The sequence below is a fragment of the Drosophila sechellia genome, chromosome 3L, assembly GCF_004382195.2.
Source record: "Drosophila sechellia strain sech25 chromosome 3L, ASM438219v1, whole genome shotgun sequence".
Lineage (NCBI taxonomy): Eukaryota > Metazoa > Arthropoda > Insecta > Diptera > Drosophilidae > Drosophila > Drosophila sechellia.
The window spans coordinates 17791651-17863739 of NC_045951.1; the positions used below are offsets into that span (position 1 = coordinate 17791651).

The following is a 72089-nucleotide window of genomic DNA, read 5'->3' on the forward strand; positions in this document are numbered from 1 at the left end:
GTGTTAATTGGATTTTTTTGCTGAGACCCACACAGCGATTTGCATACGGCGAATCGGAAAACTGTGTGGGCTGATGTCGATCAATGATTTGATCAATGTTGAAAGTGCTCCTATTTATTTCGCCAAAGAGGTGTGGATTCAACGAATGCAAATGACGCTCATTAGTCAATGAATACTGAATTTAAAAAGTTGTGTAGATATTAAAGTTAAGCAAAGAGCAATATTGATATGTTATTTTGTAATTAGATAAGATCACAAGTTTATAATGTACCAGACAAAATTATAATAATTTTAAAAAACTTGAAAGAATGCTATAATTTCAATTAAGTCTTTTCGCCATAAATAAATTTAATTATTTTTCCTAGCTCGATCGCTTACAAGGAAGTGATAAATGAAATAATTTATATCTCCCAGAGTATTTTATTATTTGACCATAAGAAGCTCAGTAACTTTAATGTTTTCTAGAAGAATTTCGAGTGTGATCTCTATGTTTTTTTATAGGGGATTTGATTATTTCCAGAATTTACACAATCGTTTTAATGACAGCCAAAGCAGGGTCATAAAACTGTTCGAATCTTCGGATCCAGTACACACAGCTGCCTTTCAGAAATGAAATCAGCTTGTACAAATTGTTTTCAGCAGAATTATGGCATCTATTTCAAGGCCCAAGAATGATGGCCCCTCGACAATGATTAAATATTTGAGACTTTTGTATCAGACCCCCCAAATGAAATTATGGGGCGACGAGACTGGAACAATTTTATTAATGGGTCGCGTGATTTAATGTGCCCCCCGTTCGATATGGATATAGCCATAAAACTGTTTGGAAATGCTTGTGTTTTGGGTCGTTGCTTAATTGCGTAATGATTGAGTTAGTTGCTCGTTTGTGCTTCTGATCCTAACCGCTAATTGGAGTAGAAGACCGACGCCCCGCGGTGGAAATGATAACCGAAATCGAGCCAAGAAATCAACCTATGAACTATTGGAAGCTTTAATAGGGTATATCACAATTGACTTAATTGGCTGTAGTGTGATAGAAAGTTTCTCACGATCCTGATTTTTTTGAAACGAACTAGCTAATTATTTTTTAAAACTCTCAACCAAAAAGCACTTCCGTTTTTTTCTTATTGTGCCATTAAAGTTGTCATCACAATATTTCATGTACATTTTCTTGCCAGCAAAGCAATTAAATTTTGCTATTTAAACGAGAGCAGTTGGCGACCCAAATCTGGACAGAGTTTCGCCAGAATATATGCCCAATTACCCAGAAACAATAAAAAATTGAAAGATTCTTAATGGGGAGTCGGAGGAATTGCAACAGATTTTCCACTTGAAATTTTTCGCACAAAAAAAAATATTGGAAAAGCCATGGCTGGCAATATTAAAATGAAAATCCCTTACAAATGCCTGAGTACTTCAGATTGAAGAGGCATATCCTCTGTCTAAAAAAAGATAAATGTTTTTGGGATTTTCGAGCTTTCAGCGGGCTTAATAATGAACGACATGTGAAATCAGAAGTTTTCCAAGCACCGAGAAAACCTTTTAAAGCCGTAAAAGAAAAGCAAGGAATTTTAACAAGCCTCAAAGTATGCAAAGGTAATGGAAACGACCGGAAAAAGGTCCACCATCATCGTTTTAAGGGGACAAAACCAATTTATAGATAATAAAATAATTAATCATGCACTTGTCCAACTGAAAGTCCGAGGACACGAAAACACCCAGCGCATTATGGCCAGGATCCCTTGGCCATTAACTCGGCTGTCTGAGGGACTCTGACTATGATTGATGTGTATGGAGTGACTAAACACAATTTTCCAGTCAGTCTGTGTGCAAAAATCAGAGAACTTCCACCGTGGAATGATTATGATAAGACAATTTCACTCGGCTTCTCCCTCTAATTAATCTTGTCTCGCAAAATATTTCTCAATTCAGTTTCAGATTTTTTTTTGCGGCATCATGGTAAATAAGAAGCGTTACTCATTAATGCAGGCACTGCTACTCAGTTGACTCAATGAATTATTCATGTGGGAGTGGTCATTTGGGGTTAGCCCCATCCACATTTCTACCAACCTTATAATTTTCTGTCCCTTCTCTTCACAAGTGGCACACTTATATATACCTAGGATTGGTCTCCTTTCCTTCAGTTTCATAAGTGATCTGAAAGGGATTATAATTGAAGTTTCCTGCCAAATGAAGTGATTCCGAATGGTCAAATGACTTGCTAACTTGTTACGGGGTGGGTAAAAGTATAACAGGTGTCAGGATGTGGGTAATGGTTGTACACAAAGTAGTTTTTAAGACAACAGATTAAGCACATAATTGCTAACGCAAAATTCGGGATTTCCTTCATTTAGGCGATTCATTTTACCATTCTGCTTCTTTTTTAAATGTAGATTGTAGCTAGTTTTAATTAAAATCAATTTAAAAAATAATCGAAGATTTTACGTCTGGATGCAGACCGATTCTACAAATTGTAACCTATAGCCGAACCAATAATCAAATATTACCCTAGATTACCGACCCAACCTCTGAGCCCTCGACTCGGAGAGCAAAGTGAGCATTTTGCGCGAAATTGCATTGCAGAGTTGAACAATGATTTATGTGGCAGCCGGCCGCACCTACATTTATGCCACCGAGTGGCCATAAATCACACCAAAAACGCAAAGCTGCGATTCTACTGTGGACCCGGCTGAAAGAGCCAGTCGAGCGGGCCAAAGTGTCTGTCAGGAGCGGACAAAGTCAGAAGTCTGGGCAGACAACAAATTGATATTTTTAACATGCGAGTTCAAATAGATAAAGTCAATTGATGGACGGGCCGAGTGCAGAGCCGCAAATAAGAAGAAAAATCAGTAGCGGTCCCCAAGACAAACGCTCCAGAGAAGTCTCGCATGGCATGACAATTAGCCGCCTCCTTCTGGGACAAAGGCACGGCACGGTGGGCGGAAATAAGATTGGGGTCGGTGGAGTTGAGGGTTATGCAAAAGGAAATCCGAAATGAACACTAATATACTAAAAAAAAAAGATAATTACATTAAAAATAAAGTTCCGCTAGTTACTTTTAATATAATAAAATTCATAGAGCTACCTCAAAACGTATTACAAAATCTTCTTTATCCTAAATATTACAAAATACTATAGGTATCTTAATAGAGACTGTCAACTCTATTATTTATTTTAAATCGAGATTACTTTATTAATCAATTACTATGCAGCAGTTAGAATCATTTAAATATTTTAACTTAAATACCAGCTTAGTGTGCTGGCATTTCTTAACTATTTTAACCACCGTGCATTTGCATTGTCAATTTGCTTCCCCCTCCTCCCCCTTTGGCGCAGCCCCCCATTTTCTAGTTTTGTCGCACTCTTGTCACAAATTGTGCAAATTTATTTTACACGCTAAGTGCAAAACGTGCCCGGCCAGCTAAATGGCTAAAAATTACAACTCAAAGAGAATCTTTGCTTAGCCTTCCATCTATTGTCAATAAAGAAGCTGTGCCTTCCCATTCCCACTTTTAAACCACTGGTCTTTACTTCCTTGAAATGTGGGCCCACCCACAAATCTCTCTCAGTGTTGTCAGTTGTGGATCCAAAAGCAAGCTGAACCTTAATTTAGTCAACAAATCTGGATCAATAAAAGTGAATTTATGTAATTGAATTGTTATGTAAGCTTTTTAAGCTTACTTAATGTTTATAATATAATATTTACATTATTTTAAAATATTTTAACTATTTATTTTATATAAGATTTAATAACACAAATAAGTTATGATATTAATACTCTATGGAATTAGCCAACTTGGCATCACTGTAAGCACACTTTTAACCCGCGCGAAACTTTGGCCAGGCTTTTAATTTGCGAGAGCCCCTTCTTAACTTGGGCTGCCTAACAATGCGTGAAGTTTGTCGCCGCTTTTGATGGATTACAACAGGGAGTTGGTAACTTTTGCGGAGAATGGGTTCTATTTTGCTTTAACACTTTTGTTTTTGTGTGCATCTAATTATTAATGTATGGCAGGAAAATTCTTTTATTTTAAGGTTTCGCATTATGCAATTTATTTCAGGTCTACTGCTTGGAAAGCTTTCTGCACATTTTATGCCCTGATGGACAAGCCTTTTTTGATTAATTACGAGCCTAAAATGTGACATGATTGAGGAGGGGCTCAAAAGGCGTCTTTAATTATTAATTGCCTTTAGAAGGGAAACGATTAAAGTTTAATGTGTCTCAGTAAACTTCAATAAAATGATTATTTCCCAATTTTACTTAATTATGGTTCCGTGCACTTTAAGTTCCTTCTATCCCCTTTTTTACTAAATTCTCCAGCTACCATATTTAAGTGCACACACATATGATCCTGGTTAAATGGCTTAAAAAGCTTATCTCACCTTTCCCGCAACCCTCTTCATTTAATATTTTTTCGTCTGAGCTTACGAATGACTGTTGCTTCTGTTTGTTGTTTGCCTTGTTTTGGCTGTAGTTTTTATATTAAAATCGCAGCAGACTGGACGCTGGCCATTAAAAGCGATGCTGCAGACAGAACGAGAAGGGAAAAGGACACCTTTTATGCAAATCCCTGTAGGAAATTAAAAGCCAAAATGAAGTTGCAGTGAGAAGCGGAGAAAAGTAGCGACAGTGGCTACGAAAATGTATCGTCATATTTTTAAAAGATTCTTTTTTAGGGATGTAGCGAAGAAATCAAAATTCTGAAATCAAAACTGTTAATACCCTAACTCCAAATTTTAAAATTTATAAATATTTTTCCATTTTTATTCCCGAAGATATACATATAAAGAAAAATAATCTTATTAGTTGAAAAGTATTGGCATTTGTATTTGCTACTAAGAATGACCACTTAATAGAAAAATTAAACAATATTTACAATTATTCAAATGACTTGACTACCCCAAAATAAAAGGGTATTAAATAAAGTAGACAGATGGGTGCCAAAACGAAATAAAGCAAATGACAACTGAGTGACGCAGCCGCGGGAGTCATGTCCTCAGTATTTGCTTTTGTTTTGTTATTACTTTTTCCGTTTATTTAACCAAAAAGTCCAACAAAGCATACGATTAAATTGGATCTGGCGGCAAAAGTCGCGAAAAACTTAGTTGTGTGCTTTTCTGGCGATTAATGAGTCGCTAGCCCCGTGGCAGACTTATGATAATTAATTTTCCACGTCTGTCGATGTTAATTTCCACTAGATAATACTGAATCATTTATATTTTATGTTTTGCACATTGGCATTTTTAAGTTAACTTATAGATATATTCTAACTAATTACGCATATTTGATTCTCAGAAATGTCGTGACATAATATTTGCAAATAGAAGTAACATTTTAGTTGCATGTGTCCCTTGACTTATCCTGGTCATAATTTTTTCCCATTTTCCACTTTTTTTTTCCGGAATTTTCGTCGACACTTTGTCGTAAGCTGATCATAAAAAATATTAAGCGCTGATTTTGACGCGACATTTTTAACGTTCGAGCGTGCTAATGAGTTTTTGTCAAGTTATTCTGTCTGGGTCCGAGTCCCCATCCTCGTTAATTAGTTCTTCCGCTCGAAAAGTGTTTAATGCTTACGTGCTAGTATAATATTTTTCCTCCTTTTTGGGGCTTGTCCCCCGACATGCGATTAATAAATAAATGCTTTGGACTTTGCGTGCTGGAGCTACCCAGTCGGTCCTTAAACGCCTTTTGTTTGTAATTTGTTTATGGGTTCATTTCCCAGCGGTCAATTGCTCGGCTCGACTGTGATTTTTTTGTTTAGAATTTTTTCCGTCTTTCTAGCCCCTTTGTTTCCTCTATATTTTTTATACGTACAAACACCTTTTCAATTAGCCAAGCCGCACTTAAAATCCATTTCAGGCGTTAATTTCTGATGGAACAAAAAGCGTTTGAGCTTCGCTGAGCTGGCAAGTGACACCTGCCACCCAACACCTTGAAAATAACCCCTTTACCTTTGGCTCACCATTTTCCGGAAGGGTTTTTCCACATGCCAGCTGACGATTTTTAATTGAGCGCGCAGACGTGCGACATATAAAAAAGTGGAGCTGATTATTTCATTGGAAAAGGTCTCTGGCATTATAATAAAATGAAAAGACCTAATAAGGTTAATTTCAAGTAGAGTGCTACAAATTGATTTCAGGCATAAAAAGAAGCGGTGATGTAAAAAAATCACTAAAATCAGAGTGGGAAATTAAGTTGTAAAATGGGTGGCCTTAAAAAAAATTTCCGAATTACATTTAATATTATTTGCTAGATAGAGTATTTAGTGGATTGGTAATATGTTGTGCACTCATTTTATTTGGTATGCAATCTTACATTTATTTGTACACACAGAAAAGATGTAGTTAATTACTCGATTCGTTAACTTTAAAAATGTATCTTACCAACTATTTTTACTCGCGTAGATAGCCTTCCCAGTAATGTCTTTATTTAGTTGTGAAAGCTAATAAAATTACTTTTAGGTCAATGAATACTTAAGCTTATCAGGAAGTCGTATACTTGGTTTTTAGTCTGGAATTTCTGCGCCCCCAACTTTCGACCCCAAATAAATTTCCTAATAAAAAAACGGTAAAAATCAAGCGATCGCTTCAAATTCACACGCCTCTGAGTCATCTGCGTTTCCTTTCCCCGTCCCTCAACCAATTAACAATGCAAACAAATCATTGAGCCCAACAAGTTCAGAAAATTTGTATTTGTAACATTGCCACAGGGAGAAAAAAGATTGTAAAAGACGAATCCGAAAAATGACAAACATATCTCTGGATGTATCTCTTTATGTTGTATCTTTGTATCTGCTGGATGCATCTGATGCACGTCTCATTGTCATTAACCCCGGCTATGGTAGGGAAACCTTTCTCTCAATCTCAACTTTTGCGCCTGTGTCATCTAATTGACATTTGTTAATAGTTTTTCTTTCCATTTTCCTCTTGCAGCGACCATAAAAGGCGTTTGTTCATGAAAATTGTCTGTAATTTTTTTTATTGCCAACCCATCTGTATCTGTAGAGTGTGGATATGTATTGTGTTGACTAATCATTTTCAGTTCATCGTTTTGTTATTGTTCCGATTTTTATCTTTTCTCCAAAAAAGCCAAGAATCTCCGAGCCCAAACCTTTTACAATCGATCAGTGGCAAGAGTAGAAATGTCCAATATAATTGCTTACAATTTCAGAATTGTAAATGCAAATGGCATAATTGGAGATCTTCTTTGCTTTTTGACCAGTGATCTCATCCATCATTAATCACAAGTGGCGATCGTTCATGGGCAGTGAATGAGCGTTCCGAGGATAATGTTTACAGTAGCCAAACATAATTAAATTGATAAGACTGTAAGGATAAGAAAATCCTTGGAGCTAATGGGCAATAAGTAATTGGTAAAGTTGTTTGCTTAGAGTTAAGGCAATTGAAAATGAAGCAATGTAAATATTTAAGATTTTGTTCTTTTTATTTAGATAACGTAATAGATAACATAAGGTAATAGTTAAAATAAAAAAAAAATAATTAAATCTCAAACTCAATTCTCTAGTTATGGAAGATGTCAACTATTTTCAATTGCTTAACTAATTGTTCCCACAAAACCACAGGCCAACGCAATTAAACCAATGCCCTTCTCAATCCAAATCCAGATCAGCACCAAAAGGAAAGCACTCATGAGGGTGAATCTAAGCAGCTCATTGCTCATCGTAGACGGCGGCAATCAAATCAGCCAAAAACTTGTTATCGCCTCCTTTGACTGACACCCCGGCAAATTAATGGCCCGCCCACACTGGAAATGCATCTCCTTCTCACAGGAGATTGCAATTGACTTTCAGGTGGCCCTCGATTTGAAATATGTAAAGCATATAAATTATGTGACAGCCCAGACTGGGCGAGAAACTGTGAATGAATCAAAGGATAATCCAATTTATTTTGCATTATATGCAGCTCCGACTGCAGCTGCAACTTGGCTCGGCTGGTTCATTGTGCCAAGATAGATATACAAAGATACTTCAAAGGTGTCAAATGAATGCAACGAGTTATCTAAGGGATCGGGTTTCGGGGTGTGGGGATTGCACTTTCAGGCAATCAATACGTTTAATGTGATTTACTGCTTATAATTTGCCGCATGTGAGATGTTTGAAAGCCCGGCTGGAAAATGAGTATGATTAGGGTAAATCAGGAGTTGAAAATGTATAGGAACATGAATAGTAGCTGTTGGTAGTCAAGATATTAAATTTAGTTTGAAATGAATAAAATTAAATAAATGGCTTTAGTCCACAAAACTTTAGTATTAACTCTTGTATTAAACGTATTGAGCGCACTCAACTTTTTTGCACCAAACCTAATCAAGTTTTCAAAATTTTCAAAACATTTTTTTTATAAGTCACATTTTTTTCATTTCACATTTTTTTAAAGCCACATACTCATGTGATTTGATGTGTTGACCCTTTTAAAATGTGTGCTGACCTTAAGCTTAAATTCAGCTGCACACAAGTCGATGAAGCCTTTTACCCAAGCCTTTGGCGATGCAACACGAAGACGCTTGATCCATCCATTGTATCCTTTTCAGAAAGAATATTTCACGCTCAACTAACTTTGCTGAAAGGAATCTTGGCAAGGCATAAAGTCGCAGAATCTATGCGAAATCCATACACATGTCAGTCACACTTAACCCCGCGGGTCCAAGGAACTAAATCACCGTTCGCATCAGCGGAAGACAGACAAGGAGCTGGATCTCCAACCTAACCTGAGATCCTGGACCGCAATCCTGATTTGCTTTGATTGCCTTGCGGCTGAATTATTATTTTGAAGTCAGCAAATGCTACTCTAACCACTTTGTCTTCAATTTTTTATAATTTCACCCATATATATATATTGTTTTTTGCGATGCTTCCCAACGTTTATTATGATTTTGCGGAAATGTTTTAAGGCAAAACGGAAATTTATGCACATCGCATATGTCAACAGCTCCCTGACAAAAAAAGTACCAACGAGAAAAGAAATTTGCATATTTGCATTTCAATTTTCTGCGTACATGGATAGGGTGCTCGATTTGTTCTCTGCTTTCGGATTTAATTGTCAATAAAAATTCGCCAAGCGGAAAATTTGTTGGGCAAACAAAATGAAATTGAAATGTTCGGTTTTTGTCTGGGAAAAGTCTCAGAAAAATTCGGTTTCTAGAGACAGTCGGTTCCTGAAAACAATGAGCATGGGAATATTCTTAAAGGAACAAGTTCCTGTCTGTCCAATATATTTAAATTCTAACCAAAGAAATAAACTAAGTCCCATTGCAATTGTTGGTGAAAATAATATTAAATTTTATTCTTTTTACTTGTGAATAACATCGAGGGAATGGCACTTTTCATTTGAACGACGACCTCCCTGCTGGCTGCTGTTCGTGTAATTTTGCAATTTACACTGCAGGCCTGGAATTTACACTTGCAGGCAATTAATAATGCTGCATTAGGACAATCCATAATGCAGACAAGCCCACTCACATCCCTGACAATTAAGCTGGATAATTAAGTTTACCGTTCATTGGCTTTGGCCAACAAACCCACACCCACGGAGATTCATGGCCCTTACTTCAGTTTCTATGACAGATTACAGGAAACTTGGAGGCAGGAGACTCTGTTTCAGAATCTCCCCCACTTTCAACCATGATTTCGCATAACAGGCGAATGGCAATGGCAAACAGAAGCCTTCAATTTTGAGTGCATTTTCAAATCAACCAAACATTTTCAGCAGAAATGCTTCCTTTTCCCTGCGTTTCGCCAATGTACATGTGTCTGCATTAATCAACAACTGTCCATGTTGGGGCATTTTTGACGGCAGTTATAAAACATTGAAGTTGCATTTGGGTTACATTCGGTTACAAATCAATCGGTTTTCCGGAGGCTTAAAAGCAATTTTGCAAGAAATAAATAAAAACTAAATTTAAATTTCATAAATATTGGATAGTATCTATTTGTTTGCTTTTCAAAGTAATTTTAAGATTTTCTCAAAATAATTTACTCAAAGGTTTTTTTCAGTTGTGTGCTCATATTTATTCCTACATTCCCACATTTTACATAATAATAGCTATAGGGTTAACCAAAAATATATGTCTTTCAATTCTTAAATGCTTTTATTGACGTGACAACAAACGTGAATCATCATTACTCTCAGCTCACAAAATACGATCTATAAAAAGGAGTCTCTCGACATTAAAGGATTACCCATCTAGCACACCTCAGCTCACATTATATTCGTGTCCTGTCATCAGTCATTAAGGATGCCATTGCTAGACGCAATTAAAACCATTCAGAATGAACATTTCATTGCCCAAACTGAATGACTTCGGTGACACCTTCCCGTTCCATAGAATTTTCTCTATTTCCGGAAGTTTTCGCCAAAAAGCGACAACGGGGACAACATTGTCGTAAACGTAGCTGACATTAAGATAACTTTTAATCATCATAAAAAAATGAAAAAAACGAAAGTGCAAAAAAGAGTCAGGAATCAAATCCTCCTGTGCAACGTAAGCGGCTTTTCGTGTAGCCGCCGGTGCAGTGTTGCATGATAAAACGCCAGGAAACAAACCAACAAGAACTTGAAAACATTTCAGCAAAATATTTTTACATGGCCAAACAAATAAAGAAATGGAAATACCTTGGACGGACTTACTGACTCCTGATTCCCGGTTATTAAATTTTTTCGGTAGCTTGGCAGCGGGCAACCGTCGAAACGGAAATGTAATGAAAATTCAATTAAAAAATGGCATTTGCCAGAGCCTTTCTGGCCAGAGGCAAATTCCACCGAGGGAATGGACAAAAGGGTCCTGATGAGTTACAGTTTGGGGCAATTCAATGGGATTGCAAACTCATTTCAGCTTGCGAAATGGAAATGCAATGACAGAGTGTTAAAGGATTGAATAGCGAAGTGATGCAATGCGATGCAGATTTTACAAAAAAAATTATGATACACTTGAATGGAAGGTTGCACTCTGAAAGATGATTTAAGTGAAATGCCTTAAGAGCAAATGCTTACAATTAAATATAAATATGACCAAAAAAACAATAAATGTAGTGAATAAAATATAAAATTATTTTCAATATATAAGTGCAATGATAACTTTTTTAATAACAAAATGTACAGATTTTTATTAATCAGACGCTGCACAACCCTTTCCCCAATAAATTACGCGAATCGCTTTTGAACAAATCGACAAAACATGTAATTTCACTTATCTGACATAATGTCAACAATTCGGAAATCGTCGTTACAACACACGCATTACCCAAACCAAAAACAGTCAAATAAAAAAAAGCACATATAAATTACAAAAAAAAAGTAGGAAGACGCAGCATGTATATTTGCGTAAAAAAAACCCTTATCGCGATGCGGATAGAAAGAGTTGACTTGTGTAACGAATAAAAGTCAGCTGATAAGCCCTCTAATGCCAACCCCTTGAGAAGGGTGTCATGCCAAACTGCGTATGCTAATCACACGCCAAAAGACACCCAATCCGAATGCCATTCCCATTCCGGGAGTAAATCGCTTTCAACATGCTTAAGCACCAACCAACGAGCCAAAGATTCATTCTGCCTTCATCCTTTCTATCCTACTCGAATAAACATATACGAGTGTATATCTTTTGGTTTGCCTTTCTGGTTTTCTGTTGGATTTTATAGCCTGGCGCCGCTTGAATGATTTTTATGGGCTGTGTGTCGCTGGTTGGAAGGAAAAGAGCAAAACTGATTTGCATGGCTTTTCTTTTTGGGTGGAAACGCTTTCTCTACTGTGGCATTAGAATTCTGCTTGCATACCCTATGCACTTAGGGGTTAACATTGATATTAGATAAGATTTACGTACGAAACTGCGGAAAATCGGATATGAAATGGTATAATTGAATATAAATTAATAACTGCGTCCGAAATGAAATCATTTTTAACCAAAAACTACAATTATATAAACATGGAAGAGTACAAATCATTGCTTCTTATAAAGCTGTATATATATTTAAATGTATTAACTTACCAAGTTGAATAAGCCAACGGAGTAGAGTGGGCTTAAAATGTGAAGACAAGCTTTTTACATGGTTAGTTAGGCGTTACCTATAAATAGTTGTATGAATGAGCCTTGTGGTAACATTTAATAAGCAGTAAAACTCCCTTTTTCTTGGTTTATTTCGGGGACCTAGATCTCGCCCCAGGGAGATTTCACTAGCTTCTTTTTTTCAATTTCAAGAGCCATTAAAGAGTGGTGCATGCAATTAAGTCGAGTGAAAATTTCATAAAGATAACAATCGACAAGAACAAGAAATAAACATGGCAGCCGGATCGGATCAGATCAGCGCATACTAGGCACAAGACTCTGGCGTAGAAAAACCTGCCCCTCCAGCGGCAGTTTGTCCGTCAGTCTGTCAGTCAACACTTCAAATAAAAACTTGGACCAGAGCCTACATTAATTTGCATTTAAAAACTGTTTTTAGTAGCATTCAAAGCAAACATCGCCGAGGGGCGGGGAACTGCGGCCCCACAAATGAGGGAGCACACTCCACTGCACTCCTATCGCGACTAGAGACCATTAACAAAGTGTCTCCAGATGTGTGTTCGCATTTGGAAGAGCCCTACTCCCAATCCCAATCTCCATCCTCCATCCTCCATCCTTCGTCGGCAGCTTCGTATTTAACATAACATAAAAAGATGAAAAGTTTATTATGATTGTTGCTGGTGTGGTGTTGCTGCTGTTGTTATTAGCTCAAAGAAATGGTTATGGGACAAGCGCACGCCATCAAATGTCAAATGCCAACAGTCACAGTCGACCGTCCGAAAGACCGACGATTATTATGATGCCACTAAGAGGGCTGATTGAGCAGTTTAGATGCAACACCTTTAACTTAATTTTCAGATCATTTAAATATTAAAAAGAATTTATAAAAACATTGCCTAAACTAATATAATTTCATTATAAATACGATGTATAGCTATTAATAAGTGTTATGATTTTTGCTGTTCCACTCAAACAACTCTAAACAAAAAAGTAACTAAAAAACATAAAATTACGAGATTCTTACGAGATTACTAATTACTAACTAACTAATTTTTTGGGTATATCTACATTTTTTGGGTATATACATGCTATATAGGATAGCTTGTATTTCAAATAATTGGTTTCCAAAATTATATCTACATGTATATATTAAGTTATTTCTTTAAAACTGCTGTGCCTACCCACGTGCCATGATCTTGTCATAAAACGTTCAGAGTCATCAAAGTTGCACTTTATGCGAAAAGATCGTTGTTGGTGCGGTGTTTAGGTTGTTGTTGGTTTAAAGTTGTATTTTTTTTTTTAGTTTTTGTTCGCGTTGTCGCTGCACGTGTTCAACGTCATCAGCATTAGCGGGTCTGTTGTATTAGGCGAGAACAGAAGAGCCAAGGAAAAAGATCAGACTTCTCTGCTGGTTGCTCTTTGCACTCAGCATAATCATAGAAATTATGTGGCTCCAACTGCCCCTTTTTCCACATTTTCCGGGCCAAATGGTGTTGGCACCGCGTCATAAGCCCCCAAGCTAATAGAGCCCGCATGGGGTCGACTTCTTAGTTTAAATCGTGCATCTGCTGCTGCCCCTGGGGAAAGAACACATCTGCCTACCATAGAAATGAAGTCCAATCATTCTGAATGGGGGAAAAATAAATAAAGATTTGATAACAAACCATAACGCGCTATCTAACAGTTACTTGGAAGTCTTTATTTTCCGATCACAACATTTGGAGCTCAACGGGAGCTTATGACTTCCTAATGAACTTTAAGCCGAAGCTATTGTGCGATTAGTAAGTTTAAAGGTAAGTAAAGGTAGCTTTACAAACTTTGAAGTTACCATTTTCTGGAAAGAGTTAGTTGTCCATACAGCTAACAAATTAGATAGAATATTTAATGATTAATGTATGTAATTACCAACCAAAGAGTAGAATGTTTACCCTAGTTTTCTGGCTTTTGCCGCATAGTTAATTTATTTATATCTCATCTCAATCGATTGTAACCAAATCCTAGAATGTCTTGTGTCATTCGGTTGATGGCTTATCCCCAAAAGATCATTTATTGCGGAGGCAAACACACTTAATATGCGGCTGGCTGTCTTGACAAGCCGAAGAGCACCTCGAGTGTTGTCACAGGGGGCATTACATGGATTTATTTTCCAGCTCCGTCTCCCTGGCTGTTCTTCCTCCGGTGGCCAAGTGGCACGAAGCACTTGACACTTGCCGCTGACTTGTGGCATGAGCCCTGACATGTGGGCTGCCTTGGATGCATCATATTCATGGAGCTCCAGCTCCAGCTCCATCTTCATCTCCATCTCCGGCTTCTGTTTCAGTTTCTGTGTCTCTTTCTGCTGCCGTAGATCATCTTATTTGAAGATCTTTCTACGGAAAATTTGTTCGGAGCTCCCTGATTGCCTGTCGGTTGTTAGAAAAATATTATTTTCTTTGTGCCTACATGTGCATATGAAGTAAAGAAAGGCCGCTGCCGCTGTCAGTCAGTCGGTGGTGGAGTTCTCCTTGAGTGAAAGTTGATGTGCATGAAAAGTTTTAATTGCGCGTCGAGTTTTGCTCGGCATCTCTGGGTGGCAGGGTCGCACTTTAATTTTTTATGTTTTGATACCCAGCACTCGTTATGAATAGTACATGTATATGTCATTAAGTAACAGCGAAGAAAAATTAAAAATTAGTTAAATAATGAATAAGTATGGAAACGTATCCGTGTTTTGTTCTAAATTAAAAAGGAATACAGAATATACAGAAAACCGAAAATAGTAGTATTATTATTTTATACAAATGTCATAGCTTACCAGTGTTGGGTATCTCAAGTTCCTCAGTTAGAATTACATGTTTCCTATAGGAGTTACAACCTAACAGTAATATTTTGGGTCATTTTGTACCTAATAGCCTCGACGATAGGAGCAATCTTTAAGTGCACCGAAATAAATAAAAAACTTCAAAAGTGAGGCAGCATTTTATTTTCGTGTCAAATGAAGTGTGGCATGTGCTGAAGATGTCTCTAGGTATCAACTCTGCGGGGGTTTGAAAACTAAAGGGGCTTGAGCCCGAATCATCTGAAATGGATGCTGCTCCATAGAATCTGGAAAACCAAGACGTAGAAGTGGGCGATGACTGTCTCCGCAAAGGAGATGCAAACAGTGGCACAAGATACTGATCGAAGTGCTGCTTTCTTTTTTTCAACCATGACACGTGCTGTTTGAAGGATGATCTTGAGAGGCAGCATCGTAATAACGATAACCCAATTTTTTAAGATCATCAAGAAAATTTTTTGTAAATTGTAATAGGAAAAAATAATTCATCCGCTGATCATGTTGATAAAATTCCAAAACTTAATACCTAAACAAAACTGTTGGTCTCCAACACATTTAAAACTTTTTTCTTTGGCGTCTTCCTGCTTAAAATCATAAATTATATTTTATGCACACACTACAAATATTCGTTTATTTCCCACTTATATTTTCTCTTCACGTCTCAAAGTAACTGCTCTAAATATCACATTTCTATAAACAATCGGTTAAAGATCTTGAATTTACTCATTAACTTTATGATCCGAGACACACAAATCGAAATTTTCACTGCTTACAGCTGAAAATCCGTAATAAATTTATACACTATTCCATTTGTGTGTAATTTTTTTATTGCCACACACTTAGGTGGAATATAAACTGATGGATGAAAAACTTTTGATCTGCTTGATGATCAGTAAACTGAGCCAGACAAACTACAAAGGGCCGAGTTCAAATGGTCAAAAGCTAATAAATAACCCAGGTTCGGAGATATTACTCTTTATGGCACCTTCTTTTCTTCGGGAGATCATACATCCATCAAATGTAGATCAAGTTGGTGTGATAAAACGATCGTTTCACATTAATTATATGTTTTTCAAACTACATTAAAACTACGAAGGTAATCCCTAAGCAACTCACATTTTGATTAAATGCATTCCGGGAACAGTTTCCATTATGTTAAGCTAATTTTGTTGTAGATCATAGATTTTTATAAAAAGTATATCTCATTCTCATTTTTCCGAGACATCATCTTAATTGTCAGCTGGCTTATCTCTATAAATTTACTTTATTTTCGTTGTGTGCCTTAACTAGTAATAATTTTAACAATTTCATTTTCAGTTTGGTGTCGTAATTATGGCTTTTTTGTGGACACCGTCTTATTTCGTGGAAAGGCTTTCCTCATAGTTCCACTAATTGCATCTCTTTGCCGAAGATTCTTTTTTGTTAAAATTGTTTGGGCTATTTTATGATGCTGAAGTTTACCTTTTTCATTATCTTGAAGTTGCCTTCTTTCGGACAATAAGGTGGGCCTTGTCAGGTGTCTGATTATAGCCTTGTATGCCTAACGTGATCCCGAATCGATTCCATGGGTTTTAAAAATGTTGTGTGTGGAGAGGGTTAATTCCACTCCACAACTGTGCAAATATTTGCGAAAACATTTTCGCATTTGTAATGCACAAAAAATAGTTTCATTCAAAAAGTAGATTTTTTTAATAGAAATATATCCCCAGAGCATTATCTCCACGGCAATGTCCAAAAAAATTGAACCCAAATTGAAGGCAAACTTCATTTGACGGGCCAGTCGAGAAGTGCAGCAGAATTCAACAAGCGAACCCTAACGATTTCATTAAAAATGCAGTCAACTAGAAAAAAACTCAATTAATTTTTCATGTAAAAAACGTCTCCCCCCACATTGATGTTGTCCAATATGCAATCCGAAAAACAAATTTTTTGTGCAAATCATTCGGCAAACAAACACAAATGTGCATAAAATGACAACAAAGCAACCAAATTGAGGGGATGCAAAGAGATGACCATCAAGTTCGTATCAAAACAGAAAAAACAGTTGGTCTTACAGTACGTTTCATATGCATAAGATTATTGTGATTGCTGAAGAACCAAATGCTTGCAGTCTAACTAAGCATCAAACTTTTAGCTGTTTTAAAAGTTATTGTTGTAATTAATGAACTTATTAGAAGAAAGATGTATTAGTCTGTGAATTATCAAAACTTTAAAATAAAAATATATTTTCTGGAGTTAAGTAGGAAATGACATTTTAATATCTTGAAAATTCAATGGGTCTATCACTAATGAAACGCACTGTTCAAGTGCATACATCAAGGGTTTCTCCGACTGCAAAGTGCAGTGATATATATACTGCACTGTCATTGCGTTGGCAACGGGGAAATTGTGGAGGGGGACTGAGAAACCCCATTGTGCAGGGGTTTCCACTCGTACTTTTTATGTAGTTCACCAATTTTTTGTGGGTGAAAAGAATTGACAGCTTGACCGCAGAGAGTGCGTCTGTGTGCTGTTGGATATATTGTTATTACATTGCTGTTGCAATTGCAATTCAAGCGCGAAATCATTAATATCCTTTCGTCCTGCCCTCGCGAATCCAGAGCTCAAAGCCCAAAAGAGCCGGCACTTTTTTGTGGTTGTTGCATTCCGAGCTGCAGGCTTTTTTATGTGGCTTCAAGGGACTCGAGCCCATTGTCCATCTTTCCAACTTTTGACGCACTTAATGAAGGTTTTTCGGTGAAGGAAAATCGTTGGGCTTATGCACAAGAGTTAAACGTTGAAGGCATTTAAACTTAAATTAACAAAGCAAGATGTCTTTAGTATCTTTAAGTTTATTGCCAAATAGAAAATGGAAAATACTTGTTAGAAATATCAATATGATGTATATAATACAAGTCACTAAATTTCATAATTAAATAAATAAAGCAGATAACCAGTCTGTCAACACAGTTTCAAGTGACACCAATCCCATCAATCAAAACAGTGCTTTACTATCTTATTGAATTAATTTTATCCTGCCACTCAACTATAATTAAATTCGGAGTACTTTCTTTTCCGCCTAAACACTTTCGTCCTCTCAAATATTTCGTGACCAAGCAACCCTCGTGCTGGCATCCATCAAAGTCTATCAGCAGATAAAGTCCACCCGAGTCCACCCACTCTAGGGCACTTGCTTCGTAATGGAAGACCCTCATTACACCTTCAGATGTTTCAGCAGCAATTATGCTCATCCACCTAGAACATCGAGCTCGCAGATCTCGGCTCAATAGTCTAATGGAATTATCAATATACCCAGCATGTGTGAGTCATCGCTGTAAGGCGGCACACAGTAATCACCTACTGATGTAAATACAATATTTTCAATATAACCACTTAACGCTCAAATCCAGCCGAAACACATAGGGAGAAGCCTCACCAGCCCTCGTTTTGAGGGTAGCTAAACTCTTACCCCACACATACGGTGGTATTATTCACAGCGAGGGTTGCTCGAAAGTTATTTTGAAAATATGGTTGATATATATATAGTTAAATGCATGATAAAAGCTAAACTAATCTAATAATGCAGTCTTAAAAAGCAGTTGCATGGTTTTCAATAATTTATTTAACACTTTTGTAATGAATATGTGGTTATGGTGTGTTCTTTAAAGAACGTTAACGTTTCACAGTATGACCAGAGATATGCGCCTAGTATGCTAAAAATAAAGACAATTCGTCATAAAAATGTTCCTGAACTTTGTTATTTATTTATAACTTTATAAGCCACCCTCGCAGTTAGCCTGCGTTTTGTCATTCACCCAAGTGGCATCGTCGGCATTTGACGACCACCACAACAGTATCAATGCACCAACTGTACCCGTCACCATCATCGGTAAACTGTGTCTATTGAGGAACCGGGGCTGGGGTTGCATAAAGAAGTCGGGTCGGGGTTATAGCCAACAACCCCCAAAGGGCTCACGGCACAATGAGGGTTCAAGATGCCGCGACTGCGACTGCGAATGCGAGGGAACTGTCATATTTGCTTGGACCCAAGCCGAAGCCGAACTCGAACTCGAACCCGAGCCCACTGACTCACAAGTGACTGAGTGGAATGACTGAACTGAACCCAACTGACTGAGTGACTGACTGACAAACTGACGAACTGCCAAAGCGTACACGTGTTCGTGGTGGTTGATGTGACTTGCCAACTGACCATCTGTCGTGGATAATATTGAAGGAAGAATGGGATTCCTGAACGAAGCTTTGAATACCCTTAGAAGGGGTACAGTATTTGAATAGTTTGTTTATGATCTTTAAGATGTTATTTGTAAGGAGTCCTACTCAAGATTAGTTTTTATTTTTGATTGGTATATGTGGTAATTAAAAGTTCGCCAAAAAGTTTTATGAGTAACATAAATTTTACTTAAAGATACTAAAAATTAAAAAAATGAAATTCTAATTGTTTTTGTGTTTAATTTTAAGATTTATTATATTATTAATTTTTATTTTATTCCGATGGTAAAATAATATAGGGTACTGCCGTTTCGAGTCTTTTCGTGCTTTCCACTTCCCTTGTGGAAATTCAAATGACAACTGTACTGGCACAAGTGGCATACGCTTCGCCAAGCCTCGTCTCTTTTTCGTTTTGTACTTTTGAACTGCAACAAATTCAGTTAGATTTCTTTCATAATACCTTTTTTTTACCAGTCTCGAGAAATTTGCATAACGCGTAGTGGCGGCAAACACTTGAGGAATTCCTTTGGATTCTCCCCTCCAATATCCTTTTTTTTTCGGTCGAGTCGAGTGTGTCGGCATTTCCATAGAATCACATAGAGAAAAAAAGGAGTTTCTTTTACTAAAGGGGAAATTGTCAAGGATTGGTTTGCACAAACGCTGGGCTTAATTGTTTGGAAAGATTTCTATGAGAAGGGTTGCAGATCTCCTTTTATGAGATGTTAGTTATTTTAGGTAGTTTGTGTGATAGGGAAAGGACCCTACGCTCTCCTTGAGCTGTCGATGTTTTTTCGTAATGGGTGGTTAAGTTTTTTCAGGCACCATTTGAATACCCCACTTATGAAATATTAATCAATAGGATAGGAAACGTTGAATGATAATTCGTTAATATTGGTACTATTTTAAAGAAAATTATTACTCTTCTGTTCTGTTTGGATTTAAAACCCCTCAATCGATGAGCTTAATCCACTCTTTGATAACTTTTACAGCAATTGGTCTAGGGTTTAGACTCTAAGCTGAACGGAATAACTCATCGGGCTGCTTAACCCCTTTTTACCCTTGCCTTGCCCTCGATAAGCAGAAGCCTGAGCAAAGCCACTAACTAACCACAAAATCCCTTTTGTGGCAGCCTCACAATGATAGACGAACTAATTGGCAGAGTTCTGTTCAGGCTACTTACAATGACCACCAGATCCCAGCGGAGTTCTCCGAGCTGGCTCAATAAAGAAATCATTGATGTGGCTAGGTAAGAAAGGAGGAGGCATGTGTTCACAGTCAGTGATGCCAAAGAAGGTATAGAATTTAAAAAGGAAGCTTTTATTTAAAATATTTTCTAAATAATATTGAAAATGTATTATTAAATATACTATGTATAGCATGTAATCCAATAATTTGAAAGTTTTTCAGCAACTCAGCATCTCTGCTCAGAGCCACTGTCCTTCGCCACATCAATAGGCCGCTGAATGCATCAACACTTCAGTGAGTGCGGCCATTGCGATGGGTATAAGAGTGAGGATGGTCAGCTGGGGAGTAGAACTCTTTGGCACACAATGAGGAGCACTTCGTCTTCTGGTCCTCGGACTGCCACCACAATTATTTCCATTTGATTGGGCAAAGAAGAGTGCGCTTCTTCCTGCTTGGGGTCCAGCATTTATGTGTGGTCATCGTTTGCCTGTGTTTATTGCTCTATATGCTTGAGTGCATTCGGATATGCCATGAATGACGATGATGATGATGACGCTGCTGCCACTGAAGAGCTTTCTTTTTGGTCCAGCCAAAGGCTCAAATTTACATCTACCGATGGTTAAGTTATTACTGAAGAAGTGGCACTTCATTGGTATGGTTTAGGAAGTCTGCAATCGAAAAGGATGGAAAATCGAAAAGGAATATTAAAGCCGAAAGGCATTGACTTTATTTAAAGAAATCATTAGAGAAGAGATTGTAGAAATGCTAAGTTATATTATCTTATAGATGATATTTCATGTATAAGAGAAACAAGAGCCGTGCGAAAATAGAGGGATAATTTAAATAAACTTTAAGTTCTCTCATAAAGGACATAAAATAACCGTTAAAGCCAAGCATTACGCAGCTAAATTCCCAATAAACCAAGATAGTTAAGCATAATTGGCAAAGAAGGGGTGACTAAGCACCAGGTGGAACCAAGTACAAATAGAATGTCGCCAACCCCACAGCCCAGCTAAAATATTTGCGTTATTTTCGTAAAGGACTTCAGCACGATTCGGGTGCAGCTCGTATTTTTTGCGTTGGTAAGGGGAAAAGCGATTAAGCGAGCAAGGACTAATGGTTAACTGGCAAAGGGTTACGGTTAACTTACGGCCGAGTATGCTGAACTAAGTTAACTAAGTTGGTTAGGTCATTACCATAGTTTTGCCACTTGAAGTAGCGACAATTTACATAATTGGATTGGCTACAACGCATGTGACAGGATATTTAATTGAGTGCAAATTCCTTTGCTAGAGAATTTAATCTATAACCCCGAATTTAACAACAGTAGCTAATATCGGTAAAAGCTATAGCGTAATTACTTTGATAACTCTTTCCAGGTAATACCGGCTATTTAACCCACTCGAAAGTCCTATTAACTTTTCGAACCTTTTCGCACCTCTTTTTTTAACCAATTCTTCCTTATTGGCCTGACCAATTGTCGAAGATCTGTGGTGTGTTTTTGGCACCCAATTATGTGCAGATATGCAGAGACTCGACAACAATCAAAAATGCATCCGATCCTCTTGGCCGTTTACATCTCATTATCTGCAACTCCTTGCCTTTCACCTACTGACCATAAAATCCGACTGACAATTGCCAATCTCGGCACGCAAATATAAAATATAAAAACCAAAGAGACGAGGAAAACGGACCCAATTCCATCCAGCCAACAGAAAAGTCCACAAAAATTACCATTTTGACCGCAGACAAATTAGTGTTATTAACACTTTTTTCTCTTCCTCCATTTGCATATCCTGTAATTGTGGCTTAAGTGGACGTGTTTGACTCGTTAATTCATTTATTTCCCTATAAACTGATTTTATTTAAAAGTTGAATTTTTGGGAATGCTGTTAGAATTTGAGCAGTTCTATATTTTAATAAGAGTGAACAACATAGCGTAATAGATAATCTCGATATATTTTCAAAAATGATTTTTTTTTATTTCTGGGGTGATGATTGAAAATTAGTAAGGTATTCTGTAGTCTTTATTCAGAAGTCTTGTTATTATTTTTTGTGTATTTACGTTTTATTTGCTGCTGTTGGCAATTCTGCTTTTTGGCAATGGCAAAGCACTTTTCACGCTTGGACCACGCGCAGAGTTCCATTGAATGCCCCCACTATTCCGTTTTCTGATGCAACTGCAACCACGCCCAGTACCAGTACCAGATTCACATTCAGTTGCAGACCTGACCGCAGGTTTTAATATTACAAAATGTTGAGCTTCTCTTTGGGAGCTGTTTGTTTGGTTTGGGTTTCGGCTCGGATTGTGGGCTGAGCTCCTGTGAAAACAAACAACAGTAATACCCGCATAATACCTGGGGCATGCCACCTGCCCCCCACCTCCACCGATGTCCCTGTCGCCGAGTCCATTCGTAAAAAATCCATTAAAAATGCGTTGGGATTTTCATTTTTTCAGGTTGCATTGTGGCAAGGTGTTGACTGAGTTTCATTTGACTTTTTGTCGGATTCATTTTAACTGGTGGGGAAGTAAAGTTTTGGTTTGGATAATATGACAAAACGCGCTTTCTTACAAAATAGTTAAATTATAAAATAGAAAAAAAACGTAGCAAATTTAAAGTTAGAATAAACTTTTAAAATTAAAAGCAAGTAGTATATAGATACAAAAATTATTGGCTACAATTAATTAACGTTGTATTTATGAATGTGCATCAAAGCTTATTTCTTAATACATTCCATCATTTAAGATCTTGACAAACTCTTGGAACTCCCTTCGCCAAACATCCTTAAGTTCTTTTCAGATTTTATGCATAATACTTTAATGCATTAACCGGTAGCTGTTGCTGCTGGGTATATAATTTTTTGATACAATTTTCTCGTAATGATGCTGGTGAGTTGATTATTTCTGCATTGGCAAATCACAGCTAATTATCTTAACAAGTTTATTTTAAAGAGCGAAAAGCCCTCCGAATTACGTCTCATTTTGGGCTCAATTGTTGTCGATTGGTTTGGTATCATCATAGCGCTATTTTCCAACGCCCTTGTTTACATTTGCTAATTGCAACTTTTTGTGTTCGCCCTTCTGGCTGTCTCAAGTGTTTTTCAGTTGTCAACTTCCAGTTTTGATTTCGAATTTCGCACATTTTGCTTTTGTCATTTACAGAATCGCAGACACAAGGCACGCCCAATTTGTTCTTCGACACTTGAGTGTACTTTGCCTTTGACAACAAAATCCAAAATGATAACAATAAGTTGAGCCCGAACCACTTCAAGTGTTATGCTTCACACTAATTGCTAAACGAGGTAATGGGCTAATGTATCTGCTTTTTGAGGCCTTGGTTCTCGCATTGAGACGCAACTATCAAGCTTGAGTATTAGTAAATAACTAATAAATCTTAATATGTCTTAAAGTTCTATATTTAAAATGTTTTCTTAATAAATCATTCATACATATATATTATAAGTCAATTAAGATGCCTACAATAAGTACTAGTTTATCCGAAGTTCAAGAACCTGAAAAGGTGACTTTGAACCTTTCCTTTTACAATATTTTCTCCATCTGTCTCCTAACCCCCACCTTATGTATATGTTCACCATCAGCTAGCGCCAGTTAATTGCTGAAGAAAACCCAAGAAACCAGAACCCATAACCTAAACCCAATCTTCAGTCGCGACATCGGGTGTCTGCATCTTTTCCTCCATCCGTCTGCGGTTAATCATGCATCGTGTTTATTCAGCATATATAAGTACAAGTTAATGGATAGGAGAGAACTCTTGGGTGTACTTTACTTAATTTACCAACATATTTCGGGGCTCAATTTTGTCCAATTTACTTGCCGTGATTTGCAGCAATTTTGGGTAAAGTGTCTAAGAAGGCTCTAATGTGATGGCTCTAAAATCGTTTTCCCTCCTAATGCAATTCTGTTTTCCTTTCTTTGTTTTTCTTTTATTCTACGGGAGCGTTAACGAAAATTGTTTATAATGAGGTTCTGTGGTCAATGCCCAATTGAGTTTTCCCTAATTGCCCAGGCCACTGGACTTACGCTATGAAGTCAAAGGAAAGTTGAAAATCTGTGTGGTTGGGAAAAAAGGGGTTTTCGTCTAATGATTTTCCTTATGGCTAATGCCTAACTAATTGAGTAATTTTTGTGTGACTGCCGGGTATCAATCATCAGTCCTTTGGAATGAGGATTTTGTTCAACGGCTACTCGTTTAGCAAGTTTCCGGTTTCCTTAACCCTTTCTGCCCATCATCTGGGCATTGCAAATTTCCCAAAAGACGCCCAACTTTACGCTTTATTGTTACAAATTTGCCTTGGCATGTCCTTTATCCTGTTTACAGCTGGACTAAGGCGATTGCCTTTCAATTCCTTTGGGTCGTCCGGCTTTCTTTCGCTCATGGGCAAACGGCAATCAATCATTTCCCTGACTTATTCACTGGCTTCCTGGCATTGTCCTTTTATCGGCCCATCAGTAAATAAATGTGACTATAAATCGAAAAATTATAAACGCTTAAGCAGTGACCACCGATTGACCATTTGACCATCAATTGCTTAAGTCACCCCCGATTAAAACAGGTCAGCAATAAAACAACTATGCTGAATACCCTTTAAAGGCCATTTTTCATGGTATGAAGATTTTAAATATAATTAGTTATTGCTCACAATTTGTATTGAATTTTAATAATATTTAAAAATTGTTGAATTAAAAGAAAAAATCACTGTCGAGGTTATAGCTTTGATTTTGAATCCGTACAGGCTCTTAAGGAATTATTTGATTTAATATGTGCCTGAAACATTACGTTATTAGTCGATTAATAGTTAAAAAAACAGTAAATGAAATTACCAATATTTTCAATATACCCGAAAAATAAACCGTATCATCATTTCACTTGCCTTGACCAACTGACTTAGCCTTTAACAAATCCAATTCCCCATAGATTGGAGTATCCATTTCAATTGATACAGTCTGGATAAACTCTTTTTTTAATGCAAGTCTAAGAACAGTTGGTAAATTTATGCATTTATTTTGACAAGCGGCATGATTTATTGACCGTACGTAATTTGTACTGTCCCTGACAGAAGAAGAAAAGGTCCTGGAGTCCTGACCAAACTACCCTTTATCAAGCTCTTCTCTTATTTTTAAAAATTTATTTGCATTGACGCATTTGTAACCGCAACGAATTTGTTTGTAATAAAAATGTAAATGTTAATGTCCATCGGATGCCACTTCAAGACGGGTTTTGTTTTTGTCCAAACCACAACTTGACCGAGAAAAAATCAACCAGAAACGAGTTGGTCAAAGAAATGAAATATGACCGCAAACCGACACTCGAGGATGGCAAAGGACTGGACTGAAGATTGGGGTTCACCAACTGGACAAGGGGCAAACCAAAGGAACTCGTAACCCTTTTGGGTCAGCGGATTTCGTGGCCAAGTAGTTTGGCAGGTTGCAGTGGTTGGTTGAGCCACTTGGTTGGATTACGTTTTTATCTTTTTTCTCTCGAAGGTAATAAATGTGCTGTCCATATATCATCGAGATCTGTTTGATTTATGGCTTATAAATGGAAATTATGATGATTCAATTGTGAAGTTATAGCGTATTACTTTGTTTTTATTGCCAAATAAAACTATATGCATATAATTGAAAATACACATTTATAGAATGAATATGAGCAATAGTCATTAGGCATGTTGGTTCGCTTACCATCACCCTTCAAATACATGCGATTAAATCGTTGCTGGGGAGCATTTTCTCCACTCTGGGGGCTAAACAAAGTCTAATTTAAAATCACCTCATTCACAGCAAGCCTGCCCCCTTTTCTCGGCCACCTTTTCACTATTTTTACTTTGCCCAAATGTGCCCCAAGTGGGCGCCAGAGAACGAAACACATTCAATCCCCCCACAGATACTTTTTTCCTACTGCCAGCCTGACACAAGCTGAAAATCATTTGGCAAGGTGACGCCTTTTTATTGCTCCATTTGCCGTTAAATTTAGAACCGAAAAAAGTGGGAAATCTTTTGAGGGGAGTAAGTGCAACAAATTTTGAAATAAATATACTCGATGAAAGAGAAGGGCAGGGTTCTCCGAATGAATTATTAGAAATTGTTATACAGATCCTCCATGAAATATGTTAATTATTAATTACCTTTTGTTTGGTGGTGTTTTTACTCATAAATTAGCAGCTCCTAGTGTTGACAATGGTAAGAACACAAATAAATCTTTGCGCGGAACCTAAAAAACACCACTTACAACTTAGAAATTATATTTCTACGAATATGTGAAAACAAATCAAGGCTAATGCCAGATTAATTTATATGCACTCTAATGGGCAAGCCGCACCCATTTAATTACCATCCCTCCGGAAAGAAAAAACAAATAAATTAAAGTTAGTTTTCCGCTAGCCACGAAAAACTATCAAAGTCTACTTAATAAACAAATTTTCTCATAAAATTACGGCGCTGAACGAGAAAGCAAAAGGAGCCAAGGGCGGGGTAAGGGAAAAGTAAAATACACTTAGTAAAATTTATGTGCAGGAGTGGCTTAACTGCCGAGGATTTCGACCACACATTGCCGATAAGGTGGCGAGGGTGTAGCAGACATAAGAACCCAAAGATAAACTGCCTGGGAACTCGGAGCAAAGGTGGGCGAGTAATAATTATATTTTTATTAGACATTTATTTCCACATGCTACCACAAACAATTTAATCAAACGGAATGAAATGAACGAAACTTAGCGAATCGAATTTATAATCTCCGAAAACAAAGAATTTCCATTCAACCAATATCAACAATTTCCCTAAGTTTTCTTTTTGCGCTTCAAATCAAATGTAATTCAATACACTGGAGATGAGGAGTTGGGGCTCAAGAATTCGAAGAGGAATCCCAGGCAGGCCAATAATGAGCAAGTCAGCGAGATAAACCCACGGCACAAAAGTAAATAAATAAATCGGCCTGCTAATTAAAGGCAAAAGGCGAGGAAGCCGGCGGACACCCCAGACGATCTCGATGTCGGCATGTGTGTTTGAAGCACTAACCGAAAAATAAGAGCACATCACATCTGACTAGGAAATCGGGCTGGGGAAGGGTGTAGTCAGCACTTTGTGGCTGAATACACAAAAAATACAAGAATTCAATTGAAGGAAAGCGACACACACACCAAATGACACGACATGAGTGCGGCAAACAGGAAGGGAACTCAACAAAGAGGTAACCAGGGTCACAACGAACTGGGAATGCTCTAGCTGTACACACACAGTTCATTTTGATGCTCCAATATTTATAAATTAATATATATTCTTATTATGTCCCTTGTCTCGACAAGATACATTTAAATTCTATTAGCTTTTGCTTCTATGCACTAACAAATTTAATTTGATGTTGGTAGGACTCCATTTCATGGTAGAGTATTTTCGAATAACCAAAACAGTGGAGCTAGCCTTGCATAGGAGAGCATACAACCGAATCGGACGGGACCCCCTGGTGCGTTTTTATATAGAAAAAGTTCTACTTTGATGTGTGTGTGGATAGGTCTGAAGATTGGGGTTTCGATGCATTGGATTGCATGTTTCAGTTACACGCCACATTGAAGGGGCGGAAAAAAGGGGTTGGAGGCTGCCAAGTGTTAAACTGCATTTGCTTGACTCTTTCGTGTGGGGACTTCGGGGACTAGAAATTACATTTGACTCCAACTCCAGCAATCAGGTGCTGACAGGAGCAACGAATCCTGGGCACGAGGACGTCTAGTGGATATTACCTTACACAATCGTCTGACAACTGACAAATGCAATCGGAGCCACGGAGCAGCAGCGGAGCTCTTCATATCTGTCTGAAAATTGCATTATGTCAAAGCATTTTTGTGGCCATCTTCGCCAGCACAAAGAAATCCCAATCCCCTTGCAATGGATTGCTCCGAATAAGCTTTGACAGCCTTGTCAATATGTAAATTGTTTCGTTGTCGTCGCTTACGCAGTTACACGCAAGATTTGCCGATGAAAAGTTCTTTATTTTTCGGGGTCTGTGGATTCTGTCATCTGTCGCTGAAGCTCAAGTTCAAGTGAACCCGTTGGCTTTTTGATTGCCCTTTTATTTTTCTTGGCGACTGGATGCCATCTTCGGAATTGCCTTGGTTTCAAACACTTTAAGCCTTTATATGGCGATTTATGGTGTCTCTGAAAGTATTTGAATTTTGTACTTCAGCTGATTTTTAAGTAAGCATTTCTGGGGAATATCAATGTCAAAGTCAATGCCGAAAACATAATTAAATTTAAGTGGCATTTATTACACTGGCAGTCCACGTTGTGTATTTTCGTTGAATATTTGTGAAATTGAATAAAAAATCTAAGGTTTATATAAAAATATATCCATACGTAATATCAACGTGTGAAACCAATATTATGCATATACCGTTCTTGTGTCATTTTTGGCTGGCTTTCCAAAAATCAGACGCATTATCCGCACATATCTTCCGCTTAGCTTAACCCTTTGATCCGCAACAATAAAGTACACTCATTTGTAAAGCTCATGAATAGTGAGAAAGAAGCTGAGAAGACATCAGATCACATCACAACCGAAAAAAGAGGATGAAAATTAATCATAGCAAATTGCACATAAAAACTGACCAGGCAAGTACCGACGGATTAATCATCCTAATGTCTGAAAGGCCAAACAAAAACTTGAAATTCGTCTTGGCACTTCACACGGATTCAAAGGGATACCCGTACACGGGAATCAATCTCCGTGGCAGACAGAATGTCTGGTCAAGGTGTTGACTGACTGCTGCGGCAAAGGGCTACAAAATGGCAATTAATTGAAACATGAATTATTAACGCCACGCATCGTCCATTGTCCATTGTCCATTTTCCGTGACATGACCAAGGTAAATTTCATCGGATGCTGCATCCACCGAAGGAACTTGCTGACTGACCGCCTCGGCTGAGTGATGTGCATGAAACTTTTGATGTTGATTTTTGGATGCTTTTGTTCCTGATTTCTGTAAAAGACTTCATTAATCTTGCAGAAATCTTTTGGGCTTCTTTTCCCTCTTTTCATTCGGATGAGGTAAAAATAAAAGCGAAGCAGTTGCATTGAAAACTAGAAGCAGCATTCAAGTTTTTGTGGCTGCCACAAAAGTTTACATGATTAATTAACAAATTATGCAGTGCACCATCAAAAAAATGGAAAGAGTGATGTTAGATCGTGAGAATATATTAAAAAGACATTTATATTTAAAAGTACAATTTATTTAGTTTAGCAGAAGATGCTTGTCAATTGAATTGAATATATTCTGCGAAAAGCTAGTTTTTAACATTATCCTATGCCAACTCAACTCAGTCAAAATCATTTCCTGGTCCAACCAAACCAAAAATAAACATGTTGTCTTCCCCTAGATCATAAATCATATGATCCACAGAGCGGAGCCAGTAAGCCATGTGTATCATGATCGGAACATTATGGCTTGTCTAGGATTCAATTGGGATTCTGGTGCGCTGATTGGAATTTGTAAAGTCACAAAACCATGGTTGACACTTAATTATGGGACGCAGGCGGCGAAGCGTGCCCACAGTGGGGACCTACAGTCCCTCCAATCTGTTCCGTTCATAAATCTTAACAAATTTCAGGGCCCGTCCAAAAATCAATGGCAGCTCCAAAATGTCAAGGGTTCCCGAGAAGACACGCGCCTCTTGTCACTGAAAAATTGTTCTAAATGTTGGCACAACTATTCAAATTAATTGATTTAATGCCTTGCTTGAGGCATTCCCTTTCTTCTAAAATCTGGTTATTAATGAAGACTTGAGTGCAGTCCTTAATTAAAAAAGCAGACAGCACTTCTTCGTTTGCGATGAATTTGGATTCTACTTGCAGTCTGAGCTTTTATAGTTGGAATATATTTTAATAATCTACCTGATGCACTCCATCCTTTTTACGGGCTTCCTTCAATGACACCTGGCGCAGCTAAGAGTTGAGGAATTTTATTTTCATTGCCATTCTCCTTGCCGGCAATTAAGTTAAAGCGCATTAAAGCGAATTTATGACAGCTTAATTTCATATATTAAGATTTTATGTCGGCGATACGAAGTCAAGGAAAGTGTCTGCCCATCTCACGACCTCACCATAAAAACCAACTTATTTTCCAGGGGTGCCTGGGATTAGCTAGAGGATAATCAAACTATACGGAGCTACCGCAAGTTTTCCCGCTACATCTCCGCCCACAGCTCAGTCATTCAATCAGTGCAGACAGGTGGAGTAGTTGGAAGTTCGGTAGCCGTGGGTTAAGTCATCCATTCACCCACTCAGTGACGGGCGATTTTATCTGGGAACTTGGCCAAGAACTTGGCGGGCAATCGGCTATTGAGGAGGTTGCTCAACGAGTTGTGTGAGTTGTTATACTATATAGTAATACTCAATGGATCTACTATGCTCTATTTATGTTGGAGAAATAGTATTTTTGCAAAAATCTTTTAATATTTGAAATTAACGTTTGAATTTGATGTTTAATTTAAAAGTAAATAGTGTATTAAGCGATATGTAAACTTTCAGGTTTCAAGATATAATTTCATAATTGTTAATTTGTCAAATAATTTTAATTGATTGTATAAATTTGTGAGGCGGCCCTCGTGATTGGCCCAAGTATATTTTATGTTCTGCTGCTGATGTGGATGTGTCGTTGCGTTGACAGCCAAGTGAAAAATGCATCTTGGCCGCTGGCAATCCGAGAATTCTCTGATGGCGATACGGCGATGTGGCGATGATGATACGGATGACGTTCCAGAAGAAAAGTCCGGGCCATTAGCGGGCAATTGCGCATAAAAGTCACGGAGAGACGAGACGGTAAAAAGCGATGACACCTCGGGGAAGGGGGAAGGCATGGAATAGGATAGTGCAGGTTAGAACGGGACACTAGTGCTGCAACTGATCAGGCAATATTAAATAATGTTGTAAAATGCGAAACATTGAACCGAATCGGTTTGGCTGTCATGGCTAAATAAATAAATAAAATGAAATTAAGTTTGTCTGCGCTGGCATTCGGATTCGATTTGGCAGTGACGTGCACAAAAGGTGAAATGACGACGACGAGGGCAATAAAAAATCGCAGCTCATTTGAGCTTTTTCCGATTTTCCGTTCAATCGCGTGTTGGCTTTGGCATTGTATCGAGTTAATTTATTGATGACAGACGCACGATAAAAACCTAAAATGCGAATTGTCATTAGAAGTCATAAGCTTGATTGACAGTTGGTGGGTAATCTTAGTACGGCGATTAGACCGTCGGGTATAATGAACTTTATTTGTGGCCAACAATGCCAGAAGTCGAGCTTTGTTTAAGCTGTTGCATTGTGCAGTGAATAGGAATTTACCAATCGTCTTGGTCGAAAGCATTTAAAGTAAAATATTTCTACTATATCTTCGTTAAACGCAATCGTTTAATGAATACTGTATTTGTTTGCAAACTTATTTTCCTCTTAATATTAAATTCAAATTATGGATTTGAAGTATGAATTTCCTTTACAGATAATCTATTCAAAGTCTAACAAACTTAATCTAAATCACGAATAGATATAATAGCTGGTGATTATTAAATAAATCCTCATTGTGCAAGTAGAGCAATTAAAACACATTGCTCTTTTAAGTCCAACCCCTTTGATTATTCCAGATACCTAACGTAATTTCGGTCGCGGGCTTTTTTCCATCTCATTTATCCCGAAACCACTTCCCGAAGGACCCTTTAGTTCTCTCAACTTAATTAAATCAAAACTCACCCATAAAATTACAATTAATGAACCAAAAATAACGCCGAAAACCGCAAAAAGTGCGCATCGGGCGATAAATTCATTCGAATTCATTGCAAAGCGCAGAACCGAAAATCGTAACCCTTGAAAATGTGCCATGTAAATTTTCTGGAATAAATCTTAAGCAGCGACAACGAGATGGGACAAGAATTTTGGCGGGACCAGAGTACTGAGCATTAAATTAAATTGCTCAACAGTTTGTAATGCGGCACATTAGTGTCAAGCGATGACAAGGACATCCCGAAAGGGTTAGATTCCGCTGGCATTAACACGTTGTTGTCCTGGGAACAGGACGAATAATTTGACAATTTATAGGCAGGACACATTTGGTCCAGCAGCCGGTCCAGGATAAAGTATCCTTATGATGACCCACCACCGACATGGGACAGTTTTTCCAAGGATTTATCCCAACGTCCTGTGAATGAGCACAATTAGTGGTGGCGAGTTCGGTTTCGTGGGGAAAAACTCCATTTACATGCAATTTGTTGCGTTTAAATGCCTTTTATATGCAAATACATCCTGGATCCTGGTCAGCTGGACAGGATGCGAAGATACTGAACACCAAGTTCCTTTTTATGATTTTTAATGAGCCTCCTTTTTGGGTTTGCTCCATGATTGATGCAATACTTGGGATGCTGCAAAGTCCGAGTGTGTGAAATTTGAATATTTATGACCAACGGTCATGTATATGGTGTGGAAATTTTTATGATCTTGTTGCATAAAATTATTTCTTTCTTTTATTTTTTTCCCGGTTGGTTACTTACTGAAATTCCCGGTTGTTGGTTATGGAACTTGTTCTTAAGGCGGAAAAAGTACTTAAATTATGTACTTTTAACAGACATAATTATGCAAATTATATTTGAGTTTTTATAAATTTATGAACTTGATCTTTGTGAGATTAATGGGACAAATGTTAATTTTTAGAAAAAAATATATACATTTTCGAAGTCATGGAAAAGAGATTTATGTCTTATTGTTTGCTCAATTAAAAATATTTTTCTATCCTCTCTCAAACCTTACAATTAAATTATAACGTGATCATTTTGCCCCATAATTTTATATTAGTTTTAAAAATATTCTTAAAAAAATTAATAATAATATTAATAACTTACACCTAAATGTCATGTGAGTTCCCAGAGTAGAATGAGTAAAATACGTTTTTATTTAACTTTTCTTATTGACAAATTGCTTTTATCCCACACATACTTTCCAGAAATTCAACAATTAATCAAATTTGCCACACTTCCTTCGGTTTTACTTTAAGCCAAAAACTCATTCGAGCGTAAGACGTACGACTGTCAGATGATCAAAATGCATTAGAAGCGCAGAAATGAGGAAAAACTAATTAAGAACATTTTCACCCAGCCAACCCACAACAATCCTTTGGTTTCTCCTCGTGGCTAATCACAAAAACGTGACGTCATTCGCCACGCCTTTATTATGATTTTTATTAATGATTCATGCATGCCATTATGCGAGTATATTCATATATTTATTTATCCCAATTTGTCGGAGAGACGACAAAGTGCGAAAGTAGCCGTGAACTGGGTTTCAGTGTTTTAATCCGCGCGTTTAATTGAAATTGGCTGCTAAGCAGAAGCCCCTAAGGTCTAAAATGCGGGTTCCAGAAGTCAAAGTGGTGGGTTAATGCCAACAAGATCTTTGCGGCAGCTCTGTGCCTCGTCAAATCTTATAGATATTAATGATGTTTGGACACACAACCGAATTACGAAACAATTAATTATTTGATTTATCCCCTCAATTCTTTATTTTTTCTTCTTTTCGCATGACTTTGCGCCCTGAGTCTAATTTGCGGCTTGATGGGGTTAGGCTGAACCCAACTTCCTCTACACCCGCATCATTCATTGCTTTTTTACGTATCTATATCTTCGTAATAATTATGTATTTTTTAAGTTATGACACCATAAATTAGTGGTACATTTTCGCAAGAATTTGCATATATATTTAAGATAGAAATATCGTTCGTAAGCTTTGTTTTTTAAAGGTACAAGTAAACAATTTAAAAAAATACTATCTCGCCAGACTGAAAATGAGTTTTATCTTTAGTCAATAAAAAATTTGAATGCTATCAAATATGTGAAATTTTTTACGTGACTTGCCAACCTTTCCAATAGGAAATCGCAACCCCAATAATGAAGATATTTCTAAGCTCTCTATATTGTTTTTTATTACCCGCTGTGTTTGCCCCCATAACTCAGGATTTATCTGGGGAAAACAATCTGCGACAATAATTCTTAGGCCTGACATAATGTACCTCAAATGTTTTATTCGTGTTTATCGGCGGCAGTTTTTCCACGTCTGCCGCGGCAGCACTTTCGGCCAAACTTTGTTTTTCGTTTTGATTTTCTTTCTTTTTAGCAATTGCCGAAATATGGCATAATATTAGAGCCCACTTATTGACTTAATGGGCATCTTGATAGGAGTCAAATAAGAAATATTTGATATATGGGCCAAACATCACAGCGTGTTGGGATTTTTAGGAATGAAAGACTTGTTCTAAGTTTCGGGGTTGTTGGCAGTTCAAAATACGAAAATTAAAAGTGCGGAAAAAGACTTTCGCTACTGTGACATCCACAAGATCATTAATAAGGATATCTGTTCTTACGGATCTTACGGATTGTATTCACTTATTGCGCTGCAAGGAAACTCCGTTCTCATGGTTGGCGGCAATGCAAATATTTATATAAGACAAAACTTTTGTTGCCATTTCGCTGGGCTGTCTGGGCGAACAAAAGGGTTAATGAGTTCAAGCAGCTACTTAGACGACCTGATTAATGATCGGCAGCTAGCTGCCAACACATGCATGGCCAAAACAACAGAAACGGAGGAGCACTTTGCATAAGATCATTAATTAAATCACATACACACACAAAGGATATGCCAAAGAGACCAAAAAAATATGCTAATTTCCAGGCAAACGAGAATAAAAATGTAAATCCCGAATAGAAAAATTCACGTAATTTCCAATTATAAATTCATCGAAATGACATTTAGGCCTGGGAGAGAAGATCTCTCACCTTGCCCTGACTCAACTCAACACCCCATCATCAGTCACCTCACCTCAGCGTTGTCATAGGAATTAATGATTCTACCCCCTAAAAGCACCCAAAGGGTTACCCAGCCGGCAACGCTTACAAAAAATCATAGTTAAATATAATAAATGTTTGTTTTTACTCGGCTCTATGCAAATTCTCGGCTCACACTCAATTAACTTTGTTGTCAATCAAATGCAAATATTGTGGTTCCTTGGAAAAACGTTCATCCATTGGCAATTGCAATTTGTTTGGCTTTTTTAATGCTGTTGTGGCTCATTAGAATTGCTCAGTTATTCCATCAATATGCATTTGTTGTTAATCGAATTTTCGTAGCCACCGTTCTTTGCATACCTAAGTGGTTTTTTTTTTTTTTTGATTTCACTGACGATTGTGTGAAAGTCAAAATAAAGGAAGGAGTTTGGCAAATGTTTGTAAATTTCCCTGGGAAAGTTTGGTTAGCGTGACGCCCTCTAAATGTGTCTTCTAAGGAATTGGCGTATGTATAAATATTTTATGTTTGAATTACATATTCATAGAATGCATCCGTAAGTTTATGTAACTCCAGCTAAAGTCATTTAGCAACCATTTTGTTATTTAAATGAAATAAATGTGAAATTTATATTAAGGTTTTTATCTATAATATATAAATTTCAGGGAACAATTTTACTTGATCTAAAATAGTCTTTAGGTATCTGTCTAACTTAGTTCTAAAAAAACATAAGCTTGCACAATAATTACACTAATGTAAAATTTATTAGTCTCCAAATTGCTTTACATAAACTAATGCTTTATACCAAGGCGGAAAATAAAAATAATCATACTTTTTCGATATTGAAATTCCTTCACTTAAAACCTTTAAATAACCAATTCACAACATTGTTAGACAAGGCTTTAACATACTCCTCTCACATCTTGTGTATAATACCCTTTTACGCAATTCCTCTACTACCACGAACTCATACCCTCTAATTCGCTTCAACCAGAATGATCAATCAAAATCTGAATTTTAATGTTATGCGGTGCATGAAACCCTAACAACAGGAACAAGAATAACCATATCCTGCGAGCAACAACAGCCAAGGAAAAAAGGAAAACAAAAGTGTAAAAGAATTTCCATTGCGACACAGGGGTGCGCTCTTTTGGCATTTTCTAACCCCTTTTCCAGCCGGTGAAAGGCAAAATATTTGGAAAATTAAAAAAAAAGACAGAGGAGAAACAGAAGAGAGTAGAGTGAAAGGGGGAAACGACTGGTAACCAGTAGCTGCCACAGGAAAATAGTAAAAATTGTAAAAATCCTATTAAGCGTTTCCGGGCGAAACTCCTGTTCGGTGTTTGCTTTTGACACTTCTCTTTTTATACCTCGTACTTCACAGATTTGGGTATGTACGTTTTAAACTTCATAGTTAAACAATCGTATTCCTGTAATATACCAAAATACCTATTGAGATGTGTTAATTTTTTCCCTATGTTGTTATTTTCACAGAATTTTGTATAAACTTTATTATTATTTCTCTAATTTGTTCAATGTTTTTTAAAGGGTAGTTTACTGTTGAAGCCTCGCTTTTTTACTGACTTCGTTCTATTTGAATATTGGGGATTGTATTTTCAGGCGGGGGCGCTTGGCTTAAATGTCTAATTTAAATGCATGTGCTTTTAACAGTTGCAGACAGAGATTGATGATTGTTTTTGGGCTCTTTTTTCACCGCAGATAATTGCTTACAAATTTTGGCGGCACAGATTTTCCTCATTAAATGATATATGTTTGTGTGGGAGGGGGACATTTTCAAGCAGGTGCAGTCGTTCCCTCATAAATCTACCCCAAAATCACATATCCAACTCCTTCACATGTGTGGCGGGAACAAAGGGCACTCCACATATGATGTCATCTAATCTATTTTCATTTTGTTGAATTTATGATCTTTAACCAATCTAGTTAGCCATGCTCACTTAACAAAAATTGAAAAACTTCTCCGCTATCTGTGCGTCCATTGTGTGTGTATTCGAGGTGTATAGAATTTTTAAAGCATTTATCGTAAATTTTGATCGAATCGGAAGGGATACTTTGTCCACTTGGCCAACCCTTAACCACACACAGAGCCACATCCTGTTGTCCTTTTGAACCAAACCATCAAACAATATAGAGTACTGATTAGGAAGCGAAAAACAATAAATGGACCTCTGCTGCCTCAGAGGCAAATGAATAAATGGATGAATGCCACATTAGACGGCAACGGATGTCATTACGGATAATTTAAAGTGGCCTTTGGTCAGGCGAGATAGAACTAAAAGAAGCGGGACTGATTCGACCACGAGATACCCTTATTTTTTAAAAAATACTTTTGTTTAATTATTAATATAAGATTCATATTACATATATTTATATTTAATTTTTAGTTATACATATATGTATAAACAGAGAAAGATGGCAGTTAAGCTTATTATTTAATAATCTAGAGGAACAAAGATTAAGTACATTTTCTATATTTTTTTAATTATTTTTAAAATTTGTTCTGTTCCTTAGGTAATTCCCTGTTCAAATAGTGTGAACTATTTGCCTGATAATACAGTCAAGCCGTATCGAAAACTAAATCAACACCAAGAAGAGGGGGCTAACGATTGGATGCGCCCCTGCGAAAAGGTCACTGCAAATAAATATGTCAAAATCGAAAATTCCGCCAACGCAGTAAGTGATTCTCCTCTTTTCAGTTCCTGAAATTAGTTCCGCCCAATTGATTTTTGGCAAATGCAATTTTTCTTTGAGCTTCAGTAGCATGTAGCGCATTTCACGTTGCACGGCTATTAGTTCAGGTAGAGCAAAATATAATACCGCAGCTAAGGGGCAAGTATCAATGGAAAAGGTACAGGTCACATTTATGAAAGGGTTGATTTGTTATTTAGGGAATATTTGATTTATTGAGAAGTGGAGTGGTTCATATTTGGGTCCAACAACAAAGTACTTTCAATACAATAAAGATCGTTAGTAACATTTAATTCTCATAATAAAATACATACAGGCGACTTAAATGTCTAACAATTATATAATAGTTTTTATATAAACTTCTTACTGATCTTTTATTCAATTTGCATGATAACCAAAATATAAATATAGTTACATTTATAATTTGTGTTAAGAGAGATATTTAAAAGTTTTGAATACGGAAAGTACTTGAAATTATAAAGTTACACTTCTTAATTTTTGTCGATTTTTTCGGACATTCTGCTCACTTCTTCATGATGGCCAGGCTTGCTTTGTATATATTTCTGGATGAGACCCCAAACATGTCCAGTAGAACAGCAGGAGGACCTGATCTCGGTACAGTGGTAACATAGAGATGCTTGACCACAAAGTTTCGGTAGTCGGCCAGAGCACTGAGGACCGCCTCGCCCAATCCGCCTTGCTGGTAGTGATCCTCCACCACGACGATCCTTCCACGACACAGTTTTCCATGCTTCACGAGTAGTCGGATATCGAGGGGCTTCACTGTAAAGGGGTCGATCACCCGCGCCGTGATGCAATCCTCCTCTAATCTCTCCGCAGCGGCCAGGCACTCGTACAATGTGACGCCGGCTCCAATCAGGAGCACCTCATCCGAGGGCTTCTGGCGCACCACTTTGCCCAGTCCCACGGCAAACACCTCGTCATTGTTGTAGATCACCGTTGTGTTCGGATACGTGGTGCGGATGAAGCACACGCCCTTAGTATTGGCAGCAAGTTCCACCGCCCTCTCCGTGCTAACTGCGTCAGTGGGATAGAAGACCGTGCTACCGGGAATGCTCCTGAACATGGCTATGTCCTCCAGTCCCATTTGGGAGGGACCATCCTCGCCGATGCTGCAGCCACAGTGGGAGCCCGCGAAGTTCACATTTGTGTGCGAAATAGCGCCCATACGGATCTGATCAAAGGCCCGGGTGAAAAAGGTGGCATACGTCGAGACGAAGGCCACAGTGCGACGTCGACAGGTGGCTCCCACGGCCACGCCCACCAGATTCTGCTGTGCGGTGAAGCACTCGATGAAGCGCTCTGGAAATGCATTTCTCATCTTGTCCGCATACGTCGAGTTCTTTGTATCGCCATCAAGGGCTATTACCCGAGGATTATCAGCCGCGATTTTGGCCAGGGCGGTTCCGTAGGCTAAGCGTGGGGCTACCGAATCTCCCAGCCGATAATTGGGCGGACTGCACAGCATTATATTGTTAATATGCACCTCGGGGGCGTGGCCGCACTTTCCCACCTTTTTGGGCGACAGGCGCACGTTGGGATTTGCGATTTTCATCTGAGGAAACACATGATACCATTACAAAGTTAACTATTAATTGGTCTTTCAATCGTACCTGCAAGTGCTTGATTGCAGCTTCGGCTCTCTTACCCAGTGGCTGTGCGTGCATTTCTTCGATTCCTTCGATGCCCAGAAAGTCCTTTCCCTTAACCGTCCTGGCTAGAAGAGCCGTGGGCTTACCCTTGGTGCTGGCCGCATTAATAAAGGCCTTTACCAGCTCATCAATATCGTGGCCATTTAAGACGAGAGCATTGAAGCCGAAGGCGTCCAACCTCTCCCGGTAAACCTCCATTTCAGTGCCTACGTCCGAGCAGAAGACCTTGTTCATATCGAAGATTACGCACAGGTTGTCCAGGCAGTAGTGGCCGGCAAAGTGGAGCGATTCCCAGACTGCTCCTTCGGTAGCCTCGCCTTCGCCCACGATCACATATGTACGATAGTCTGCCTTGTCCAGGTATTTGCCCACATAGGCCATTCCAGCGGCCACGGAGATGCCCTGCCCCAGGGATCCGGTGCTCACATCGACGAAACTCAGCCGTGGAGTGGGATGACCCTCTAGATCACTGTCCACCTTGCGCAGATTTCGCAACTCCTCCACGGGGAAGAGTCCTGCCTCCGCCCAAGCGGCGTACAGAATGGGCGCAGCATGTCCCTTGGACAGCACCAATCGATCGCTGGAAGGATCGCGGGGATGTTTCAGATTCAGGCGCATCTGCTGGAAGAACAGCACCGTCATTATCTCGGCCAACGAGGCACAGGAAGTCGGATGTCCCGACTTGGCCGCCTGCGTCGAGGTGATCGAGTGGATCCGCAGCTTTTGGGCCACGTCCTTCAGGTTCTGTACGACCTTACTGTCCAGCCTAGCGTTCGACATTTTCACAACCAAATTTTGATTAATTTTGAGAAACTAATCAAGGGCAGATTGTTGTGCTGTAATTCTTGCCAGATTTAAAATTTCCCTTCGATTGGCGTAACAACTGTATAATGTTTTTATATAAAGTTTTATTTTAACTAATTTGTAGGAGTATTTTAAAATTTTAAATCCTTCTTCCTTAAATTCCCACGGGTTAAATGAAAGGATGGCAGGCTTATCGAGTGGTGGAGTGTTTACTGTTGGCAAAAAGAGTAACATTATGAAATTAAACTTAATTAACAATTGTTTTCTCCAATTTCACGTGCGCGTTTTTTCGCGTGCTTTTTCAAACTCTTCTTCTCATCTATTCTGTATCGATATCATACAGCTTAGCTATCGCTTACAAACATTCGGTTTATGCTTAAATGGCATAATGGCTGGCTTCTCGAGTGGTGGAGTGCTTATTTTTGGCTAAGAAAGTTACATAATAAAATTACACTAAATTAACAATTGCTTTCTCAATTGCCTTTTTAAACTCTTCTCTTTTATACCGATTTTATACCGATATTTATATCGATATCATACAGCTAAGCTATCGATCACATGCTATCGGTTTATGCTTAATTTATTCATGGACAACAACACGATAGTTAGCCACGTGTCTTCCAATAATTCGTTTCACGCTTTTACTGCATTTTTTAGTAATTGTACATTTTTTCAGCAAATCGAAAGCATCAAGACAGCATTTCCACTCGAATCACTCAAACATCCAAGTAGTGTCATTACAAATCAAAAGTCGTAAATATTTTGAAGGCAGAAACTCAAAACAGTAAAATGTTTCATTCAGTGAGGTTATATAAAAAAATGCAGTGTGAATTTACGGTGAAAAATTGCAGTTCTCACAGCGAGTAAACGCGTAAGTAAATCCAAAGTGCACGACCAACCATCTGGACCTATAAATGCCCATCAATGACCAAGAAGTGCAGTTTTGAAAACAGTTTAAATTTGATTTGGGTGCGAATCGGAATTGCACGAGGGTTGCATTGGATTCTAACCCTTTCCCGGCATCAACGAAGCGTTCCGTCTGTCCGAGCGCTAAATAAATCATTTCTCTTCGATTAATTCGCTTGCTGACATGTGCACTCTCACATGTCCCGACTGAAGGGTTTACTTTGAATTTAAAAAAAGGGTTTACACATGGTTTCGGCTAAGCGACCGCTACTCATGTCAAATTTTGGCTTTTGCTCTCCTTTGTAGTGGCATGGAAAATTGTCCATGGCCGTGCAGTCATAAGTTATAAATTAGTTAAGTTCCTTTTGAGCACTTTAAACTCAGCCGAGGGTTGCTCAAAAAAGGGTTCCCTCCACAACACACCACACCCTTTCCCTTTTCCACGTCATTGAGTTTGCTTTTTTATGTGTGTTTTTCTAAATTTTTAAGTGCATTGATTAATTTATATTTTGATCGGTCCGAAATCAATATTGTTTGCAAATTTTCAGTAAATACCCAACCGAAGACACGGGCCCAGCAGTTGGTGTGTGTAATTTGTCGTCATTCGTAACGCCCAGCGATATTCCCCTGATGTTTGCCACTTAGCAAAGGGTTCCGTATCCATTGCCAATATTTCGAGTACGAATTCAAGCGAATTTATGTAGTGGAAGTGCGTAAAGAGAGTTTCAGCAGCTGATAACCGTGGGAAAGGGAGATAACAGCATAGACATCTGATTCGGAGATTTCAAGCGGCATAATTAAAGATGTTATTAAAACAAGTGAGTGATTTGAAAGACAAAATTTAAGATGATATACAATATATTTTCTCATCGAGGCTCTGGAACACTTTGCTGAAGTCGGCCTCTAAGGATTGCGAACCAACCGCTTGGGTAGACACATTCATCGTATTCAAAGAAAAAGCTTCGGATGTCAAAGAAGAAGCCTCTGAGGACTGCGAACCCTCCTTCTGGGTGGGCGAATTTAACGTATTCGATCCATTCGGCTGCTCAGGATCAAGATCTTTAATAGATCTTCCGTCATCGGGAACTCGTTGTTTCCAGTTGGGCTTGCATCCGCGTTTGGCATCACTGTCATTATTGAAATCAGTTGAGCTCTAGAGGTGGTTTCAGTTACCTGAGGAACCACCACCATGCTCAACTGAATTCAGAAATGGCAGAGATGACAAACGCGCATGCCAATCCAGCTTGGAAACAACTAATTCCCAATGACGGAAGATCTATTAAGGATCTTGATCCTGAGCAGCCAAATGGATCGAATACGAGTTCTTAATGACGGAAGATCTATAAAGATGATGTATATATATTTCCTAATTGAGGCTCTGCAATACTTCGCTGAAGTATTCTTTGTCGAACGGAGAAGCTTCGGTTGTCAAAGAAGTAGCTTCTGTTGTCAAAAGAGGAGCCTCTGAGAAGTGCGAACCCTCCTTCGGGCGAATTTATCGTATTCGATCCATTTGGCTGCTCGGCATCCTCCGTTATCAAAAACTTGTTGTTTCCAGTTGTTTCCAGTCAACAAAGGAGTGATTTAAAATACAAAATTTAAGATGATATCTATAAGATGATTTATTAAGATGATATATATATTTCCTCATCGAGGTCCTGGAATACTTCTTTGAAGTATTCTTCGTAGGTCTCTAAGGATTGCGAACCTTCCGCATGGGTAGACAAATGCATCGTATTTATAGAAGCTTCGGTTGTCAAAAATGAAGCGTCTGAGAACTGCGAACCCTCCTTTTGGGTGGGCGAATTCATCGTATTCGATCCATTTGGCTGCTCAGGATACTCCGTTATCAAGAACTTGTTTTTTTCAGTTGTTTCCAGTCAAAAAAGAGAGTGATTTAAAAGGCTAAATTTAAGATTATATACAATCTTTTTCCTCATCGAGGCTCTGGAACACTTCGTGAAGTATTCTTCGTCGGCTTCTAAGGATTGCGAACCCTTTGCTTGGGTAGACGTATTCAAAGAAGAAGCTTCGGTTGTCAAAGAAGAAGCCTGTGAGGACTGCGAACTTTCTTCTTCGTCGTATTCGATCCATTTGGCTGCTCAGGATCCTCCGTTATCAAGAACTTGTTTTTTCAATTCTGAATTCAGTTGAGGAGCTGTTTTTTGAGGCAAGTGGAGAAGAAGCTCAACACTTGATAAGTAACCAAAAAAACACCGAGTTCCTTAAAGATCCAACAACAATAATAAAATTCCTTTGAAAAAAGAGAACCTGTACAATTTAAGTTACATCACAAATATCCCCAAAATGTATTAAACATTTTATATAAAAATATGGATGTGCATAGTCGTTGGCCTCGTAGCCTACGCTCATGTTAGTGTTGCTTTAAATAAATAAATAAAACAATATATTTAAGATTTCGGAATTTTATATAATTACTTAAATACATACGGTAAATATAATAAGTGTTACATTCTATATGCTTTATTTTAAGACTGATAAACAATTCAATTAACGATTGAATGCCATTCCTAATCGAGGCTGTGAAGACCATGAAAAATCGCATTCGGATTCGGAATAAATGTTCCCAGGCTAAGCAGGCACTCGACTTTAATAGGACATTTGACTAAGTGGAAGCGATTGACCTATGTCCAAGCTCATTTATTGATTCTGTCCATTTGCATAGGATAGGACCTATCTAGGGTTCCCCTCCCTTTGATCTGATTGCGACGCGTGTCCTGTTCGGCGATGCAAATTGGTCACACCCTTCAGATGTCAAAAGAAATATCGACGGATAGACGACAAATCGATTTGCATGGCAGGGCAGTAATAATGAATTTTGCCCAGGGTGACATAATTGTGCGAGGACCAGCTTGACCAGCCTGCGTTCCATCATAACTCATAATAATGAAGTGCAAATGCCTATGTATGCGCTACCCTGGGCATAATCGGCTTTCAATTCCGAACAAAAGGACTCGGCCTCAGAAGTCACGTGCCTGCTGTTTAATCCGTGTCCTCTACTTTCCTTTCTTTTCCCCGAGTGAAAGTCCTGCCGGCGAATTTGTTACGCTTTGATTTCTCCTTTTTTCGACGTGATCCCTTTTCGCCTTTTTTTTGTCTTGTCTGGACATTTGGTCGCTACCTACTTGAAGTAGAAGTCGTGCCCTTGATTAAATTATATGAGTTTATCCCCGGCTGGAAGTGAGTCGCTCTCGTGGCGGAGATAATTTTATCTGTGGGTTTTTTCTTCCAACCGATTCGGATTGAGATGTTGGCTTGGAAAAGGGTTATATGGATTCCGAAAGTGGTGCATTACTATCTGGAGTCATTTCAATGCTCTATTCTGATTGCTGTTGAATTATTAAGTTATGATATATGATATATATATATATATATTAAATTATGTATAAAGTCATATTTTAATTACTTACTCAAAAGCCTTATCAATAACGATCGCATAAAGCGATAAATTGAAAGTAATCCCACTATTTGCTCCACAACTCCCAAGGAGACGCTTAAATATCGCCTAGACTCCCAACAGTTCGAGCACCGTTGGTGTCTAATGATTGGCCAACTACCAAAATAGGTGGCACTGATTTAATGGGAGCCCGGTGGTCTCCGTTTTCCACTTCTTCTACAGCTCTCTCCGCGCAAGTAATCTCCCTATGCCCGTCTCTATTTTCAATTTCGTTAATGACCCAAAAGTGGCGTAAACCAATTTATACCGAGTCGGAGTCTCTCACACAAGACAAATAATAGCGCAGCAGGACATTGACAACAACACCCAGGCAATATATAGGAATGCACTGGAAAAATATCATTCGGAAATTGAGAAATACAAAGAATATATTTGAAATGGCTCTCTCTCATGTCATAAAATAACCTGTAACAAGTACAGGTGCAAGATATTATTTTAATTTATATTTAAATGGAAGTCAGAACCAGATTTTTAAAAATATTGATAATAATACTTTAGAAATTATATTAACTTTATTTTTTCACTGTGGACATAAGTGAAGCAGATTGGTGTGTAGAATCGAAATGTAGAAACGAGACTGTCGACCGGTAATTGACTGCCGCTGATGGTCACTGGCCAAAACGCTGATAATGAAGCGCAATTGTGTTCAACTGATGGTCAGAAACAAATTTCTTTTGAGGCAATTAATCATATTCGGGTACCGAAGGAGTTACAAACTCATGACTTCTCTGTTCTACTATTTTAAGGTGTTGCCTCGTAAGAATAAATCATTGGAAAATTCCTTCTTATCCGCGTTGTTTGTGGACCCTAGACAACCTCCCGTGGTTTTGTGGGTGTTGACACACGTTTTTTCGGCGGGGAATAGTTTAGAATCCCCTAACATTGAGTTGGGTCTATGAATCATGAGATTAATGAAAAGTCTGCCGTAAATGTCAATCCGAGAATCTCAAGAAGTCTTTACTTAACTTCGCTTTGCGCTTTGCCTCGGTCTTTAACATCAAACAATTAACCAGAGCTTTCATTGTCGGCACTTTGATATTTGATTTGCCTCTTTTCCTGGACAAACCAAGTGAATATAGTCACAGATACTCCTATCCCCTTAAACGAATGTGGTCGTTTGTGGCCATATTGCGTTTCACTTTCGCTCCACATACAGGCCTTTCGCATTTGGGGGCGTTGTTTGCCTGGCCCTTTTTCCGCTTGCCACTTTTCCGACTTGGTTTTTGCACGAAACTGGGTCACTGATGTCGCCCGTTTGTTTGTCCAATGCGAGGGTTCCCTCACGGGTTAGTGTACTTTACTGCTAAAATCAATAGACCAGCTCACTGTAATTAGCTTTGACTTAAAGTGCATGCCATGCGAAGTTCAGGATCTGGGAAGGTGGAACTTTCCTACTGTGAGTCATTACCACGAGGGTTTATGGCTAGAAGAGCTGGATTTCAAGAAAGTTCTGTTGAGAAACTATTCGAAAAAGTCTTCATCTTCTGCAGTCATAGTAATGAAGCGTTTCAATGTTTAATTCCTTTTTCTTTTCTAAGGTTATAAATATAAGAGGAAGTTGTTACATTTCATTTTTTTGTGTGGTTTTATTGTTTAAGAGTATTATAATATAATATATATAATTATTGTATCATATCCACCATCTCACGCACGGTGTTCCTTCCGATTCAGCCCTGTTGCACTGTTGATCGCAAATATTATAAAAGCATACAACAATTATTCGTTACAAACCTGGATTTACACTACTTATATGACTAGCTTGCATTTGAGGAGTAGCCATAGGAATACCTGATGCTGGAATGCAGTTCGGTGTGGAACCACCAGACATATCGTAGGAATAGGGACTTGAATAACTGACGCAGGTAATAACAAAAAGTTGTATTGCATGGATCAGTATTTCAATTCAATATTTCTTACCTCATTTGACTGAGAGGATAAGCGTTCATATTCATTTCGCAGGCACCACCCATGCCATAGACCTGACCACCGTTGCCCATCTCAACCAGGCCAGGGGATCCAGCTGGACCGTAGATGTTACAGGGTTCGGAGGCCAAGCCGATGTCCATGCCATTGGGGAAGTGGTTAAAGTGGTTGCCATCGTTGGAAAAGGGTTTGTAGTCTGAGGAGTATACTGTGTGGTTCTGCAGAGAGTCGCTCATAAATCCAGTGTTACTGGCAAACCAGTTAGGGGAAGGCATTCCCATCGATGAGGAAAAGCATTGTTGAGCACCTAAACAGAAATCAGTAACCATTTGATAATTTGGTATGCTAAGTAAGTACCTAGACCATCATTGCTATAATATTGTTGAGCACCGAAAGAAGAACTGAAAGCCTGTTGCATGCCTTGACAATCTGAAAGATGTTGGTTTTTTCAAAATAATTCAATGGTGCATATGATTAAATCGGTTGAATGTCATTAAGACACTTTGGAAAGTGAATAAGTTAATTAAACATACCTTGATTGGGGCTGCCTAACATTGAATGCATACCTAATTAAATGTTTTAAAATAGTTAATATGATTTAAGACAGTTGGATATTATTTAATTACGATGAAGAGTCAATTAGTGAATGCTTAAACTTACCTTGATTGGGGCTGGCAAACATTGAATGCGTACCTGCTTAAATGATGAAAATGTGGTCAAATTGATTTAAGATTACGAATTCATCTTTACCCTCAGTACCATTGTTATAAAACTGTTGAGTTCCCTGCGTAAAGTTATTGAAACACGGCTGACTTTGAGCATTAGCAAATGATTGTTGAATTCCTAAAACTCGACATATTACATTTCTTCCACGGTTGCTAATTTACCATGCTTACCTTGTTGCGCAGTGGCATAACATTGCTGCACAGTCTTCTGGTACTTTTGCATAAAGGCCTCCATGTCGAAGTTGTTAGGACTTTGATGAAATGAAGCACTATCCCCATTTGAATGACAATTTTCCTCTGAAGATTCTGATGAAGTTGGACATTTCGTACCAGTTTCCCGGTTGTTCTGGCCACCGCCTCCCCTTTGACTTTCATCCATTTGCATGCCTGGCATAGAGTACATGGCATTGCCTTGATAATTTAGTGGAGTGGAGTAACAGTAGATGGGAAACCCGGTACTCGGATCGACACCCATTGGAACAGGAAACATGTGCTGTTGCTGGCCAGGATAAGTCTGACCCCATTGAGAGCATCCAGATTGCTGACTAGAATGGATATCACAGCAACAGCCACAGGTCTCTTTGGAGCAGCAAGGACTCTCACATGGAGCTGAACTGGTAGTACTGGGATCGTTGACAATGGTCTCGTCCGATCTTGATCCGGCTTCCGGAAGAGATTGACCATAGCCGTATTGATTTTGAGACATCTGCCCGGGCGAACTAGATGACGATTCCATTTCCCTTTGTCCAGATGTCGTGTCCTGTGTCATTGGGTCAAAGGATTGCCAGCTACATGAAGGTTGGCATACTGGATCTATAATAGCAAAAAATAAAAAGATCAATAAACTTCCAAAACTATTTTAGAAATTACAATACATTCGCTATAGTTATAATCCCGGAAGTCCATTGTCTGACCCTTTTGTTGAACTACTTGACCCGAGGCAATGCGAAACTCTGAGCTACGATGCATTTTTGTAAGACAATTAAATGTGTAAATTTTAAATAAGCTTAACTTACTAACGAACGCTCATCTGCTTCAGAAAACGTGTGTATTCGCTATCTGGATCTGGCTCAGAAGTAAGTTTTTCTGGCTTTGGATTAGAATTGTATTTCGATGCTGACGTGTGAACCTTTTCCTGGTCAGATTTGGGAACTTCGCTTGACTTTTGAGCGTTTAATTCTTGAACACTTTTCGACTTGAATGTTTTGCAGACATCATCTAAGCTTTCGATTGAATCTAGTATTTGGCGGACTTCCTGATCCTGCTCGTCGCCCAAGGAATCAGTATCATTGTCATTCTTATCCGAAGCGTTCATTATGATTATAAGATGGATATCCTGGTCGAGCTCTGCTGTCTTATGACACCACTGAGGTATCTAGCTCATGCCTAGGTAAATGCTTTGGAATTTTGCTTCCTTTAAGGAATAATAATAATTTCTTAAAGTTTATTTACACTCTTTTCATTGAATACTTTGTTAATGTTTTTTTAAAACCACTTTCTCAAAATCAACTGAAATAAAAGTTTCAAAGTTAAATTAAAAAAAAACAAGCTCTATCTATCCAGTCTGCAATACAAAAGGGAAATAGCATATTTAGAAGACTTGACTATGAGTATTTAAGTTTAGATTACTCATATGTGATTTTATATTATTTTCCTTATTTTTTTTTAAATGTTTATTACCCGTGGTTTTAGCTATTAAAATATTCGAGGGTTGACAAAATTGAAAGCAGTTTGCCAACAACCTGTGACTTGATGGAATTTTCACCCATTTGCAGCTCCCACCTGGTTATCTCAGATCAGTTTAACATATGTGGCACTAATTTAACTAAATTAACTACAAATATGTTATCATAAACTGTCTCTCCGCCGAGCATAATTGCAGGCGCTAAGAAGGAATTTGAGTGGAAAACAAACCCGAATGAAAACTTGACCCAGGACACGCGACCGACACTATGCGAGCATTTGCATACCCTATAATTTCCCCCTTGCTTATCATCGCCAAAAATCAAGCCACACGCGAAAAAAAAGGATAGCGAAGGACCCTAATTTCCAGGTCGCTTATTGTCATGTCACGACAATTAAACAATTTCTTGTGCGCTGGTTCCAGTGCGCTTTTGAGCGATTTAAATTAAGATAGGCGGCAAATTAGCGGCCCGAAATGTTTGCATAATTATTATTTGACTGGCGAACTTATCAGGCGCCGCTGATCGCTTGCTGCCACAGATGTTACACTTTTTCCACTTCTGGGGTTAAATGGGTTTCCGGGCTTGCTAAAGGGTACACCCCCTTTACCCTTTTCCTCTTTTTCCCTTTGACCCCGATCCCGATGACTTGGACATTGGTGGCACAAACTGAGATCTGCGGTTAAGTGTCACTTTAGCTTTTTAACCCTTTTGGGCGGAGTGTGCCTGGCATGACACAACGGGAAAATTCTCTGTCTGCCCTTAACCAAAAATGTGTTTTCCCTTTTAAGGTGACATATTGGTTTTCACAATAGCGATCGCTAAATGTTTGCTTACTCCTCCTTTTCCTGGCGAGACGGCTATCCTTTGCCATTTCATTGCCCAAATGGGATAAAAAGGCAAAGGGCTTAATTCATAAGCGGTTATTAAAAGAAATTATTAAAAAGAATTGCATATTACTTTGAAAAATTAGTTTTATAAAAACTTAGGTGAAACAAATGAATATTCTTTTGACTTTATTTTTAAAACGATTTAGCTAATTATTAAAATATTTAAAAACAGCCTTCGAATAATGTTTTTAAATGCATATTTTTACACCTCCGAAATAAAAGGAAATTAAATAAATCTGGAAAATAAAATTAGCTGTGTTTTTCTGAAAAGGGACAAAAATCGTTCAAAGTGTTTTTATTTTTTTTTATAAAATTGTATTTATTTTTTGCTTGTTTGTCTTATAAAAATTTTAATTTCTTACAAATGCTATCTTTACATGTGAATAATTTCAATATTTCTTGTTTAATTTTCAATGCCAAAATTAAAATAATATTTTTTGAATTTTGCTAAAATCAATAATAATGATAAGATACATTTCAAAATTTTGTTATTCTTGATTATTCGTATCAAAATTGCTTAAATGTGTTGTTTTGCTTAATTTTTTTTTAATGTGTTCTGTTCGGCGGTTCTTGTATTCTATTTTTGTAGACATTTTGTATTTTCTCTCTTTGTTGTAAACATATAAAATTTGCTGTTTGCTTAAAATCTATTTTGTACAATTGAGTTGTTGTCTTATGTTATTCTGGTTGCTGCGGTTGCATCTTTGTTTTGTTGTTGGTTCTGTATTGTAGTTCTGTAATATTAGTTTAGGATTTATATTTGTAAGTAGTTGAAATGCAAAAATTTGACAATTATTTGTTAGTTGAGTACGATACTTGTGGTTTTGCTCATACGTATAGACACTAATAAGGTTTATGACAATTTTACACATTTCTCTTTATGCTCTATAAATGTTGTTAAGTATTTATGTATTTGAACCAACCGGGAAACCTTTGCGTGCAAAATTAAACATTTTTTCAAAACTAATATCGGAAAATTTGACATTCAAATAAGTAACAAACAACCGAAATCACTTTAAGCAAGTCGATGACAAATTTTGAATTTTCTCTCTCTCAAAAATAGTTTAAAAATAGTTTTCTTATTTTGTTGTGGAAATATCCCATGTTTTACAAAACTCGTTCCTCCTCATGTGTCCATACCCAAAAAAGAAATCACAATGCGCTTTGATTGAGCCTGCCTTTCCCAGAAAATCCCAAAGATTTCCTCTCCACCAGGATGAAAAATGGAAACCACATTTAGTTTTCCTTGGAGGTGGCATCGGTCACGTCGTCCTCATCGTTGTTCTGACCGCCGCTGCTGATTTCGAATGATATCTGAATGACCGTCGGTTGTCGCTGGCTCGAACTGTAGCTGTAGATTCGCAGAGCGTAGCAGAAGATCTGCGCCAAAAGATCCCAGCATCCAAACTCCGACATGGTCATCGATCCCTGTTGACTTCCCAGCGGCACGGAAATATTGGCACGGAATTGAGGGCGCTGTTGCTGATGATGTTGTTGCTGCTGCTGCTGTTGCGATTGTTGCTGCTGCTGCGGTGGTGCAGCAGGTGTTGCAGTTGTCCTTGCACTCGCTGCTGTCTGCTGGCCGTTTTGCTGATAGCTTCTGGCCAACAATTGGGCCTGGTCGGGTATGAAATAGGCGATGGCCATGGCGGTATTTGATTTAATACAAAATCTGATTTTACAAAATGTTTCAATCTTTAAAAAATATATAACTTTAGTACAGCATATATTTTTAATGTTTGATTTCAATATTGTTCAGGAATTCTATATTCCATTCACTGCTTGCACTTTAAGTCTTGTAAGTCTTTATGTTTCGTATCGAGCACTTGGAAAATTTTTCTGACTCATTTGGCGGGAAAACGAACGAGGAAACTGGTCGCTTTTTGACGAACTTTTAACTGCGCTTTTCGCTTCCGCTTGTTATTCAATGTTCTCTGGTCGAGGTTTCAGAGTGGACTGACTGCAAATATCCTTGCTGCAGTCACATTTATAAAATTGCTCTCTTTGTACTTTCCTATAGGAAGCGAGTTCCTCTCTCGCGGCGAATGTCACCCTCCCAATTTCCACCACCCCCCGGCAGTGTGTGTGTATTGTGTGTGTGCTTTGTTTATGCCAACAACCAACCAATTGAACCACCAACCACAGGGACCCACACCACTGACAATGTGCCACCACCACCGCCAGTTTACCACCCCAAAGACACGGCTGCCTTTGTTACCTTTACTTCGGAACTAGAAAGGGGGTGGGAAAGTGGCTGAGAAGCGGAGAGAGACTCGGCAAGTGAGAGCGGAATTGGGGAAAATCATTTTACGTAAGAGTGCTACGTCAAATAAAACGTAAGCTCTTTGGGATTCCGTTGTTCGAATTCATTTCGAACTTTAGGGGTTAACTTGGGCGTACTTGCTCTAGCTGAGTCTAGAAATTTTGAGGGGAAGTTTGGTCGGCGTATTTTCATTTCGAATTTCGAACTGGTATTTCACTACGGATGAATCAACAATTGTTTGTTATGACCTTTTGGTTTGCATAGAAACTCATTTTTGGTGATTAAATGCAATTTAATCTTATCCATTGTACCAATTATTAGTTTAGATTATAAAAAATTATTATTTTTAATTTTCATAAATGGTAAACAAGAGATCTTTTCTTAAATTGTATCACTTTCGGTTATTTATAGTTATTTTAATCAAAGTAAAATTATACTTAGTATACACCTTCAAATCCTTAATATATTTCAGAACAGCGGAGTCTCCTTCACCTAAAATATCTTAGAACCACTAACCCGCTTTTAAGTTAAGCATCCTTCAACTCAAAAGCTAGCAAGTCAAATCTTTGATGCGAAAACCTGGTGAAATGGTCCTTGAATATTCCCCCTATTGCAGCCTTAAACTTGACCATACCAAAGGGCACCCAAATGGTTTGACCTTCAAGCTAACGCGAATCCAACTCCCTCAAACATTATGCTGACGACAATTTCAACCTTGGAGAATGTTTGATCCCAGCTCCCCCATTTTCCGTTAGCTGCAGCTCATCCATTATGATAAGCTGTTCCCGGATAGTTGCAAAGTCAAGAAAGCAGTGGCGTAGTTAGAGGGGTATGAACAAAGTATACTTATTATTAATAAGTAGATTAATTCTTGGGCGTAATTACATATTAAAATACCTTTTATCAATTATGTAAATATATAAAATATGTTATTTTTAATTTATTTGCAATCATGATGAACTAAAATCTTAAATATCGAATAAATCATAATATCGATTTTTTTAATTGGATACATGAATGTTGTACCCGTGTTATCTACTCCTTTGTCCCACATGTTCAATAAATGTCATTTAAGCGGTAGCACTTTAACATTTTAGAAAAGGACTTCCAGGGAGCGGAAAGCATAATGCCAATTCAGCTTATTTCCTCCCCCTATGTAACATTTTCGCTGAGGGAGCTCCAACAAAGTTTCAAGGCCATCGCCAAGGCCAAGTCCGCCACTTGTGGGTGATGTTTCACAAGTCTCCTACCGGCAAAAGCTTTTTATTTCTCACCCAACTGGCTTCAAGGTCGTGCCGGCCGGCATTTCCACCCACATTCAGCTTTTCCTCTTCATTTTGTGCGTGCGACCTTGACAATGAAATTCGTTTAGGGAGCACAGCTCCTCCAAAGAAATTGTGGGTGAGCTTTTCCTGACACAGTTGACAGCACGTGGTTATATCGTTATATTCTGGCATATATATAAATGTCAAGCTCAAGGTCGCTGGGTATCGATTTGCCGAACTTGGAGGGTCTGTTTAACTTACCATAAAAGTTTGCTTATAAATGGTGTGCAGATAATGAGGTGAAATATTTTTAAAAACTAAATTTTCTCTATTGAGTGAATTAATATCATTATTGAGAATTTAACTGTTAATATGATTAATATGCTTAGTATCTCTACTTAGGTGTCAGTAATTTATTTTTCATCAATACCGAGAATTAATAAGCCGAACAAGCGATTTGGATTTTATATAACAAATATTGCTTAATTATTTTACTGGATTTAAAAGGTTAAGGTTAAGTATTAGCACATTGAACAATTTTTGTAAACAAATATGTGCCCCTTACAATTAAAACTAGAAAATTGTTGGCTTACACAGGGAGACCTGTTGGCTAACAAGCTAAGCAAAATGTCCTATCGATTTATATTTTCAAACATTATTTTAGGACAGATGTTAATACACAAACCCGCATTCACCTTGCCCATCAGCCGTGAATCATTTTCCCCTTGCCGTAAAATTACTTACACTTTGTGCTTCAGATTTTCATTAAGCAATATGCAGACACAGTAATCATAGCGAAGAAATATCATTTCAGAGGAAGTTCTTCCCCAACCCACGACATGCATGTATGGACAATATGTTAGCATCACTTAAACCCCAGCGAGTCCTTTTTCCAGGACTCACCTAAAGAGTCCCAATCGTACACTGTGTGTGTGTAACTACTTAAGCCTCATCATACGCGTTTTAATGCCCATCATCGGCCAATATCCAGCGGGCCATCATTATGTCTCTTTGCAAGGACCTCAGCGCTCCGCCTCCACCACTCATCCCGGTTACGCAGTCCGGTCTGTGCAATTATTTCGTGCATTGTTCAAGGATTGCTCGCAGAAATTTTCTTTTTCCACATAGTGAAAGGGCCAAAGTGTTGTCAGGGGATTTCCAGCCCATGGACAATGGGCTTCAGAGAGAGAAACGGAACGGAAGTGGTAACAATGCTGAGCTGCCAGTTCTGTTCTGTAAACAATTGAATGTGCACTCAAAAAAAATCAAAGTGTGTACGTTACAGTAAACTCAAAACTTGTAACATTTAAAACAGTGATGCTTAAAATTTAGAAAAGAAGTCTAACATAAGGAGTACTGCAAATATTTCAAAAATATTTTAATTATCCTCAATGCTAATGCTAAAATGTATTCATATTTTATAAGCAAAAAAAAAAAAAACATTTTTCAAGATTTTTTCAGTGTCTGGTTGGTTTGGTTGGGTCTGCAGGATTACGCACCAGTTTACAAGATGCGGCCAGCCCCTTAATGATTTCCACTTATGCACTGCAGACATCATCACCGCCATCAAAATCGGTCGAGGGCCGGACAAAGTGCATTGAAGGCCCACATCAAGTGGCCATTGGTGTGTCTGTGCTGCTGCTAATCTATATGTAAATTTTCGCACAGCTGCGGAGGCAGCTAACCGCCCAAAACGAAGCTGTAAATACCCTAAGACGTCGCAAAGGAACTCCCCTTCGACCGCATCCACACATGACGTCATGCCAAGTATTTGACAAATGGCTTAAAAGGGCTAAGACAAAAAGTCAGAGTACCAAGCAGGGGGAGTGGGAAATCGCTGACAACATACTAAAAACTTGACAAAGTGTGTTGGCAAGTGTCAGGCCCAGGACACGAGACTTGGGAAGGACCAGGACACACGTCCTTTGCATATGTGTCGGGCAAAGTGTAAGTGTGCGTAACAGATAAATAATCATGTGATATCATCTGAGGCGTTGGAGAGAACTTTTTAGCCCAGTCACCGACGCCAAAAATTAATTTCATACATTTTAAAATTTCAATTTATTTTGCTTTGCACGAACGCGCTGCGTCTTCAAGCAGACAATGGCATAAGGGAGAGCCCCTCGGAAAATGGAAATCCCCCGCCTTTCGCAACCGGAAAAGCCACCACAACCCCCTCGGCCATGTGTGTCCTCATTTGGCTTTTGTTTTTCTTCAGCTCGTCCTTTTTTCACACTTGTCACTTGCATTTTTGACATTTCAGTTAGCACAAGGATGGGAAAGAATGATGATGACTGCGCGAAGAAAAGGACAATGAGGGGCTTTTACAGGGATTGCAGGATGGCAAGAGGCGGTATATGTCAGTTCCTTAATTAATTATGTGTACTTGTATGCACAATTGCAGTGACAGTTGCTGTACAGTGCAAGTCTGAAATTGAATTAAACTTGAAGCAAGTAGCTGCTGAATATAAGAATATGAAGATTGTAATAAGTGGAATCTTTAACTTTAATTTAATTTCATAAACTATTTTTTATATTGTTTAATAATTGTACATATATATTTTTATAAATACGTTTAAATATTAGGGAACCAATTTTTTATAAAAATTAGATGGAGCACCTCACTTCTCCAACAGTAATCTGTACCAAATAGCGCGTCCAAAATCTTCCCTAACAAATTGTTACCCTCTACAGGGTAAAGTTTTTATGGCTTTTTGATTAGTTTCTAACCCGACTGGCCAGCTCCAAATAACCCCAGGGAATCGCCGTGTCGCCCCCAAGAGAAGTCAATTTAAATTAAAAGAAACACGCGGATCTGCATATTGAAAAGTCCTGGACGAGACTGGCTCCTTTCGACCCCCTACCCCGCGATGGGGTTAAGGGACCGGGGGGTTAAGCCGCGGGAGATGGACGACACCCGCCAAAAGTTAAATTGCAGGTATTTAAGCATTTTATACAAAATTCATCATCATCATCTGGCGGCACTGGAGAAGTTAATGAAGAACTGCTGCCCCACCTCGATTTCTTAACCCCTGACTGCCTGGCTGAGCACTGTCGTGTGCATTATTTAGCACCGTGAAAAAGTTCATAACTGCGCTGCGCTCGTGAATTGTAATTTTTCTTCCAGCGCTTTCATTACTTCATCACTCGACGAGGAGGAAAAGTTTTCGCATCGGTCTGCGAGCGAGCCATTTATTATGCCATGAAATTCGAGCCACGGCTTCCTAAAGATACTTCACTTTTATTATTTTCAAGTTAATGTTCATTTATGCTGGTTACACCTCGACTTCGCGAGCTTTTGTTTAATTAGACGGTGTGGATTTTATTTAGACGGAACGCGGAGTGGTAACTTCCAGCTTTTAGCATTAGGAACTTGTCCCGGTTGTTTGTGTTTAATTGCGGAAAATGGTTGAGGAAATTCACTTAAGCAGTCAATAGGTAAAGTGCAAAGGGGTTTTAACTCGGAAAGTGCTTTGCCTGAATATCTGTATTTCTTCAGCTAAACCTAATTGATTGCATAGCATACTATTTATAATTTGATAATTATTTGTATTTTATTTTAAAGTATTTTTAAAACTCACACTTCTAATGCTCCCAGCTTAACACTTTTATTTTCCATTACAAACATTTTCGAAAAAGCGACGCAAAACAGACACAGCAATAACAGTAGCCAAACAAACAAAGTGACAACCGAAAAGAACAGTGACATAATAATAAAATTTTATGTTAATGGCGATGATGAAAAGTCCAACAAAATGGACCAAACAACGGCTGTGGCAAATAAATAATTACCATAAACAGCAGGCTCGTACTGGAGCCTCCAACCTTCCGGGTTTTTGCATTTCGCAGTACTCACAGGCTTATGCAGTTAATGTCATTTGGCATTTATCAAATGAATCTGCTGCCGGTGTAGGAGATTTTTGTTTGCGGAATTGAAAGTGGACGTGTTGTAATTACGTTTCCTCTGCTCCCGATGCCACTCGATGTTAATTCAAATTTACGTTAATGGAAAATCATTACGCGCAAATGTGCAAAGTGCACTTCTCCCTCCTATCTCCAACTCTCTGGCGCTGCTTTTGTATCTGCCAGTGTGTCCTGGCAGGTCCTTTTTAATGCGTTTTTCCTTGATTCGGCCAAATGAGACAGACTCGGTCTTAATAAGCTGCAAGTGCAATCAGAGCATACTGACGAAACATAAGCTGCAAAGGCCGAAAAGTACATTTTATAATTACACCGTCATATTAAAATAATTAAGCCGGGAACCTCATATTTACATATTTGAAATTAAATACTATTAAAAACATTCAAAGTAAACTATAATTCTTATGAAGCTTGTGTTCTATCAGAGGGTGCTGAAACTTTTCTTAATTTTGATATCATAAAGTTTTTTAAGTGCAGTAATGAAACTTCAGAGAGAATTTAAAAAATTTCACTCACCTTTAAAGTTAGCTTTAGTAAAACCGAAGACTCCGCACAGCAGTTAAGAAAGTTAATCCACTCGATACGCTAGTTATATCATCTTAAGCCTGGGATCTTCAGGGCTTCATAAACTTGGTTCAACTAACTCGACTCGGAAGCTCACGTATCCCATTCCGGGAAATGAAAAACGGAAAACCAGCAAACTAGTTGACTTGTAAAATTTTACAACACCGTAGCGTTTCCGTCAAGTCTTAAAGGTTTTAGTGGCTAAGCCATCCCGAAGGATTTTGGCCAAATGCACCTTTCGTTGCTTGTGGCTTATGCCATTTAATATGCATTTTGTGTTATATTTAATATGCACAGAGAAAGCGAGGCGAGAGCAGCCAAGTCGAATTGCAGCTCCTTTGCTCGTCTTGGCCCTAATGTGCTTTTGGGAATACGAATATATGTATATAGCCGGCTAACAGACCGAAACTCGTTGGCAGATGTGTCGAATCCGTACCATTTTGGAGTTTCACTTTGGGGCATTGTTACTTGGGAATTCTTGGCTCATTAGGAGTAGCTCGTGCACCAGGTTGGCCCATCAAATTGCTTGCAAATTGCCTGGAAATTGGTCCCCAGTACAGTCGGTACCGCCTTTAATGAAGCAATCGAAACGGGACATGCCCACACTGCCCTAGCCCGCTGCCATAACCCATAATAACCCCTTCTTTAAGACGGCAAAACGCCCTTAATCAGCACAGCGGGCAGTTGGCATCGGATTGAAGATGGAACAACTACCCCAAGCATAAATCTATTGTCCTAGGTCATTCAACCTCGGTGCCGAGTAACCTCAACCTCATTCCCATCCTCACCAGCGGCCTCAACCTCCGGAATTCAGCAGTCGCAATCTTGAAAACGCATGCGAAATGCCATTCAGCTTTTCTTTCCATTTTTATGCGAGGTACCAGTTTAGTCTGGAGGTATATGGGATTGTAAATTTGTATGCTACCTCCAAGCAAATCATATACTTAAGGAAATACATAAATTCGGTATTATATACAATTTCTGTAAATTTTAATAATACTAAAATATTTTTATTTGATTAACTAAAATTAAAAATTAAATTTTATATACTGATATTTTTTGTTTTATATACTGTTGTAATCCTTAAATTCTTAAACATCTCAAAAAGATATAATTATAAGTGGAGTGACAAGCAATTATATGCTTTATAATGTTTATTTAAAAATAAGTTGATAATAATTCAATGGATATCAATTCGTCTTTGTACTTCCCAAATTCGGAATGTTTTTATTTTATATCCGCGATGCGATGCAGCATAAAATGAGCGCAAGAGCGAAGAAAAGGGAAATGAGTGGGGAAAGTTTCCTCGGCAGCATAAAATCGAATAGAGCGAGGATGAGAAGTGCATCCGAGATGTGGAATACGCATAAAATATATTTTTATGCCACGTTTTTAATGACATTTGTTGCATTTTGCACTTGGTGGGGAAGTGAATATGGCAAGGGAGTCCCTGCTCAAACATTTTTTCCCCAACGCAACCGCACATTGTGTGTAGGCGTTTGGACGTAGGTGTGAGGAAAGAAACACGTGCAAATTAAGTGCCAAGTCGAAGGCAAGAAAAAGTTGATCTGCAAATTGAAACCAATGGAAAAATTCCTGAGGCAAAAGGCTCCGGAAAATCGCATGAGAGTCAAGCAACAGGCTGTCAGTTTGACAGGCACTCGTTGATTGCAAAAGCGCCACTGACAGCTGTCATTCGCACGGACTGCCCGCTTTTAGCCAAAACAAAGAAGGAGAAGAGTCAACAACATAAAAGTACTGCAAAAAAGGAAAACCCATTGACAGCAAGGTGCAATGGCACTGCAGAATAAAGTTGCTAATAGGCTTCTCTGTCCATTAACGAGTCTTGGGGCTATTAGGCTAGAAAAGGGTTGGTGGACTACGGAAACACGGAAAAAGTTCAAAGGCGTTTACTAAGACTCCAGAGAAAGAGTGACAGTGAAATGCGAATAGGATAAAAGAGTCATGAATTAAAATTGAGCTTAAGTCTTATCAAAAAACTCAAAGAAAACAGTAAAAACTATATATGTATATTTATCAATTTTTATAAATCTACACATAGAATTAAAAGAAACATTTTTATTATCTGGTGTTAATATTCTGAATCTTCTTAACATATCTGACATCCCTTATCTGTATCAGCTTTCCCAAGCCTTAGTCATTGTTACCATCGATTATCATCTGTCATTAAATGTTACATTTGACGGACTTTTTCCATGCTTGACAAGTTGTGAATAGTTTAAAGGCTTTCGAGGCTAATTAGCAGCAATTGAAAAATCAAATGACTCAATTTGAGTCTTGGGCGACGCCTACCGAAATGAGTTTACGCCTCAGTGGGTTTCTTAGGGCCAAAGGACTTCGATGTCCTTTCCTCCGGAGAGTGCCCATCGTCCAGTGGCCACTTGAGTTGTGCTTTCTGCTCTATTGGCTGCCATTTGCGACACGCTCCGGTGAATTCGAACTGCGACCGCAGACTTCGGGGACCCGGAACTGTGATTTCCAGGAAGGACCTTCGGTTTGGGGGCCAAACAGGCAGGACTCAGTGATGTAATTAGGTTTGAAAATTTGCTGATTGTTGATTTGTTGTATTTGCGGTGCACGGCAGGCGAAGAGCAGACGGACCAAGCTGCAATTATATGCGCCAATTGTCAGTTTGGTTACTCCTCGTTAACTTATTTGATTATGGGCTAATTTTGACAGTTAGAGAAAATTGGGGGACCAAACAAAGGTTGTCTGCGGAGGATTTATTATTAACCCTGAACATTTTTGGCTAGCCAATACCTAAATGTATAAGATGTAGAAACTTTTAGTGCTTAAGTTAAACTTTATATGGAAAACAAATAAAATAGGCAGAAATTCGTTAAAAACAAAAAGCTTAATTTATATCAATGCATTTGGACAACAGTTTTTACGATTCATTTTTTTTGACATGCTAAAAATTTTTAAATTCGCAACTGTGAAAAGTAATATCTGTCAGAAATCTAAACCTAAATAAGCAAAAGTAATTTAACTTTTCCCATTTTCGCTGTAAGCGATCCAAGCTGAACCTGGCCACAACTCGCTTATCGACTGGGGACAAGGATCAGGAACAGGACGAGGACCAAAACCAGGACCAGAACGAAGACGATTTGATGAAGTGCACGCCATGTGCACAAGTGCACACATGTGGCATATTGACAGACTGGGAAAAGGATACATAGATGGATGAGTGGTGGGATGGACTGGGAAAATGGCCAGGGCTCCAACGAAAACTATGCAAATAAGGAAGGATACGTCTGACAAGTCGGGAGTCGGCGTCTCAGTCCGCTCGGCTCAGGTTTCCCTTCATTTATCTTGGCTTATTAAATTGAATATATGGCTGAAAATATCCACACATTCGAGTATCCGTTTGCATGGCAGCATTGTTGTGGCGTCCCTTTCGGGTCCTTTTAAATGCAAATTAGCTTTTTGACTTTTTGATGCGACTGGCTTGGACTGGCATAACCCAGACTCGATTTAGATTTATGCGGCTTGATAAATTGTGGCTACACTTAATGTGCGCATACGGTGTGACATGTCCTTTTCATGTCACTCGCCAAAAAGTTTGCCAACTCCGAACTCCCAGCGTCTCCACGATCCTCCATCCTTGGTCCTTTCCATTCGAGTTGACATGTCGAGTGGTTTCGTTGGGTTTCCAGTTTTCAGCTTTCAGTTTTCAGTGTGCTGTTTTCTGTTTTTGGGTCTCTGGTTTTGCCTTTTACTTGCTGACATTTTTGCACGCTTGACAAAAACAGCGAACCGAGCTAGCAATTTTTTGGACCACCTCCGACTCTCCTTTCTGGCCACGATGCTTTTTGCGGTCCAGCTTTGTAATTAGTTTTGCCCAGCGAGGTGAGTTGGGTTCATAGCGTTTGATGAGGGTGGCAGTGGATATCCGTGGGTCTGAGGATTTTCTTTAAAAAGTTTGGTTCAATATGGAAATCTAATGAGACTCGGGTTGAACGCTTGGCTTAGTAAAAGGGATCCAAATAGCAATGCTGTAGTGGTATATATGAATACCATTACATTGGTTTTTTTTTTACCGATTGAACTGATTTATTATTTCATGATGGTATATATTATCTAAAGTTAGCTATGAGAAAAGCTCTTTAATTATTATAGCATTTTTTAAGAATTTCTTAAAAAAAAGTTTTCCTTAGCATTCCAGTTTGTGTTGCCATTAATGCCACTTCTTTGGTTGTAGTCAATCACTTTCTTCCCAATTAAAACCTCTTAAATCAACTTCACTTTACTTATCTCGACCCGAAGAAAAACCAACCCGTTCTCACCGAACCCATAAGATTCCCCCAATCGAAACTGCAAATCAATTACTATGCCTCTCCCATTTAAATTATAACACTTTCCCATGAAATTTCTGACCAACGCTCCTCCATCAAGTTCCCGTAATCGCAGTTGAAAAGCGAAAGGGCATTTCGACATTTTAAACTTCCCGTCAACCAAAACTGCAACCGAGATTTAACCAAACATTTTTGTTTGAGATTGATGATGGACGGTGGTGGTGCTGGTACTGGTAATTCTTCCCGTGGTGGGGGAGTTTTTTAAATTTTTCTGTCAGGCGTAACCAAAGGCAGAGACCCATTGAGTAATACGTCACTTGAGATGTCAAAAGAGCGACGCCCGGCGACTAGAAAAACGTGTCCATATCCCGGAGTTTCCTATGCGCACAAGTTGCTGTCGATCAGGCGGGCGGGTAGCAAGTTGTTACATTTCACCGTGTTTCGTCACGCCCTGGAATTGTTTCGATACTTGTAGTTTGATATTTTTTAAATACAATTTTTAAGTAGCGATTAAGGCTGGAATTTCGAGTGGGGGTAAGCAAGAAGTCTCGTTTTGAGGGATGTACAAGATTTTCCATGGCTGTCAGAACGTGTATATGTCAAAATGCATTGCCAAACTATTATGGCAAACTTTTAATAACTTGTAACATTTTTGTGCTAATATTGTTAAAAAAGGAAATTAGATTTTTTTGGTTCGGAACGAAGTATATCCAGGCATTGCAAATTGCACATTCGACTTGGTATTTTCACATCGAAGATTATTAATTAAGAAATTTTAAAGGGTCCCTCATTACATTTTTTCCATCAATACTTTACATTCAAAGGAAAAATTGCGCACTAAAAGCATGAAATTGACCCAAACCTTGCAATAATCACATTAGGAATAATAAATGAGACAAATATTTTTCAATAGACGACTCCAACTGAAAAGTAACTTGTCAAATTGATTTAAAAATTCATAAATCAACTGGAACTTGCTCTGCTCTCTCTGAAGGGAAAAATTAAATTACAAATGGAATGGGGGGAAGAAAACAGGGAACCACAGAAACCAAAAACCGAAAAATGTTCAAAATGTTAAGCATAGCATAAAATTGTATCGGACAGTTTGCCATGCAGGCAGGGGAAGATCCAAAGTCGGAGTCAGAAGTCTGCCCACTTAGGACACGAGAGTAGTCCAAATATAGCACAATGTTTACTTCATAATAATTTTGACTCGAAGTCATCTCGCTTTCCCCCGTTTCTGGGCTGGCATGTGCGTGTGTTGTCTGCTGATGCAATTATAAATTGTTGGATAACAAATTACATGGTTGCGTTTTTGGGATCGGACAAGTTTAACGCCCTCACGCACATATGTTCTGATGCTAGATGCTAGAAATATCCGAGGGATGAGTCCTTTCAGGGGAGATGGTACTGCGGATGGGGGAGTGCGTCTGAGTCGGACATTGATACAGGTACTGGGTATTCGGGCCGCTGTGTTGACAACTCAATGCCCAAATGACAGCGTTCAGGTGGGACGAAACTGTACCAAAGTACGGAGTCCCAAAATGCGGGTGAATGAGGGGTGTCATTGTGGACGATTGTCATTTGGCATTAGTTCTAATAATAAACATACATTTTCTATGCTTTTTAATTGCCCTCGATTTCCTTTCGCATGTTTGTTGCGCATCAATTTCGGTGGATTATTATTGCTTTGTTATCTTGCTTCATTGTGTCGCTACACTCAGGGAAAATTCGCTCTTGTTATGGACAGCTATATATCACACATGTCTTGTTATTAACAGTTTACTCTGTGTCAGTTTACTTAACTTACAAACTTATTTTTGTGGCTTAACAATTATGAATTTTAGTTGTGTTGAGTTTTGAGCTATATTTTCATTCATATATAGATGTTATAAAATATCTTAAATATTCTAGAGCACATTCTAAATTTTTTCTAGTGCACATTCAAGGTTTATTGAACTCCCCTCCTTGCTCGTTTCCAAGCTCACACTTTCATTACGCAAATATTACGAGGAACCAAAGGTGGCTCCATTTGCTCACCCATTTGCCGGATCCTTTGTTTGCCGCCCAAATGCGAAAAGGGTTCATAACCGCACTTAGCTTCATTGGCCCTCCGTGTTGGCTCTTTTGGCTTTTGGCTTTATCGCAGGCCGCCCAGACTCTGGCACTTGGCCACTCGAAATTCAATTCAATTCGCAGGCGCTCGCAGGGCGCAGGTTGTGCAAACATTAAAATTAATGAATAACAATAAAACCAGCTTCGGTAGTCTGAAGTGACTGTTGACGTGCTGTCCACGGATCTGCCAAGGAATGGGATTGACAATCGTAAGTAAGCAAGGGAAGGGGTATAATAGATATGATAGTATTAAAGTTACTCACCATCGGGCCTTACATAATTTAAAATGGTAAAAGCTTTAAATTCTATAGTAAAATTAAAGTGATTTACAGGTTTTCTTTTTTTTTGAATAAATAAATAATTGTATTATATAAACTAGGGAGATTATTTTAAAGTCTTGGTTGTCCGTCTTTTTATAGAACTTCAAGTGACTTTATAGGCATATATTTGAATACCTCCATGTTCAATTATTCAATGAATTACTCTACATGCCATAACCACAACCCTTTAAGAGACCCAAAACTATTCCAGAGACAGCAATTAAAATTTGAGTTATTTCTCCGTTTTAATGATCCTATATGATACTTTGAAATGCGTTCAATGCCGCTCATTAGTTTAGAGGCAATCTACGAATATAATTTCCATTCGGAATTCCCTCTTTGTGGGCCATTAAAATTGAGCCATGATGCCAATTTGGTATGATTAAACATCCGTGGGGACCGTGCGGAAGTGCATATGCAAATTAATTACGAAATTTATGATTTCATTTTGCCAAAAGCGAACCCATCATCGCGGATATTCCGTCGAGCCTGTAAGCTCCATAAAACTTGGCCTGTCAACTGCAACCATTTGACGGGGAGTGGGAACTTGGGGCTCATGTGTGGAGCCGTAAAATGCTACGGAACTCGCACAATTGGAAATTGAAGCCAACGTTTATGGCTCTATCCAAATCATCGGAGGAGACGAGACCCGGTGGCAATATCATCGACGTCTTCTTGTCTGCGACTGTCACGCACATAATTTTCCGCTGTGCAAAAACATTAATTGCGCAATCGTTGAAGACACTGGATGGAGGTGGTGTTGGGGTACAGAGAGAAAAACTTTCGAAAAGGTCATTTAAAAAACTTTCCTATACTTCCAGCAGATTTATCCTTTGTAAAACATTTAATAAGCAAGACAGACTTTTTTTTTTACTGGCAATATGTTTTTCAAACCATATTATTGAAAAAGTTTATTCCGATTTTTGTGGTGTGCATGCAGGCAAGCTGAAAAGTTTAAGTATCCCAACAAATGACGTACGATTTGTTCTGCACGAATAAGTCAAATTATTTGTAGACAGCACTTTGTTTTATGGCCTGACAACAAGCCACCTAAGCTGCTGTGCCCCATCTCCGATTTCCCCGTCCATGTCCTGTGTATCCTCCCACTAACTCCCCCATTTTAGTTGCTAGTTTCTTGGCCAGCTGACGCATCGCACTTTGCTCCGGGTGTGAGTGAGTTTTTTACCCAAACTCTTGGCCTTCAATCATTGCCTTTCCACCTGATGCCAGTATGCGGGCTAATTTATGGCCTTGTCATATGTTTGTTTGCCTTTTTTTACCGTTTGTTGGTTTTCCTACCCTGGAAGTCATCATCATCATCCTCAGCTCTCCAAACACACACCATATAATTTTCCATTTACTGCTAAGTGTTTCTTCGGGGCTTCCCCTGTTGATATTTCATAATTTTCTAAATGACATATTTTTGTTGTCGCTTGAGTAGTTTTGTTTGCCTTGTTAATGTGGAATGCTTGGGCCAATCGCAAATGAAAAATTGAAACAATGGGTGGTGAAGGAGGTGACTTTTAACCACTCGAACAAATTATATATTATACGAGGATAACAAAATGTCTAGACAAATTTCTATACTAGAACTTTAAATTTGCTCTTCTAATTTAATTTTTAACACTCTGAAATCTAAACAAAAAGTTAATGTAATTTATTATGCTTAGAGTCTTTCATTTGTTTCCTAATACAGTTAGTTGTTAGTGGTTTTCTGGTCCATAATGAGAACGTTTCTGCTGCTCTACTTGTTTTTAAACTTTGACTTTTCGGTTAGTAATCAAGCCTATGGTGATTTTTAAGGATTGGTAATAAAATTTGCCTGATTATTAAATGAATTCAAAAAGGTCTTTATCTTTAGAATATATAATATTTTAAAGTAATAACAAAAAATTGAACACAACTTTCGTTCCTTTCCATTCAAATGTTAATAAGGTCTGGGCATATTTAAAAATTATAAATAAATTACAAAAACGAAAGCATAACTCGTAAAAGTTTTACAAGCATACAAAATGTGACGCCTACGGCCATTAAAATAATTTTTAACAACTTTTCCTTCTTGCATGCAAATTACGGAACACCGTTTCGATTCCTTCCACAGGATAAAACGAACTTCACGCATCGTTTGATTTATATTCGCAGGGTTAAAGTTAACTCCCCCAATGAAAGGCGGATCGGATCAAATGGTCGGTGGGGGTGGGCTCGGGATCAGAATTGCATATGTGTAGTACACTTGTTATCTGGCCGTATCACAACGCATCACATCAGAGGACACGGCGTTGCTCTTTATGTGTTTATTTTAATTTCAATGTTTCGTCGGACGTTTTATGGGTCTCGATTTTTGCGCTGCTTTTACGAGCGCATTAAAATTAAGACGGCAGCCACCAGCCAAGCAAACAGGAACAAACTCAATTAGATAAAGGCCCAGTCCAGGGGCGTCTGTAAAATTCACTTGGCTTCACACACTCCATCCACCCACTTGGAGAAAAGAAAACAGAAATTCTGGAAGCGTGTTAATTTCTTTTTAATTCCGCCAGCACTCCAGTGAAAGTCCCCTCCCCGTTTTCCACTGTCTGTCTGGGAGAGAAGGGCACTCTACTCATAAATTTACGTTTAGTTACGCTACATAAAAATCTGTCTGGTTCAGATACAAATTTCTGGGGGCAGAAGAAAGGTGGAGTTGGAAGTTGGTAATCAAATGACGATGCGGGCAACACTTTCATTGGCTTTCGATTTAGATAATAAGGATCTGCTTTAGAAATGAGAGTAGCGTGAAGAGCCAAAAACATAAAACAAAAGCACACTTAATATATATATCTTCACATTCAAATACAGCATATTCGTTTTGTAACAGGTTAGCTATCTATACTGTCTATATACTGTATATACTTAAGTACTAATCTAAGATTTTCGAATTTTCCAGTTGATCTTTAAATAGTATCCACTTATCGCCGCTCAACTGAAGCCTTTATAAATAACGCTAACATACCCATTTATTTTCTACTTTCCATTCATTAGCCCCTTTGGCAGCGCTGTCTGTCACTGGCATCATTAGTTTTATTTAATTATGCCCTTCGTATTGATTGCTTTGTTAGAACGTATTAACCCCCTCGATCGGGGAAAGTTCAATTAAATATAGCCCCCCTAAAAAAATAGTTCCAGCTGTGATTTCGGCATCGGTTTGCGCTAACCGCAAAACCCCAAAAATCGAAAAAGGGAAATGTATTTGATAATGAATAATGATGTTGATTTGACACTCCAATCGGAATCGTCACGGTTCGAAAAAGAGGCGAGGGTCAAAGGGCTTGAGTAGCTTCCCGGCTAGAGATCGCATTCTGAGTCCAACAGTTTCATTTTAATTTAATTAGATTTCTTCTCTGATTCGGCTGCTTACTGAATTGGGAACGGGAAACGTATGATAATTTAATGGAGCATGAAATTCTGTATTTCTTTTGGGAAATATTTGATACGATTTCACAGCGTTGCAAAGTGGCCGCTAATGACGGATTCCTAAGAGGAGCATCCTTCGATCGGGATCCCAGTGTGTGGTCAAATGGTTGCTAATGGCCGTGACAAAGGTTACAAGATCATAGGAGGCTGGAATGCATATCCATACAGGTGTTTGATTGAAGGTTAATGGAAAACCGTGTTGGTCAGATGATCTGTTCAACCCAAGCATAAAGGTCAACGAATCTGCTTTAAAGTAACATAAGAACGCTTTTAATCTTAAATATAAAATACGATTTTTCCTTTATTTGGTATAAGATGTGCAAAAAGCACATACCGAATCTGATTATCTCCGCACACATTGAATTATTTAATGACGTTCTCAACGTTATCTTAACTCTGGCATAATTTATAAACTTGTCTGCATCGTGTCGACATTCATCAAGTCGACGGTTATTCTACACCTCCCTCTGGCCTTTCGGCAACTTCATTAAAATTAGCTCATAAAATTTGCAGCAACTTGTGTTCTATGTTCTCCTCGTGGCCAAAAATCTTGTTTAGTTTTCATTTATGGCTCAATGGCAGAGCCAAAAATTCTACTCCAGTCGGAGGATGTGGAGCCACAGGATCCGCATCGCATCCTGACAGACGCACTTCAGCATAATTTGCTGTGACAGGCTTCAGCATTTCCTGGAGCTGCGCTTCCTTAATTCCACTTTACCGAATGACATTTAATATGCAAAGTTTTGCAGCCACAACAGCAACTGAAACTGAAAATGAGACTGGGAATGAAACTGCATCTGGAGGCGTGGAGGCGCGCATATCTTTTGATGACTTTTGTTGATTTTATGCCAACACATTTTGCGGCAAGACACGGCTCAGATGGATTTCTACATGTACACAGCGAAGAAAATCTTTCACTAAATGGTAGTATGTAGTATAATTGTATCTGAAATATGTATAAATGTATCTGAAGTAAATGTAATTGAATGATTGTCTTAATAAAGCTTATAAATAACATCCAAACTAAGTATTGAACTATTTTAACTACAAACATTTAGATATATTGGTTATATGCGTAGATTACTAAATACTTCCAGTGCATCTATGGATTGGGACCCAAAGAATGGTTGATGCCGATGCAGTTTTCCACCACACAGAAGCCAAGAAGAACCCAAAACAATGGACCCAAACACAAGTGGCGAACATTTGGGCAAGTGTCTGCGGAATACCCTTTATTACAAAATAGCTGGGCATAGCTTTGCATACTTTACTGCCCCCCAGCATCGTAAACTTTAATGGCGCCATTCGGGGCAAGGTTTCCAGAAAGCCGCGCGAAGTTGGCTCTTTTGAAATATGAATAGACGCAGACGAGACTCGCTCTTTAGCCCTCTAATGCTGGCCTTGTTAAGGAGATTAGTTCCAGGCTCAATTCTCCGGCACGGCCATCAATAAAATTGGTTTGTTCAAGTGGCTGGCCACTTTTCAATCGCTATAATTGACAATCGAGAGGATCTCCTCCTGCTTTGCAAGTAAGCCGAGCACGTACACAAATTAAGCTCGTAAAATTTAATATTTTTCCCGAAAAGTTTTGAGTCTGGTTTCGGTGAGAATTAGTTATTTATTGCGAGGCTTAGGAACCTGCATAATGTACAAATATTTGTAAATATATAAATCCTTGTTGAAATACATAAAATTTTACAACAGTTGTTGGAAAGTTGGTACTGCATTTTAATATTACATATTTTTAAAGGCTTTAGGATTTTCGTACAACACTTAATTGTGAAGTTTTTTAAATTCTTTGTTGGCAAATATATCGCTGCATTATCTTACCTTCTCAACAATTGATGAATTCTCTGTAATTGCATTCCATTAGGCTATAAAGTCTCATTTGGTTTCGGCAAATTCCCAAAACAAACTCAAATAAAACTCCCCCCTCGATTTTCCCACAACAAAACGAATCGTTTTGCGTTGCTGTTGAGTTCACCCTTTCGCTTGGTGGTAAGTGCCAATCAAATCGAAAAATATTTGGAAATTTGACAAAGGAAAATGTTTCCCAAGGCGAATTGCGTGCGAGGTGATGGAGGTCTAGCTACCAGCATAAAAATGCTGACGATTTATGCCCAAGGGAACGGCGGTCTCAAGGTGGGCAAGTCCACGAGAACAATCCATCAAACAAAACGCTGCGCTTTTGATAAGAACGCATCAATAAAGCAATAAAATGTCTACAAATCAAACGATAAGAAAGGAGGTTTCGCCAAAGATTCGCCGCCGAAGAAAGGGTTCGGTGGAAAAGTCACGTACAGCACGCACAAGACTATTAATATTAATGGTTGGTTTTAACACATTGGGCGGTTCTGCTCGTTTGCTGAGATTCTGTCTGCCTGTCAGGCCGTCAAAAAAGCTGTTCCCTCGAGGTACTACTACACTGGGAAAAATCAGCAGTACAAAAATGACTTCTTAAACTCAGCAATAGGAATAGTACGTTATTAGTACATAATAGTTACATTGCTAAAACCGACAAATATGCATAATGGCCAAAGTTGCGAACCATTTAGGCTTACTGGATTATAAAACGATTATTAATGTTGCAAATGTTAATAATACAAGCTAAATATGGTCGACTTCTAAGTAAGCTTTAATATTCAAGCAAAGATTTACATTTTAAAATAGATTTCATTCGGCACGCTTTGCCTAATTCTCAAGCCACTCAAAGGAAATTTTCCTCTGTGGTTGATTTTACTTAGTAACCTCTGCATTTTTTCCAGTGTCCTGGAGTTGCCACAAATTGACATGTGACACCATGCAAGACCAATCCAAACCGATCCAGAGACATGGGACCGCTGTCAAAGAGTTTTCCTCCGGCTTGACGAAAAATTACAATTCGTTACGGATCGTTTGGACTGCGATTGGGAATCATTAACATTTTGATAACTGTCGGGCAGCATGATCCATTAGTTATCGATAAGGCGACTAGCTGTGAGGCCTTTTAATTGATCTCGTGATTCGCTCTTGCGGTTTTATGTTAATAAGCGGTAATCTATGTGCTGTCTTTCATTTCGATTCGGTTTCGGTTGACTTTGCCTTTTTAGTTTTTCAATTTTCATGCTTGCTTTTCCATTTGCTCCCATTTGTTCTCTGCGGTTTTGTCTGCCGGCGGTAATTTCATAATCATAAATGGATAATAGTGGATTGATTTCGATGTGTTTCACAAAAGAAAAGTGGCAACAGTTTAATTTTTAATAGTATGTAAAGATGGATAAAGATTCGAAATAATTAAAGAATATTTAAACTTTTTTGAAAAAATAAAGTTACGTACTTAAATTTTTCGGTCTCTTGCTCGATATTAAATTTTATTTCCTTTGACTACATTAAAGTGCAAATGACGCATCAGGGAAAAGTACCACTCCTCCTAGGACAACAAGCAACTTGTCTATGTGTAATTTGGCCAAGAGTCCGAGGGACCACCACCCACACTGCCATTGCGACACATTTCCGTTTTGACCAAATCTGTTGCCGGTGATTGACTTTGATTTTTCATAGGGGAAGGAAAATCAATCCAGACATTTTGTGTAGCCCTCGGACAAGTGAAAATGAGTTTTCCTTTGACGTTTTCATCAACTTTCAACAACGCAAAAGGAATTCGAAAAAAGAGGCCGACTCGGAAGGAAAAAGTCTTATAAAAACTAACGATTGGCAATTGCTTTTTAGTGTTATTGGCGCGCCCCATTTGCCTGGCACTTCCGTTCTGGTTAGAACTTATGGGCGTGGCCCACTCCTCCACTTTGGTACAATGTGAAATATGTTAAGCCGATGTTGAATCGCCATGCTCATTGTCTTTGAGATTAATTCTATTCCAGCGCCGTGCACTTGCAGGAAAATCATAAAATTTTATTCGTACAACTTCCTCGGACTCGCCTTTTGTATTTCGATTTAATTTTTTGCTGCGAAAGACCTAAGGCAGCTTGGGGTATACAGTTTCTACGAAACAGTTGTTACAGGCTTTGAAGAAATAAATATATAATGTATGAT

General features: G+C 38.4%; 3 protein-coding genes and 1 long non-coding RNA gene across 11 annotated transcripts; 1 reads left to right on the forward strand and 3 right to left on the reverse strand.

Moving 5' to 3' along the window:
- Positions 1 to 38155: 38155 nt before the first annotated feature.
- LOC6618300 (transketolase-like protein 2) lies at positions 38156 to 40305 on the reverse strand. 2 transcript variants are annotated; one of them, XM_002042537.2, is made up of 2 exons: positions 39400 to 40305; positions 38156 to 39341 (listed from the first exon to the last, which is right to left on the reverse strand). In XM_002042537.2, exons 1-2 carry the CDS (start codon positions 40216 to 40218, stop codon positions 38289 to 38291), a joined length of 1872 nt encoding a protein of 623 aa, XP_002042573.1. In that variant the 5' UTR covers positions 40219 to 40305; the 3' UTR covers positions 38156 to 38288. The 2 variants fall into 2 exon arrangements, with proteins under 2 accessions (XP_002042573.1, XP_032575305.1); XM_032719414.1 differs by having other exon boundaries at positions 39435 to 39512.
- Positions 40306 to 40850: 545 nt separating this feature from the next.
- On the forward strand, positions 40851 to 42755 carry LOC116801218. The gene is made up of 3 exons (XR_004361856.1): positions 40851 to 41113; positions 41697 to 41966; positions 42023 to 42755. It is a non-coding gene; the product is annotated as an uncharacterized LOC116801218 (long non-coding RNA).
- Positions 42756 to 46210: 3455 nt separating this feature from the next.
- On the reverse strand, positions 46211 to 48798 carry LOC6618301. 7 transcript variants are annotated; one of them, XM_032719398.1, is made up of 10 exons: positions 48291 to 48798; positions 48150 to 48232; positions 47446 to 48087; positions 47309 to 47392; positions 47210 to 47245; positions 47083 to 47115; positions 46907 to 46978; positions 46544 to 46856; positions 46358 to 46479; positions 46211 to 46307 (listed from the first exon to the last, which is right to left on the reverse strand). In XM_032719398.1, exons 1-10 carry the CDS (start codon positions 48587 to 48589, stop codon positions 46294 to 46296), a joined length of 1698 nt encoding a protein of 565 aa, XP_032575289.1. In that variant the 5' UTR covers positions 48590 to 48798; the 3' UTR covers positions 46211 to 46293. The 7 variants fall into 7 exon arrangements, with proteins under 7 accessions (XP_032575289.1, XP_032575288.1, XP_032575287.1 ...); XM_032719397.1 differs by having other exon boundaries at positions 47300 to 47392; XM_032719396.1 differs by having other exon boundaries at positions 46256 to 46299; positions 47210 to 47242.
- Positions 48799 to 50186: 1388 nt separating this feature from the next.
- On the reverse strand, positions 50187 to 51790 carry LOC6618302 (cell death protein Grim). The gene has a single exon (XM_032719450.1). The coding sequence runs from the start codon at positions 51491 to 51493 to the stop codon at positions 51083 to 51085; it is 411 nt and encodes a 136-aa protein (XP_032575341.1). The 5' UTR covers positions 51494 to 51790; the 3' UTR covers positions 50187 to 51082.
- Between the last annotated feature and the right edge of the window lie 20299 nt (positions 51791 to 72089).

Coding starts and splice junctions, on each gene's coding strand:
- LOC6618302 (XM_032719450.1), bottom strand. CDS start 51,493: ATGGCCATCGCCTATTTCATACCCGACCAGGCCCAATTGTTGGCCAGA.
- LOC6618301 (XM_032719394.1), bottom strand. CDS start 48,589: ATGAACGCTTCGGATAAGAATGACAATGATACTGATTCCTTGGGCGAC. Junction 47,393..47,445: donor TTATGCCACTGCGCAACAAG/GTAAGCATGGTA, acceptor GTCGAGTTTTAG/GAATTCAACAATCATTTGCT. Junction 46,300..46,357: donor TATAAGTAGTGTAAATCCAG/GTTTGTAACGAA, acceptor ACAGTGCAACAG/GGCTGAATCGGAAGGAACAC.
- LOC6618300 (XM_002042537.2), bottom strand. CDS start 40,218: ATGTCGAACGCTAGGCTGGACAGTAAGGTCGTACAGAACCTGAAGGAC. Junction 39,342..39,399: donor CTGCAATCAAGCACTTGCAG/GTACGATTGAAA, acceptor GTGTTTCCTCAG/ATGAAAATCGCAAATCCCAA.